Raw genomic sequence first — 60948 nt, forward strand, 5'->3', positions numbered from 1 at the left:
GTGTTAATAAGTTTGACGTGTCTGTCTGTCTGTCTGTGGCTCCGTAGCTCGCGAACGGATGAAGCGATTTCAATTTAGTTTTTTTTTTTTTTTTTATGAAAGGATGAGTTACGGGCGAGTGTTTTTAGATATGTTTGATTAAAATCGGTTGAGTCCTTTAAAAGTTGTGGGTCGGGAAATTGGGGAAGAATAACCGAATGTCTGCAAATATAATCTTGTGGGGTTTCAAATGAAAGCGCATCACGTGCACATTACAAAATAATGTGTTCAATGAAAATCGGTTGAGCCCTGAAAAATCTCTAGGGATAAAAGTGGGGAAATACCCAATATCTGCAAATATATGTGGAGGGGAGAAAATGAGGATGGAAATCCAAATGTCAGTAAATCTACCCAAGTACCAAATTAAATATCATCATATGCACTTTACAAAATTAATAACAAAAATAAATGAAAAATATTAAAAAAAAAATTGTCAAGTGAAAGTATCAATTACTACATCTCAGTCTTTGTAATTCTGCTAAAGATACAAAATCTACATTAGAATAAGTGTACCTATAAAAAGTATAAATAAAATTTAAATTAAAATTTAAAAAAAAAACCGACACAATAACCTGAGTTGCCTTCAGAAAATAAAAATAAGTAAGTATGATGTACGAGTATTAACAATTCTAAAAAAAGTACATCGGACCACTCCAAACCTAACAAGTCAGTGACAAATAGTTTAAACTAACCTAACTTAACTAAGCAACACAGATGAATTCATCAGAAAATCAGAAATCAATGACATTAAAGATAGTTACGTGACAAAGTCTGAGTTTGAAGAATTAAAATTACATAATGAACAACTGAAACTCCGTTAAAAATAAAATTAAGAACAGAAAACTTTTATAAAATTACGACAAATAATAAGGCTCGGGTAAAAGACTTAGGTAAGCAACTGAGGGTATTGTGTCGGTTTTGTTTTTTAATTTTTAATTTAATTTTTTAATGAGATAGAAGCCTCCCGGTCACCAACCCGCCTGCCTGCCCAGCGTGGTGGCTATGGGCAAAACACATGAGTTCACCTTATTTTTGGCGTAAACTTGTGGAGGCCTATGTCCAGCAGTGGACGGTATAGGCTGTAATGATGATGATGATGATGAATGATAAAAGCCTCCTTTATTGAATCAGATTAGCATTAACGAAAACTGTTACCAAAGTATTGTGTACACGACGCAAACTAAAAATATTTAAAAACATACACTGAAAATATAAAAACAGTAATTCAAAACGCGGCAGTTGCTAGTGATTACAGGCATTAGTAAAATAATTACTTAAATGTGGACGGGTATTTTGAAATTAAATGAGTCGTAAGAGTCGTACCTGTCCATGACTTCAGGTTTGTTCGATGAAAGCAGACTTCTCTGATAAATCTTCCCCTTCTACCTTCTATCATCTTCCCTAAAGAATACCTTTTTCGTGATTGTAAAAAGACGATTTTATAGAATAAAATTAAAATAATAAAACAGTGCGGAATATTTATTAACGCCAGTATTTATGTGCTAAATCCGTTATACTCAAACTGCGGCCCGCGGGCCGCATGCGGCCCGCCGGGCTCTTGTTGTTGGCCCACCTGAAGTTACCAATTTATTGTAAACCAATTTAAATTTTGTGTCCATTAGAAAACGGGCGTTCGGATCAAAAATTTGAGACGATACAAATTGTAATTACTCTGAGTTGTTCGATGAGTTCATTGATTTTAAAAACGACACTAATCTTGAAGTTTTGTTTAAAGAAAAAAAGGGAAAAATAAAGAATATGTAGAATTTTTGAGTACCAAAAGTATAAAAACGTCCAAAGATGTGCCCAAATCCTACTAACATTTTTTGGATCTACGTATGTGTGCGGATCGTCTTTTTCAAAAATGAAATACATAGGAGGACGTTTATAGAAACAAACTTACAGACTCTCGTCAAGAAGATGTAATAAGGATAGCATGTAGCGCTAAACCAGACCTTAAAAAAGTTTTAAAAAGTGTTCATAAATACAAAAATCGCATTAAAATACGTAAGAATCTATATATCTTTGTCAAAACTTATTTTTTCATTAATAAAGTAACTACATTATTAACTTGGAATTTCGTTTTAATTGAAACCTAAATAGTTTTTGCTTGCGGCCCACGATACCATGACTGAACCGTGTTTGTGGCCCCTATAAAAAAATGGCTGAGTACGGCTGTTCTAAATTAAATTATTATATATCACTTTTTTATGTATCTATAGATTTCAATATTTTAATTTTAATTAATGAAATGTGACAAACTTAAAATCTAGTATTGACTTTTACATTTTAATTCTTCTAATATTTTGCCTTCATTTCCTTTTTGAGCTGGGCCAGATGCACGAGACAAGCGTGTAGCCATAAGCGACGGTCGGGTAAACGCTCCAACGGCATCAACGCGTGCAATTGGTCGCTAATCTTTTGTACGTTCATTGATTGACTCATGCGCGGTGTTTCTCCAAGCATTTGGCAAATGCTGTATATATATAATCCGTATCTAAAAACAAGGTTTTCTCATTACACCTATTTTCATTTTTTTCTTTTTATTAATTTTACAACAAAGTCGTCTATTGTAACCCCAATTTTACATGTTTGTTTGGTTTTTTAAGCAAAAAAACCACTTAACATGTAATATGTATTATATATAATTATATATTATATATTTTATATATTTATAACAATAAAAAGCCATCGAGATCATTCTAGCAATTCTAGACAGTTTTAGAACTGCTGGTCTGAAGTAAAAGTCCGCTAGTACAAACGGTATGGACAACTAAGAGCTCGTAGATTTTGTGAAATAATTATAATTAAAAAAAAAGCAAAATTTTATGAAAAGTAACAAAATTTACATAGACAGTTCTTACTTGAATTTATCTATTATTTAGTTTCTGATCTTACTTCATTCTTACTACACTTTATGTTCACACACAAACACGCACACATCAGCCTATCGCAGTCCACTGCTGGACATAGACCTTCACAAGTTCGCGCTACAAATGGCGTGAACTCATGTGTTTTGCCCATAGTCACCACGCTTGGCAGGCGGGTTGGTGACCGCAGGGCTGGCTTTGTCACACTGAAGATGCTGCTACCCGTCTTCGGTCTGTGTATTTCAAAGTCAGTAGTTGGATGGTTATCCCGCTTTCGGTCGGCTTTTTAAGTTCCAAGATGATATTGAAACTATGTTATCCCTTAGTCGCTTCTAACGACAGCCACGGGAAGAGAGGGGGTGGCTATATTCGTTGCTGCCGTAACCACATAGCAGACTATATGTAACAAATGGCTAATTATGGGATTTTCTTGAATACCAAAATACCTCTAAATATATGTAACAAATGGCTAATTATGGGATTTTCTTGAATACCAAAATACCTCTAAATTAAATTATATAAAAATTATGCTGCAACTAAAATTATTCTAAAGTAATTTTAATACTGGACAGTACTTTTTCTTTAATTTTGATAAAATTTAGAATTACTTTTCAATGTAATTTTGTATTCCTTCGGCACTCAAATGCGCAGTTTCCAATGGTCCAAGAAAAGCATAGCGCATTCCCACTCCTTCCGATATAGCTTTATCGACATCCTCAACATCTACAACTTTTTCATCCACCAAACGCCAAATTTCTTTTAAAATCGCATATCTGGAAGATATATATGTTTCTAACCTTTATTACATTGATCGATCAACCAAAGCACAGGTGTCATTTAGGTAAGAAAAATGCATACATAAATTTAATTATTCATCTGAAAGTTAAGGATTCAAGCTAAATTTGCAGAACTGACTTATATATAATATACTAGCAGTTACCTGCAACATTGCTTGTGTAGAAATTTAATAATTAATAATTAAATTTAGAAAATTGGGGTAAAGTATTACCATTTTTTATATAATATTACAATAATTGAGTACCTCTTTATATATCACATTTATAATTCGACTTTCGAACGCTAAAACTACCAGACTGCTTGCAGATCTCGCTGTCGATTAAGCTCCATGGAACATTCTCGCGAAAAACAGTCTTACTTTAAGCCTAATTAATTTTAAAGCATTTCAATCCCTTAGTGGTATAATTGTCCAAAATCCATTCTGAACAGACGTCTACTAATAAAAAACTTATAGGATTTATAACACAAATAACACAAAAAGTGTTGTGAGAACCCTTAGACCTCCTCAATTCAGCCCTAGTGCTTAATTTGTTCTTATCGCTTCAGCTTGTACTATCCCAATACTGGGCATAGGCCTCTTTCCCCATGTACGGGAAGGATCAGAGCTTAATCCACCACGCTGCTCCCATATATTCCCTACTACGAGTGACCGACGGCTTAACGTGCTCTTCGAGGCACGGTGGGGAGACCCACAAGGACTGCATAAACACTCAGACCACCGTTTGTCATGTGCGGGGATCAAACCCGCAACCGCCAACGCAACAGGTATACAATTCATGGCTGTAACACCTGTAACCTGTTTACACTAGGTACTATGTAATGATACGTCTAGCGTATTTTGAGATTTCGTTATGAGTGAATGACCTAACGGTTTTATATATATATCAGCGGCAGTAGGTATTTATATTTTAGAATTTCTCCCGGAACATGCAGGCTTCATAAAGATTTTTTTCTTTATTGGCAAACAAAAATGTATCAGCGTTGGTCTAAATTTGTATCCGATACATACCTATCGTTTTGTTCAACATCTGTTGCCCAATTGACAACATTTTATGAAATAATTAATAAAATTTAGATATACGTTTCACATAAATGTAACTAATTAATCATTAAAATTGTAATTAAATCTCAACTTACTGAATTCGATTCATTGCAAAGCCCTCAACTTCCTTATATAGCAAAACTGGTACCTGTCCAACCTGTATCATTAATTCTCTGGTCTTCATAGACACACCTGGGTCTGTCCACGGTGCTGGTACTATTTCTACTAGCAGCACAAAGTAAGAAGGGTATAATGAATTGGTTACAACGAACTGAAAAAACATCAGTAAAATATAATTATAACAAATGAATTCCGCATAAATAAATGTCTACCCGATAAACTAAATATCAACTTGGTTTCAAAAAAAATATTACTTGTGATCTGTGTATTAATCCATTGGAAATTAGAGATGGCAGAATTGAACTCGATGCACTAGACAAAATAACGTTGTCATTCACATAGTAGTCTAAACTTTGGAATACTCTTCGCTTTAATGGTAGGATCTCTGGTGCGCATTCTTGTATAAATGTTGCATTTCTTACTGCTTTCATTAAATTATTAGTGCCTTGAAAATTACAAAATTTTAAACAGATTTATATCAAAATACCATGATTAACTTTATAAGATTATTGCTATCACTAAACAAAATTAAATAATCTTTTAGGTAATAAAGGTTATTTAATAAAGTATAAAATATGAATATTTATTTAACCTTTATTAAATTAATATATTAAATAACCGTAAACGATTTTTAAATTTAAATTATATTTCTACTGCGACTTTAGTCAAAAAGTTCAAAAACGTGTTACTACGTTTTATGAACTTATCTTATTAACATTATATACATATATCTTATTCAAATTTCAATTTTTTTTTTTATATTAAAATACATATTTACAATTCACAACTTAAGAACTCAATATTTACAGATAGGTTTGGTATAAATCATGTCCGCGTGGAATTGTACCAAGAATGCTGGCAGCATTTCCACGTTGAATCGCTATGCCGATTCTCTGTCTAAAAAATGCACCAGCCCTCTTGTCACCAGTGGAGGCAATAAGGCGAGGAGTTATCATATTTAAAAATTTTTTAGCACTGCTACTCCAAGGTGTTTCGACTGCAAACGGCACAAAGATGTAATTTGGAATTAGTGACGAATATTTGTGCCGTTTAGTCGTTTCAGCTTTTTCCGCTACGGCTCCCGCTTTTAGGGCTGTTTCCCTGACATGAGACGGAGCAAGTGTGTCAACGCAGGTTGCGTCCCACAACAGCGCCCGTCCCCTTTCCCAGGGAACCAACGTCAATCCATCAGGTCTATTGCCATCATTGCGACTAATTCCAGTAGGCTCGATAAGAGCAGGAACGTCGATGGTGGCAAGAGCTCTTTATAAGTCGAAAATAAATAAACCAGTCTCACACTCAATACTTTTACTATTATCATGACTACGACTGGCGACCTGTCAACGATAGTTACCTTTAATACACCTAAATTGTTCTTTAGCGTTGAGAGTACCACGAAGAATACCGAGTTCTTGAGATCTTTTTAAACGAAACTTTATCTCTTTGAGGGCATTGTAAACTTGTTCTTGAATAATATCAAAGAGTAACACTTGGTAACCGACTGAAGCGAAAATTAACGCCCAAGACATCGCGACCTCATCACTGCAAAAAATTTTGAAATTAATTTAATTCGCATTAACTTTCTACTCGTATTATTTAATATAACGATTGTAACTACCTATGTATATATCATCCCTCACGAACATGAAAGAGTAGAGCTAATGTTATAGAAAGAACAGTTTTAATGAGACTCTTAAACAAAAGAGAAACGAACTATATCTCGTAGCATGGTAAATAAAAAAAAATCCATTAACTTAATAAACGAGCACGAATGATAGAAGATCAATGAAATAAAATTATTAATTAATAATACCCACATTTTAAAAAAATACCACAAACCCTAAAAGTATAAAAATTGATTTTCAAATCTATTACTAACCTCTATCGATATTTAAAATTTAAACCACGAAATATAATTAAAACAACGTAACATAATATTGCCTCAAACGAATTTAAATTAAAAAATATCAATATGTAATATTACCTGCCAATAATTACAACTTTTTCCGTCTTAAACTTTGGGGCCATTTTGTCATTTGTTTTGCGAATCACTAAAAAATTTATCCTTCCTCGTAGATACCAGAAGATATGAAGATTTAAAGACCAATAATAGTACCATATACTAGTTTCATACGCAACATCAACTATCGGCATCAAGTTTAATAACTGCAGCACAATGATTTGCTAAAAATATGATTTGCGAATATTATTTTATCGTCACCTCTTTTAAGGCTAATATTGGAAACTTAGCAGAAAATTTACTTAAAATCTAGCGAATGTTAAATTGCTTCATTTATTATAAGGTACCACAAATAAAGTATTTTATTGACAGAAAACAAACATAAAATAAACAAAATAAGTAGGTATTACACGGCTAAAAATTACGGCAAATAATCGTCAATTTAAATTTCATGTTAGTTACTGTAAATTATTATTATTATTATTATACTTCTACATTAAAAATTATAACGTAATAGTTATACTTATTGTTATTGTAACTGGAAACCATTATTCAGATCAGTTCTACTACGTATTTACTTTATTTTCCTTGAGTAGATAGTAAGAACAACGAGGACACTGATTTATACTGTAAATTACACATTAAATCACAAAAAATTTAAAACAAAAATTATTAATATAACTACAATGACACTCTTAAATTGAATACCCAAATATTTTTCGTCTACCCTCGCATTGCAAGCAGAAATTGACCGGTAAAAAATTACCTTAGACATATTTACACTAATGCACCAAAAGATTAAAAAAATTGTCTTTATATACACACACGGTTGTCTGTTTCTAAGATAAGCAACTTAATGATTGTGTTATAGAAAACGGTCGGCTGATGTAGCTACATAATTATTTTTTCAATAAATATATGTAAACGATACTTATGTAAATAAATACATATATAAACCCAAAATTAGGCTGGAATCGAACCCACAACTTCCTGAGCAAGGTCACTACAAACTACGCCAACTGGTTAGCCTGTTTGTATGATAACGTGTTGTTATTTAATTTATATAAATACTAGCGACCCGCTTGGCTTCGCACGGGTACAAATATAATTATAGCCTATGTCATTCACAGAAAAAATGATTAAAATCGATCCAGTACTTTTGATTTATTCATTACTGCCCGTGGCCCGCACGCGTTAACTTTAGAGAAAAAGCCGGCCGGAACCGCCGCAAACGCTACGTCCCGCAATTTTTTAATCTGTAATATCTTCAAAAATATTTAATTAAATTATATGCTGTAAAGGGCCATATAGATCTATAATAAATCAACAATGTATTTAAGGTATTTAATTAGATAAGGATTAATTCTGTATTGGTTAAAATCGCTTTGAAAATTAGCCATTATTTGTCGTGAAAAGTAAATGACAAAAAAATATTATTGTGGGATATCCATAAGAGATAGACATAAACCATAGCGGAGTTTCCTGTAGACCTTTTCAATATGTACAATACTTAGTACATTATTTTGATAAATCTCGTAGGGTTCAGGCTGCGTTTGCAATGTAAGACATCACATTAGAAACCTCAAAAATAATAGTATTTATCTACTATATAATGGATGTTGTTATACATATAAACATTCCCCTTCGATCCCTCTATCTATTAAAAAAAAACGCATCAAAATCCATTGCGTAGTTTTAAAGATTTAAGCATACATATGGACATAGGGACATAGGGACAGAGAAAGCGACTTTGTTTTATACTATGTAGTGATTATTATTTCATATTTATAACTATTACTAGCTGTGCCCTTTACCAACGTTAATTTGAGGAAAAACGTATAAAGTAAAATATTAAGGTAAATGGACTATCCAACATAATTGAGTTTGCTGGCAAACAAAAAAAAACCGACTTCAATTACATCGACGAGTAATACAACGTAGATAGACGAAAAAATAGGCAAGTAACTACGCGTTAGCAAAGATTACTCAAAAAGTAGTTATCAGATCTCAATAAAATTTATATGTGACCACATGACAAACATCAGCTTTCGATTAAATAAAAAATTATCAAAATCGGTACACCCAGTAAAAATTTATTGCGAATTTTCAAGAGTTTCCCTCGATTTCTCTAGGATCCCATCATCAGATCCTGGTTTTCTTATCATGGTACTAAACTAGGGATATCTCCTTTCCAACAAAAAAAGAATTATCCAAATTGGTACATCCAGTAGAAAGTTATGCGGTATAATACAACGTAGGTCGACGAAAAAAGCATCAAGTAACAACGCATTATTAGATATAGCTCGCAAAGTAGTTGTTAGATCTCAAATAAATTTAAATGGGACCAACTGACACACACCACCTTTCGATTAAAAAAAATTGTCAAAATCGGTCTACATGGGCAAAAGTTCTGATGTAACATACATGAAAACCTCCTCCTTTTTTGGAAGTCGGTTAATAAATAGTAGTTTTCAAATCGAACCAGTACCTAGTTTACGAGATTATCGCGTTTAAATAAACAAAGAGCTTTTTAGCTTTATAATATTAGTATAGATTAGATTATATCTGTTGTTGATTTAATTTAATATAACTAGGTATATCTTTACAAAACAATAAGTTCGGTTTGGCTACTGAGATTCCCGCGGGAGGCTTCGCTTAGTGTCCTCTGAATAATTTATGTTGCTGCTTAAATTTTTTATGGTTTTTTTTCAGTTGCATTTATAATGTTGCCAATACTAACGTTTTCAAGTAACACCAAAAATGAAGGCGAAGGCCGGAAAAACTAGACACGAAGATTCTTTTAATGAAATCAAAAACTTACATGAACCCGACTAGAAAAAATGTCAGGCTCAACATACATACATTGGAAAAAATAAACGGAAATAAATAACATAATAATTATGTTAAGTAACATATTTATAATATCAATTTGTTTTTTTTTTTTATTTAACAATTTTTTCAAGAATATACATTCGTGTTTTTTAAAAGGACCGGACGGACCGGAACACGAAAAAATTTCTACTCGGGAATTTAGTTATTATTATCAGGATATATATTAATTCAAGCGACACCATTCAAAAATAAAACAGGATAATAATGTAATTCTGAATATTTATTGAAGCAAATATTTACATAGAGTATGTCGTTTATTTAATTTATTTTACATTCTGCAGATACATATCCTCTTATTTATATTTTAATTCGAACAGTTAAGTTAGTTCAACACCTAATTATTTAATATATTTAATAACAAAAAAAATATTTTTCAGTTTGTAGAGTTATAAAATAAATAAATTTCCAAAATAAAAGTAGTAAGTTATTTGTTATTACTTCAGCTATCTGCCGGTGAAAGTCTCGTCAAAATCGACCCAGCCGTTTCAGAGATTAGCCGGAACAAACAGACAGACAGACAAAAATTGTAAAAAAAAAATATATTTTGGTATATGGACCGTGTATACATTCTTATGCATTTAGTAAAAAGCAGTTATTTTAATATTACAAACAAACACTATAATTTTATTCATTTATAAATAATAGATTCATTTCGTTTCTTAGCTTCATCAGTCGCATAAAACAAGCGTCCCGCCACGCGCGCCGCTCTTGTAATTTCTCTAAAGGTACTACTGCATTCAGGTGTGCGCAAATGAATTCTGTACTATATGATGTGTTCATGCACGGCGGCGGCGTATCAGCAGTTATATTGCATACGTTAAATATAGTCTCTCCGTATCTTTAAAAAAATATATATATAATAAACATACAGGGACTTTTTTATTTGTTGCTTTTAAAGTTTAAAATAGTCATTCAGCTTAAAAAAAATATGGGTTATGATTTAGAATCGTTTGGCACAAATTTAAGGGACGAAAATGGCTGAGGAGGAGTGTCTTGGATGAGGAGTGGAGAAGGGTGAGTGGGCCTTTTGTTATTCGAAACAAAGTATCAGCATATAAAAAATTATTTACCTTTTGATATAATTTACTATTCCTTCACTGCTCAAATGTGCGATTTCAAAGGGGCCGAGAAAAGCATAGTACATTCCCAATCCTTCCGATATAAGTTTGTCGATGTCTTGAACGTGAACAATTCCTTGCTCAACCAAACGCCAAACTTCATTTAAAATTACGTATCTGGAAGATAATAACTGTACATTTTAAAGGCTTATTATTTAAATTTTTTTTTATACCACTAGGTCGACAAACAAGCGTACGGCTCACCTGATGGTAAGAGATTACCGTAGCTTATAGACGCCTGCAACACCAGAAGCATCGCAAGCGCGTTGCCGACCCAATCCCCCCAGGAGCTCTGGTCACCTTACTCACCAACAGGAACACAATACTGCTTGAAAACAGTATTATTTAGCTGTGATCTTCTGTAAGGTCGAGGTACTACCCCAGTCGGGCTGCTCCATATTTTGAGCAGGAAATTCCTGCTATGCCCTACCTCAGTTAAAATGCCCTACCTCAGTTTTATTAGAATATATACCTACATATTTCATTATGTTACTTTTTAATATAAGAAGTTCAATATTTATTTTACTAAACTGTGCCTTAAGGCTAGTTTACACTTTGATTAATGCGAGTGCAGGTGTTTAGTGCATGTGCTTAATATTTAGTACAAAACAGGTTTGGACTGCAACTGGTTAATATTGCGAGTTATTAGTATCAGCTTAGTCAAGTGAATAGAAACGTCTTTTATTTTTTCGAATAGCCCCGTCCCACGCGTCCATCCTTTCCTTTAACTCGCAGCTTGTCGAGCTAAACACATGTTTGGACATGCTTGTTTCGTGACTTGTTTATTAGCATTGTTGTAACATTATTTGAAATCAATACTATTTAGAAAGGAAAAATGTCGAAGTGGACCGAAGATACGACCGATTTTGTACAGGAGTATCTATAACCTGAATTTGTTTATAATTGTACCTAAAGACCCTAAACATAATCCAGTTCATACTTGCTGTTCGACGTCCAACAATTTAATTTTACTAAGCACAGGAGATAAACAGTATTGGGACCACTGGAATTAAGGACTCGCGCGCGCACTCGCAATTACTAAACGCCTGCACTCGCACTAATGAAAATGTAAACTACCCTTTAGCAGAAAAATGCTCTACAATATTTCAGGGACATCTAGTATTCCTAACAAAGTTTTTCACTAAACACGAAATAATATGAGCAAGTTCTCCAAACTTAATTCCAATGCATTCCAAAATTAACCAGTACCTACTATACTACAGACGAAATTAAATGGGACATCCTATTTATTTTTATTTATTTTTTATTCTTTATTGTATACCTATATATACATAGAGTAATCTATAATATAAAAATGAGTCGCTGAATGTGTTGCTAAGCGCAAAACTCGAGAACGGTTGGACCGATTTCGCTAATTCTTTTTTAAAATATTCCTTGAAGTACGAGGATGGTTCTTACGGAGAGAAAAATTTAAAAAAAATAATAATAAAATTAAAGAATCGACTGTTAGGCGATACGATGTTCGCCGGGTCAGCTAGTTTAATATAGAATTGCAAAGTAAAAATATAATGCACAATGAGGCGACCTTATCGCTCGGTAGCGATTTCTTCCAGGCAACTTTAGGGTTAGGATTAAGAGAAAGAAAAGAAATAAGTAGGTGGTGTATAATAAATATACATCAAACAGAATAAGGTACAAATAATACAAACAAATTATATACAATAAACTATTTAACATTATAAATGATAAAATTAAAATTAAAGAATTAGGATCCGTGATTTAACAAGATAGTAACTAATTGGCTTAAAACACAAGACTATGAAAATATTGAAAATCTATTTGTACCAATAAAATAATAGGTCAAACTTACTCCAAATCACAGCAAAACGCAGACACATATTTACACACTCATACGCACACACATACACATACACACACGCACATACACATACGCACACACATCCACAACCACCCACATACAATCACAAGTAAACACATGCCAATGAAAAAAAATTTTTTTTCCATACTTTAATAATTGTCAACCTTTTTTGTTTTCAAATTTTGTATTTACAATTTTTGTTTTATTATTGTGTTATTGTCATCTTTGTCTACAGTTTCACTTATGTTTTCGCTATCTGAACGCAAAGTCTGATTATGTAACAATAAACTAATTTTTGGGGAAGACACTGTGGCCTATAAACACAGCATTTTTTAAACTAGCACGGGTCGCAGGGCTTCTAGATAATGTGAACCACATAATTTGAGCAAAATAAAAACTATTTTATAATTATAATTATTATTATTATGTGACCGGATGCCACTCCACCGGCTCCATGTACAATAGATACACGTATTATAATAAATACTTATATATACAATATAATAGATCTACTTATACTTACATATAAAAAATAAAAGCGGGTGGAGGAATACGCCCCGGCAGGGAGATCAAACGGCCGGGGGTTAGGGCTGTAGGCTGAGAAACCGGCGGACAATTCTAGCCGAGTCAAGTAACACCGCCTTCTGCATCCTAGCTGCGAGCGAACCGTCCCGGATCCCCAGTTGCCTCAGATGGTGAGCGAGGCTAACCGGGATCAAACCGTTGGCAGATATTACAATAGGGATTATTTCAGCGGACCCCACACCCCACATGTCGACAATCTCGTGCGCCAGATCCAGATATTTACGTTTTTTCTCAGTCTCGGCTTTCACGAGGTTCTCGTCATGCAGGACGGTGATGTCCACTAAAAATACCCTCGACCGTGCCCTGTCCATCACCACGATATCAGGCTTGTTCGCCAGTATTGTCCTGTCTGTGGCGATAGGCAGGTCCCAGTAGAGCCGGACTCCGTCGCGTTCGAGTACTGGCACCGGTGAGTATTGGTAATACGGCATCCTCTGTTCCAGGAGACCGTACATAAGAGCAAGCTCTTGGTGGAGAATCTTGGTCACTTGGTTGTGTCTGTGCAAGTACTCAGTATTAGCAAGCGCGGAACAACCCGAAAGCACATGTCTGAGTGACTCACCGGGATGACGACAGGCTCGACAGAAGTCGGGAGTGCCATCCTTCAGGACGTTCTTTCGGTAGTTGTTCGTCTTGACCACCTGATCTTGTATTGCACAGACAAAACCTTCGGTTTCCCCAAAGAAGTCGCCGAATCGCAGCCACTGCACGGAGGCCTTACTGTCCATGTGTGGTGCGTGAAGCGCCTTGTAGAACCGTCCATGCAGTTCCTTCTCCATCCAAACGGTCTCCCGGTCAGAGGTGCTCAGTACGACCGGTTTCTGTGCCAGTTCTCTTTGGCCAAGGCTAGGGGGGTTAGTCCTTAATTAATTATAAATTATTATTATTATTATTTCACTGAATGTTACTCCGCCCGCCCAATACATAATAGATACATATATTATAATAACTACTTATATAGATAATATAGTAAATTTACTTATACTTACATATATAAATATAAGCGGGTGGAGGAATACGCATATATATATATATATATATATATATATTATTATTAAATATACCTATATCTATCTAATTATATATCCTATAAATATACACGTACATAACAGTAATATAAGTGCACGTTCAATAATACACACACATACACATACATATTTATCTAATATATAAAATTCTCGTGTCGCGGTGTTTGTAGTTAAACTCCTCCGAAACGGCTTGACCGATTTTCATGAAATTTTGTGTGCATATCGGGTAGGTCTGAGAATCGAACAACATTTATTTTTTATCCCCCTGAGTAATAAGGGGGGGGGGGATTAAGGGGATTAATAACATATATAGCAAAACAACGTTTGCGGGGTCAGCTAGTGTTACGTCCGACCTGGAGTATATTAAAAACGAGTGGAAGCGTGATCTCAGGTACGAACGGGACGAACTCTTGTCTGCAGTACGCAGAGCTAACACTTAATGTCTTAAATAAAAATCCTACCTTAGTTTCACTGAATACTGTTCGGTGAAGCCTCGCCAGGTATAACTTAATTAACATCAAACTATAATTGGCCAATCATTACGTCTAATGCTAATCAATTATACTTAACTGAAGTGGCGGGCTGAAGCAGGAACCAGCAATCAAAATGGCCGTTGTTCGGCGTAGTTCCCTCACGTTTTTCACAATAATTCAACAAGGAATACAAGGAATACACTTTGCTATTAACAATTAAATTACTTCAAACAACAAAGGATGGTTCGATCAACAAAAGGCGATAATTTTTCGCGAGAACGAACAAGTACAAACAAAAGCGTAACTTTTATACGGAGACCGGAAAAACGATGCAAATTTTTAAATTCAAAGGTGACGAATGACAGCTCATAGATAAAACCATTTCGTAAACTATACTAACTGTCATAGATAATATAATAGTTTAGTGTTGCTACATTTGGTTCATAACATCTACCCGCCTCGGCCAGGACTACCTGGCCGCTAATCAATTGGCAGTCGTGACAAGGCTGATACCGCTCTCTTCAGAACAGAACCGTCCACCCGAACCTCAGCAAAACGGGGCACTCCATCTGCTCCAAAGACGAGGTTAAGAATGCGCCCTCTGCGCCAACACAGTGGCGGTGAGTTAGCGTCCTTAACCAGAACGAGGTCACCAACATGCGGTGGATCAGTCTTGTCAGTCCACTTAACGCGCTGCTGGAGAATATGCAAATATTCCAAATTCCAACGTTTCCAAAAGCTCTGAGTGAGTTGTTGGATCAATTCAAACCGCGAGAGACGATTGAGTTTCACATCAACATAGGGGTATTCCGGCAGGGCGTTCAGCGGCCGTCCAATCAAAAAATGGCCCGGTGTGAGGGCTTCCAAATCGTTAGGGTCTGAAGAGATCGGGCACAACGGGCGTGAATTCAACATGGCTTCAATTTTGCAAAGCACAGTTGCGAGCTCCTCAAATGTTAATACGGACTCGCCAATTACTCGTCGCAAATGTGTTTTGGCAACCTTTACAACACTTTCAAAAATTCCTCCCCAGTGGGGGCATGACGCGGGACTGAACTTCCAAGTTATTCTGCGACTAGCTAGTCTAGACGCAATCTCAGTCTCATTAGACGCCAAAAATTCATATATCTCTTTTAAATAGTTATTTGTGCCTTTGAAGTTGGTGCCGCAATCCGACCGAATCAAGGACGGTAGTCCTCGTCGTGACACGAATCTATCTAACGTCGCAACAAAGGCCTCTGTCGAGAGGGCTGAGACTAGTTCTAAGTGTACCGCCTTGGTGGACAGGCAAACAAAGACGCACAGGTAGGACTTGACCGTTTTACTGTTCCTGAGGGTCGAGGTCTTAACCGAAAAGGGACCTGCAAAGTCCGTCCCAACTCCAGCAAAGGGCCTTGTCTCTGTGACCCGATCCGACGGCAGGTCACCCATGATAGGCTGCATGGTAGAGGCCTTGAGTCTATAACAAGACATGCAGCGAAAGACCACACTACGGATCGTCCTTCGGGCCGATAAAATCCAAAATTCTCGTTGTAAAATGGCCAATAAGGCATTACAGCCGGCGTGGGAGTTCTTGATGTGACGATCAGTCACCAACAAACTCACTAAGTGGCCACTTTTGGGCAACAGGAGGGGATGACGAGCTCCATACGGGAGGTTTGCGTTCCTTAGACGTCCTCCGACTCGCAAAAGACCCGCACTGTCCAAAAAGGGGTTCAGTTTGCAAATGGCTCCAGACAGCTTACATTTGCCTTTTCTCAAAATATCAATCTCATTTTCAAAGTTCTCTTCTTGCACAGAACGAACCCAATGAAGAAGAGCATCCTGGAGCTCTTGTGGCGATAAGAACGCCTCCAAGCATTTGTTCTGTGGGTGTCTACAATTTCTGGTGAAGCGCTTGATCCAAGCGGTGACCCCCAGTAATTTGTCTAATGAGCTGTAGCGATTCATTAGGAAATCTGGGTCGAACGGATGGTCCCGCCGTTCAATCGCAAGGGTTCGCAACCCAGGCAATGTGACAGTATCCAAGGCCGGTGTTCGCGGCCAATTAGATTCTGACCTGGTCAACCACTCAGGTCCCCACCACAGGGAGTGCTCAACCAAAAAGGGGGCCATACATCCCCGTGATGCGCAATCAGCAGGGTTGACTTCGCCAGGCACATGCCTCCAGATTAACGGGGTTTCCGATTTCTGGATCTGAGAGACCCGATTTGCAACAAACACCTCTAAGGTGTGGACTGACGTCTTCAGCCAACATAGGACAATTTGACTGTCAGTCCATGCATAGACTGTCTCAATGTTAACTGACGGGCACAAGGTGGACATGACGTGATTCAAGAGGCGAGCAAGAAGGGCCGCCCCTGACAACTCTAGCTTGGGAATTGTCAAGGTAGTTCGAAGAGGCGCGACCTTGCTCTTCGCCATGACCAATGACACCTTCACTTGACCATCCATGGTCACGGTGCGCAAATATACGGCTGCTGCGTACCCACGTTCCGAAGCGTCCGAAAACCCATGAAGGGACGCTGTATGCTTCCCTGGTGGAAGCATAGCACGGGGCAACGATATCATATTGATAGCAGGCAATGAGGAAGCAAACAGGAGCCAGTCCTTCAAAATAGCTTCGCGGAGTGGCTCGTCCCATCCAAGACCTGCAGTCCAAAGTCTCTGCAGGAAGCATTTGGCCCAGAATATGACTGGGCATATCCAACCATTGGGATCAAACGTTCTCGCGACAGTCGACAGAACCAGCCGTTTCGTCCAAGTGCGAGGCGAATCCAAATCGACGTTGAACGTGAAGATGTCCTGGACTGGTCTGTACTGTATTCCAAGGACTGTCATCATGGTAGGATTGTCACGGTTCTCAAATAGGTGAGGATCCTGCTGGTGGTCATCAGGTAGCCCATCCAAGAGCGCAGGTAGGTTGGAGATCCATTTACGCAATTCATATCCTGCGGAGGCTAGGATGCCAATCAATTCGTCACGCAAAAGGAGAGCCTCTCTCTCCGTGGACGCACCAGTGCATATGTCATCAACATATAGGTCCTCCTTCAAAATGGCGGCTGCGCGAGGAAACGACATACGCTCTCGATCTGCGAGCTCCCAAAGCGAACGTATGGCCAAAAAGGGGCTAGACCGCAGCCCGTATGTGTTCGTGTTGAGTTCGTAGACAAGTATGGGATCTTGCGGGTTTTCCCGCCACAATATCAGCTGGTATCGACGATCATCAGGGTGGATTACCGTTTGCCTGAACATCATCTTGATGTCAGCTACGAAAACGAATTGGTGACGCCGAAACCGCGTGATGACGTCACAAAGGTCCTTAAGCAATTTGGGACCAGAATGAAGACACTGGTTCAAGGACACTCCCGATGTGGTCTGCGCAGAACCATCAAATACTGTGCGCAGCTTGCCACTTGACGGCTTTATCACAGCATGATGCGGGAGGAAAAAATGCTCCGTCGAGCGCCAGTCAAGTTTTGACACAGACATGTGTCCCAAATTCTCATACTCCCGCATGAAGTCAATGTACTTCTGTTTAAGTAGCGGGTCCCTGCTCATGCGGCGCTCCATTGCCAATAAACGCTTCTCTGCAGTAGGCCGCGAGTCGCCAAGGGGCGGTCGTACGGCAAGAAATGGCAATCTTGTCATGATCCGGCCAGAACGAAGATAACTGGTGTTGCTCTTGTAGAACCGTTCACACTCCTCGTGTTCCGGATCAGAGCGGGGTGCTTGTGGTGGCTCTTCCACTTCCCAAAATCTCTGCACGGCGTCAGAGAGGGCGGAGCCCACCATCAAAGCCGTTCCAGGTTCAGCAGGAGGGGGAGCCCTCAATACAGGTCCCATCAATGCGAACCCAAATATGGTCCGGAGGGCTACTAAGCCACCTGGCTGCAAAACACGATCCTTACCGAGTAATATTTTGCCCAGTACATCGGCGCCAAGCAACAAATCGACCGTGCCAGGTAGGTCGAATTTAGGGTCAGCCAAGTCCAAATCGGCGGTTAATTTTAACGCATCCGCAGACAACCGAACTTGCGGGTGACTGCCCAAGATGTTCTCCATCACAATGGCCGACGATCTCAGCGTCGGGCGTGGACAATTTGAAGGCGAGAACTCAAACGAAACGTGGCCCTCAACCGTGGTTACAGGGGCGTTCCCGACACCTCTTATTACATCTGAATACTTTTTAATATTCAGGCCAGTCTGCCCCACCAACCAAGACGAGGCTATGCACCCTTGTGAGCCTGTGTCCAATATTGCTCGGACTACAACCGAGGCGCCCGTCCGTCCCCAGACCCGGACATAGGCCGTGGGCAAGAGGACGGTCTCAAAAGGGGGTGGTGCATAGCGGGGGCAGACGCCAACATCCTAATGTTGGCGTGGCGGCGATCTATCGCCGCTGTCCCGGGACGGCCCGTCAAAACGAGGGAGTGGTTTAAACTCGCCCTCCTCTCGATGGCGACTGCCACGAGCCATAGTCGGCGGTTCGTAGCGCCGGGAGCGTCCGTACTGAGGGTTGCGCGGCTCCAAACGGGGATGCTCCGCCAGAGGGGGGGACGGCAATCGTACCGGACGTGCGTCACGGTAATCGTGGTAAATGACTGGAGGTGACCGTGATTGGTCACGAGGGTGCGGTGAGGGCGAACGGGGCACAAAGGTGCGGGATTGAACCCGAGGCCCCCTTCCATACCCGCCCGTGGGGCTGCGCGCCGAATCATATCGGCGATCCACAGCAGCACAATCTGCGTGGCGGGGGGGAGGTGAGCCGGACTCCAAATTGCGGGACTGAGCCCGGTGTCCGCTCTCATACCCGCCCGAAGGCGACCCCGGGTGGTCGCGGCGGCCATTTGCGTTGGCGCACAGCACCTTTAAATGTTGCCCTCCACAAACAGGACACGGGTGCATGTCGGGGCAAGCGCGCTGAAAGTGGTCCCCCAGGCAGGAGAAACACCAGCCTCGGGCCTTAGCAATCCGCCTACGAGAGGCCACATGCAACGCTACAAAGTCCGGGCACTGCATCGTTCGGTGCCCCCGGGACTTACAGAACCGGCAGACCGGTCGCGCAGCCTGCGCGACTGCAAAGCGGGGGGACGCCCTTCCCTTTGGCGCCATTTGAGCAGTGCGCCGTTTGTTGGTGGGTCCGGAGCTTGATAGTCCCACCGGCGCATCCATAACGTCGCCCATGCGACACTCATTCTCCAGGAACGCCAACAATTGCTCATAACTAGGGAGAGGAGATGCCTCATCCCTAGTGTGCGCCTGTTCAAAACGTGCTCTCAGGGACACCGGCAACCGCTTGAGCATAATACGCACCAACCAGTATGACGACTGGTCAACCGGCAGGCCCAAGCGGCTAAGAGCATTGGTAGCTGCAACGAGGGGGTTAAGCATCTTGGTCCTCAACTGGGCGGTATTACTCACGACAGGAATGTCCATTATCTGGTCGATATGAGCATCGGCCAGACAGCGCTGGTTTTGGTAGCGCTTGGTGAGTAATGACCGCGCGACCGCATAGCTCCCTTCACAAATCGGGAGGTGCTGCACCAATTCTCTTGCCTCTCCATCCAGCACTGAGAGCAGGTAGGCCAGCTTTTGGGACAGGCTCAAATCCTCCCTAGAGTCCACAAGGCTTTCGAACAGGCCGATGAAACCCATCCACGCGTCGAGTCGACCATCGAAATGGGGGAGATCCAGGTTAGGCAGTCGGGTCAAAAGGCCCACGGGAGTCTTCAAAGAGGCCCTAGTAGGCGGTACTCCAGCGCGCGAGGCTAAGATCTCCCGGGCGCGTTGGGAGATTTCATCGGCGAGGCCCAAAATTTGGACGTAGTCCTCGTGGACTTGCTCCCGTCGCTCCTTCGGAAGCGACTCCATTGGCACATCGTCAAGGTGCAGAAGGAGGCGCTGGTACAGAGTCTCGACCTGTTCAAGTCGAGCCGGGCATTTCTCGTACCTGTCTATTAAGGCCTCCGTGCGGTCTTCCCTATTCACCAAGGCGACCGCTGAACTGAACCATCTCAGTTGAGCTGTGATTCCTGAACAAGATTCACGGACCATGGTGACCGCGGTCGAAGTCATCTTCAAAGGCACAGATATAACAACAGTAACAACAAACAATAATCAAATTAATTCCAATGAAACAACTGCTATCACTGAATTGAAATCAAGTATCAAATCTTAAATAACTTCAGTAACAATACAAGAAAAAATTAAAACTAAGTTTTTTAATCTAATATTTCAACAAACTAGATTCAAAGCAATAACACAATTTACTCAACAAATTAATGAATTTACTGATAAATACCCATTTAAACAGCTATTTCTAATCTTATACTAACAAACAAGAGTATTTATAAGAAATTAACCTTCAATAAAGCATAAGACAACAGCTGTTATTAACTCAAATCCAAATATTAGACCTTAAGTATCTAAATATAATATTTTAATAAAGAAAGAATTAAACAAATTGTGACCTAACTTATTCATACAATATAATAAACTGAGCAACAATAAGTTAACCACGCTCTGCTACCAAAACTTGTTACGTCCGACCTGGAGTATATTAAAAACGAGTGGAAGCGTGATCTCAGGTACGAACGGGACGAACACTTGTCTGCAGTACGCAGAGCTAACACTTAATGTCTTAAATAAAAATCCTACCTTAGTTTCACTGAATACTGTTCGGTGAAGCCTCGCCAGGTATAACTTAATTAACATCAAACTATAATTGGCCAATCATTACGTCTAATGCTAATCAATTATACTTAACTGAAGTGGCGGGCTGAAGCAGGAACCAGCAATCAAAATGGCCGTTGTTCGGCGTAGTTCCCTCACGTTTTTCACAATAATTCAACAAGGAATACAAGGAATACACTTTGCTATTAACAATTAAATTACTTCAAACAACAAAGGATGGTTCGATCAACAAAAGGCGATAATTTTTCGCGAGAACGAACAAGTACAAACAAAAGCGTAACTTTTATACGGAGACCGGAAAAACGATGCAAATTTTTAAATTCAAAGGTGACGAATGACAGCTCATAGATAAAACCATTTCGTAAACTATACTAACTGTCATAGATAATATAATAGTTTAGTGTTGCTACATTTGGTTCATAACAGCTAGTTTATATATAAAATTATGTCATATTAAGAGACATATTATGGTCTTTTACGAGTTTCCGAATGTGTAGGGGTAAAGTATTCCACAAAATAATATCCTGAACAGCAAATGAACGTCGGTAATATTTGTATTTGTTGGTACAGGCATTCTAAGCGTGAGATTTCCAGACGAACGAAGTTCCTTACTGTGATCTCTAACGAATTCCAATTTGTTCTTCAATTATAAGGGACTATTTGGTTTATTTCATTTCCACTCCGCTATTTTGGTTCCAGTAACCAGTCTTATTACAACTGTTTTTAAATGTATTTGACTACTTACTGAATTCGATTCACTATATAGCCACTAATCTCCTTTGTGAGTGAAACTGGCTGCTGTCCAATCTCCTTCATTATTTCTTTGGTCCCCGCAACAATCCAGGGGTAAGTCCATATAGTTGGCACTATTTCAACTAATGATCCGTAGTAAAAAGGTTCCACAAGATGAGACACTATGACCTGATCAAATTATAATGGAAATACACCATAAATTAATTATTTCCACATTGTTTGGAAGAAATTACTATTTTTATTGATGGCCATAGGGTATTTTATTAACTATACTAATATTGAGTTTTATGTAAAAAATCAATGTGTTGAGTTTTAAACACTGAAAAAACACAATTAGAATGAGGTTTTTCAGTAATTTTGATATCGTGTTACTATTAATTATCTATCCATTAATGATCACAATCTTCCCATGAAAAGCGATTTTCATTTTTAACGAAATTTTACCCGCAACTGCCTACGCATGGAATTTGTAATTATGTTATATATGTTTTTTTAAAGAAGAAAAAGTATTATTTTTATTTTATATCAGATACAATTCATCCGAGGGAGATAATACGAAACTAGTCGCACACGTCGTAATACACTTTTTATCAATTACAGATTTTTGATGCTTCAACATGAATCGCTTAATCCTAAGATATATAAGAATCTTAAGATATAAAATGTTATCGATGTTGACGGTACATCAAAACACATTATTTTACTTGGATTACCAGGGTCATAACAACACAAAACCGTATTCAACTTCTTACAGCGGGTTGAAGTGATGTTGGAATAAAGATAAAGACAGATCCAAAATACACCCAATTCAATATACCTAAGAAACTCGTATCATATTGAAGAAAACTATGACTAACTTAGGATTTCCTGATATATGTAGTAATTTCATAAAAGAGCTTACGTGCGATTTGTGTTTAATTTTGTCAGAGAATAGCGTAAGCGGAGTCATGCTCGTAGAGGTTGACAAAATAACATTGTCATCCACAAGTGCGTCTAAAATTTGGAATATTATGATCTTAAAAGCGTAGTGCTCTTTTTTACATTCTTGTATAAAAACTGCATCTTTAACTGCTTTTGCTAAATTAGAAGATCCTGAAAAATTATACAAAATATGAATATCACTATGACGATAGGTCATAACAACTAGCTGTTGGGCTGGCTGTGGGTCAAGCTTCACTTATGATAATTGTTTGTGTTTTTCATGTTCTGGACTTATTTGTAGAGTACGAAATTACATATAAACTATTTAGCTTTCTAGCATCTAGCCTTCTTTCTAATCTCTAATTGACAGACTTCTGCGTAAATATTCAACCTCTATTACGGCTGTTGCACCTTGGTGAGGGAAGAATTTCTAAAAATCCCAGTTCAGTGGATATCTACTCAACACCCAAAATAATCACCCTACTAGGCAAACTTCATCACTCATCTATTCAATTAACTTCGTTATTTTACGTTTGGCGCTGATGAATCAGTCTGTCAGTGACTTAGCACATATTAAATTATTAGTATATTTCGTGTCAACTATAATCACCTTCAATACATTTAATTTGGTCGTCTGCGTTGAGGTGACCACGAAGCAGACCGCTACTTTCCAATGTCTTTAATTGAACTCTTATACTGTTTAGGGCATCAGAAACGTTTTTGTGAAATACATCAAATATTGTCACTTGGTAACCGACTGAAGCAAAAAGCATCGCCCAAGACATTGCAGTCACACCACTGTAAAGACAAATTTAAAATTATTATTCATTTGTATGCTGTGTGGTTACGGCATCAAAGAACCCCCTTTCTTCCCGTGGGTGTCGTAAGAGGCGACTAAGGGATAACACAGTTCCACTACCACCTTGGAACTTAAAAAACCGACCGATGGCGGGATAACCATCAAACTGCTGGCTTTGAAATTCACAAGTCGAAGATGGGCAGCAGCGTCTTCGGTGCGACAAAGCCAGCCCTGCGGTCACAAACCCGCCTGTCCAGCGTGGCGACTATGAGCAAATCACACGAGTTCACGCCATTTTTGGCGTGAACTTGTGGAGGCCATGTCCAGTAGTGGACTGCGAAAGGCTGCTGTGATGATGATGATGATTCATCTGTATAAATAAAAATGAAACGTTAATTATGTTGGAAAGCGCTAAACTCGAAAACGACCAAATTGGTCAACTTTTTTAAGTGAATAATACTTTGAAAAGAAAGGAAAATTAAAAAATATAGAAAAGATAAGGATTATGTCAACTGGACGCGTTTTACACTTCCAAAGCAGGAAAATAATGTAAGTACCGTGAAATTACAAGTTAAAAAAATTATTAGTTGTCTGTATTACCTACTATAAAACTTGCATTATCTAAAAAGGATAGTCTTTAGATTAAGAGCCGGCGAATTAATTTTTTAACGAAATTATGCCGATAAACGGTCAAATTTTGAAGTTAAATAGATTAGATTAAATTTTTTTTTATTCGACGGGTCTTAATCTAAAGGCTTACCAAAAAAAATCTAAAGCAAATACCTACGTAGTAATTTCTTGTTTAACCATAAAATAATTACAAGCTTATTATATGTGGGTTAATTTGATTTTTATGATAATTGAATAAAATTATAGGTAAAGAATATTAAATATATTCATTTAATAAGCTTACTGAATATTACAAAAAAAAATGGTATAGTGTTTATTTCTTTATTTATTGGAATCACAACTTACAACAATCATTACAGGTACTACCCAATTCGATTCGACAGTGAATAACATATAATTTAACTTATATAACAAATAACATATTAAAATATTCTTAATTTTTTTTCTGACGGCTGAGGAGAAAATATACTTTTTTACCTGCCAACAATCGCCACTTTTTCAGTTCTAAACTTTGACACATTTTTAGTGGTTTTGAGGGTTTCGTTACAAATAGGTTTCTCGGGGGCATTCTCGCTGCCAAAAATTGGTTTTTTGAATCCTAGTCGAGATGCAATTGAGGTAATTATATTGCGCATACAAAACGCCGGCATTTCATCACATCGGCAGGACTCCGGTTACTTATGAAATATTTTGTTTATCTAAAAAAATAGGTAACGTGTATAAATTAAATAAATATCGCGAAATACGTTGACAAGAGCAAAAATCGAGAACGGCTATGCCAAATCTGGCCGAAATTAAAAAAAAAATCTTTGCGCAAAATTTTCATGGAATACAAAATTAAGAAAAAAAAAATTAAAAAAACATTTGAACATTTCCAAAAAAGTAACATAAATATTTCAACTTAACACCTTTGACACTTCGCAGGACAGGACAAAGTGTGTTAGGTCAGCTAGTACATACTGATGTAATTTAATGACTGTTTAAAAAATAATTAACCAGTACAAAGTTTCATCTGATTTTCATTTTATCGAAAGCTAGATTTTAATACCAAAAACATTTAAATAATTGTTATTAACATAAGTCAACAATAAGGTTTCACCCAGAAACAAGTTCAAACAACATCACAAAAACATTATCATTCACATTAAAAGTGTGAGTTTTCTATAAATCAACGAATTACATTATAAATACGATACATTACTGTTTAAAAAGACTTACAAAGTTGTAATCGGGCTGCTCCAAGGCTTAGATGTTTCTGCCTTCCGATCAACTGACCAAACAATCCGTCTTTCAATTACGTTGGATTTCTTAAATATAAGAAGTCAAATAAGAACAAAAATAATACACTGCTTAATAAATTTCGCTTTAAACCACTGCAATGAACACAATAAACCACACATCGACATTAATTAATTAAATAGCTAAATATTTATCACCTACCCCCTTTTCAAACGGACACCAACTACTCTCTTTATTAGAATACACTATATCCCTATACTACATTACTAATATTGTAGTTACGTATTATATTACACGTTTAATTACTTTAACCATTAGTTACCAGTTTTCTTACTATTGTTGTTTTTTTTTATTATTAATTTAGTATATTTTAACATTAAATGAATGTTGTAATATTTATATTCATATTACTGTTGCATTGATGGCGGATTTTAAAAATTCATGAGCATAGACGCAACCTTAAACACACAGTTGATTAAGGGAAGTTATTAACCTTCTCTCTAAATAAATAAATAATAAAGAGAACAATATTGTGGACAAAAATAAAATAATCTGTACATTACTCATAGTGAGAGCCGCGGTATTTAGAAGTCTTGTTGCTGGGCCATAGCATATAAATAAATATCTTTAACATACACATACAATCGTCAGTTCCTACAATAAACAACTTAATACTTGTGTTATAGGAAAGCCGACTTATATCGTTACATTTTTTTTCCAATAAACATACATATAAGTAATGCATGTATAAATAAATATATGTAATAATTACAGCCAGACTCGCGGCAGGAATCGAACCCAAAACCCTTAGAGTGAAAAGTATGGTCACAAAATGCGTCAACGGGTTAGTTGTATTATATTGTACTAGCTTCTGCCCGCGACTTGGAAGACGTGGAAGAGTAAATTTGAATTAGCTGGAATGTTCTCAAAAGGAAAAAACCCGATTTTGAAACATTCTTCATTATTTCTCCGCTCCTGTTGGTCTTAGCGTGATGATATATAGCCTTCGTCGATAAATAGGCAAAGACGTCGATAAAACACTAAAAGAATTTTTAAAATTAGTACTTTTTAAAAGTAGCTCCTGAGATTAGCGCATTCAAACAAACAAACAAACTCTTTAGCTTTATAATATTAGTATCATTTCAGCTTATCACAGTCCACTGCTGGACATAGGCCTCCATAAGTTCACGCCAAAAATGGTGTGAACACGTATGTTGCCCATAGTGACCACGCTGGGCAGGCGGGTTGGTGACCACAGGGCTGGCTTTGTCGCACCGAAGACGCTGCTGCCCGTCTTCGGCCTGTGTATTTCAAAGCCAGCACTTGCATGGTTATCCCGCCATCGGTCGGCTTTTTAAGTTCCAGGGTGGTTCCAAGTTATAATATTAGTAAGATGTTGTTAATAATTTATGCATTTTTTTCTTGTTTATTTATTTGCCTTATAAAGAAATTATATAGTTATAAGGTAATAGATATAATTATGTAATTACGAAGAAGTTATATAAAATATAGGCTTACAAGCGGTTACATTTTTCAAGTTAAGAGATGATAAAATAAAACAATTGATAATGCTATAAATATTTACTAACACAACTACTTATTTACATAATTGAGTTGCTTATACATATTTAAAAATATTCATACAAATTAATCATTGAAAACAGCATAGGTAAATATTTTAATATATTTTTTTTTAATTTAAGCTCGGTTGTTTCTAAAAATTTTAATTTTTCTTATATACGGTATTCATTTCCTTCTTGAGGAGCGCCAGTCGCGTGAGACAGGCGTCCCGCCACGCGCGACGTTCTTGCAATCGATCTAAAGGCACCATCGCGTTCAGTTGCTCGCAAATCGTTTCTGCGCTCTTTGAAGTGGTCATACGGGGTATTTCACCGAAAGTGTTGCTTACTTTGTATATAGTTTCTCCGTATCTAAAAAATATACTTATATGTAACTTTTTTTTTTTATTTATTTACATACCTACGTAACATATTAAAGTCGTCAATTTTAAATCGATTTCATTTCATCTTTAATTATAATAACAAAACTAATGTATTATATAAAAGACACAAAATCAATTTTATACAAAATGTTACCTGAAGTTATGATGTTATTTAAAATAATTGAGTCGAATTAATTATTTACCTTTCAATGTAACTTTTCATTCCTTCAGCGTTCAAATGCGCAGTTTCCAAAGAGCCCAGGAAAGCATAACGCATTCCAAGTCCTTCTGATATAACTTTATCGATATCTTGAACGTCTACAACTTTGTCGTCAACTAAGCGCCAAACTTCGTTAAGAATCGCATATCTGAAAGAAAGTATATTTGTAACAAATGACTTACTACTTTACTTTTGATTATAATCAACATTTAGATATTTAAGTAAAAAAAAAATTAATTATTTTGATTTCAACAAATACAAATTGTAATGTACTAAATTGTATCAGCCTCTAAAGCACCCATTACTTTGATGAAAATATGTTTTTCTATTAAGAAGAATTTATGTATACGATTCGTATTTAGACTTCGTAAATATGATCATATCTCTGAATTCCGTAAAAAACTGAAGTGGCTCCCAATTCGCTTTCGCAGAAATACGCATATTCTTAACTTACTTTACTCTATTCTATTTAACCCTGTTGTACCTGCTTATCTAAAGCAACGATTTAAATTTCTTAGTGATATACATGAACGCAGTCTTCGTTCTGAGAATACCTTACTTCTTGAAATTCCCCCTCACTCCTCTTCCTTTTGTACTAAATCTTTCACTGTACAAGCTTCTCGACTTTGGAATTCTTTACCCTTGCATATTAGACGTGTACAAGCGCTTTCTATTTTTAAAAAGGCTGTCAGGAAGCATTTTCTTGATATTCAACGTGAATAAAATTATATATATGTATGTTTGTATGTATGTGTTTGTGTATGTGTATATTTATGTATATTTGTATTTATGTATATATGTATGTACGTATGTATGTATTTATGTATGTGTTTATGTGTGTATGTATGTATGTAAATAAGTAAATATATTCAAACGTTTATGTCTCAATTTGTACACCTACACTGACACAATACCATCTCCTCTGCCCTAACGTTGCCTGGAAGAGATCGCTTTTTAGCGATAACGCCGCCCTTTGTGCCTGATGATACTCTGTTTAAGTCCATAATACATATTATTTTTGTTTTGGTGTACAATAAAGTGTATTGTTATGTTATGTTAAGAAAAATAATAGCTAAATCCGCAATACAATGGATTAGTGGAAATTTATTACCTATATGGTTGAAAATTTCTTCAGAAACCCATGGCTGCTTACGTTGTTAGATGCAAAACAAAATTCTATGAAACTAACGCGATTGAAAACAATACTCGCTATTTAAGCCCAAAAGCTTAGTAGAGTTTTTTTTTAAATTAATAAATAAATATCTTATAACATACACACATGGTCGTCTGCTCCTATGGTAACCAACTTAATGCTCGTGTTACAGGTAACATCCGACTGTCAGAACTATTTTTTTAATATACGTACAAATAATACATATATAAATATATAAATACAAATATTGCACCCAGACTTAGGCGGGAATCGAACCCACAACCCGCGGAACAGAAAGCAGGGCCACTACAAAGTGAGCCAACGGGCTTAGGCGGGCAAGTTTAATTGAGTGAACTTAAATGAGTGAGCTTAAACAGGGTCTTTTTAAATCATAAAATAAGTATATGTAAGAAATTGCAACTTACTGAATTCGATTCAGTACAAATCCATCAATTTCTCTTGAGAGTGAAACTGGTTCTTGTTGAATCTCTATCATTATTTCTCTGGTCTTCTTAGCTACTTCTGGCTTCGTCCACGGTGCTGGTACTATTTCAACTAAAGGCACGTAGTATGGAGGGTTTACTGGATGCGATACAATGACCTGATAAAATTAAAAGTCAAATTCACATACCTATAGGTACCAACGTATTATATTAATGTATTAATACGTAACTTTGGAAGAAATTATTAATGTAAACAAAAGTAATTAAGTTTTTAGGCTGGGATTGTTATTTATTATTTTAATTGTAGATATAGCCTAAGATTCCTCTGCGAAATCATTACGCTTATCACGTAGAGGTAAACAGACAATCAGTAAGTAGTTGCGGCTAAGTGGGCATAAGCACCCATGGCTTTTCAAATTTTCTACATGCGTTGCTGTGATGTGAATATTATTTCATTTTACCTAGAAGTTAATAAAATTATTTAAAATATTTTAATTAAAAGGATTTTGTGGGCCCTTTTTAACACCACCCATCCCTGTTATATGTATTTGCCTATTCATAAAGGTTTGTAGAAATTAGAAATTGATTATCTACGTGATGAACGTAATGATTTTGCAGCGCGATTTTAAGCTGATATATAATAAACTATACCTAAGTATGGAAAATTATACATAAGAAAAGGTACTTTTTGCATAATAATTTATTTGCAAAGTAAGAAACAACCTCAAATGTAAAAAACTTCTGTCAAATTATATATAATATATAAAATAAGAATACATAATAATTATTACAACCTAAGGAATCACACCTTACATTACCTGCATTAAATAAGAAGAAAAAAAAATCAATTTTTGATCATAGATATCATCACAGTTACAAAAAACTTACTTGTGACTTGTGTTTTAATCCGTCTGAGAATAGAGATGGCAGTGTTGTACTCGTTGAGCTAGACAAAATAGTTTCATCATTCACAACTTTGTCTAAATCTTGAAATACCTTTTTCTTTAATTCAAGACTCTCTGGTACGCATTCTTGCACAAAAATTGCATCTTTTACTGCTGTTGCTAGATCAGTAGATCCTTAAAAATACCCAAAACAAGTCTGAGATTAATAAGAAATATGGTATTCATTTTCAAATTGATTACATTATTATAAATATAGGTTGGGTTGTAGTAGAAAAAATATCTTCCTCTTAATATGTACTTATATGAGTTAATAATCAAACCTCAAAGGTTACGACAGCGATTTTTTTTTCTTTTTACTTTGTCATAATTCTATTCTATCTTTATATTATATACAACTAGGTCACATCACTAAAACTGAGCAGACACATCTTAATTCGTTCCGTTAATATTTAAAATTTACTTGTATGTAACACAATTTCTTTATAAAATAAATTCATTATACACCTTTAGCCCTTTTTAAACTTTTAATTTTAACAAGCAAAGTTTGTATACACAGTGCCAAGTGATATATTCTTATATAGATATATATTCTAATAGAGATTATAGATATTGATCCAGTCACATTTTGTATATGTAACTTGATAAACCTCCCCATGGTCGGCCCATACAGTCTTTCTGCAAATAACTTCAGGATACCGTTGGTGCTTACCCTTACCCTTTGTATTATTGACGCCATCTTTTTGCACATTATCGTGAAATAATCGTCAGTATAAGCTTCTGCAGACATACCTGACGCACTACAATAATATAGGAGCCTCAACAGCGCCCTGAAGGCATATTGTATTGAACTCGCAGGATGTGTGCCGCTTAATACATAACATAAATAAAAATAGTAAAATACGTTTCGAGGCTTATTAAATCTAAATGAATTATAGTTTAAAAAAACTAAAAAACCGCGCTTTTATAGCTAATCGAACTAAAAAGTAGAAAATAATTTTTAATTACAAAAAGTTTATATTACAGTAGCAGAAGATCGACCAGTCAATCATAATTAATTACTTCAAAATAAAATTATAATAAAATATAAGTTATTAAGAGAAAGATTCAATTCAGAGTAAAAAATGTGGGGTGCATTTTACTTTATTTCCATAACTTTTTACTATGTTTTTATAATTCTCCGCACATATTAGATGGTTGCTAGTAGAATAATTGTTACATTTAATATATCAAGCACGGTACATGTACGGTATGTTATTTTCTAATAGAAATTAATAAAACACAATAGATACCACAAATGTTGTCATGACTGACATTGCTATCTAATCATTTTTTAATATCATATCAAAAATCGACCGTTCCATCGGGGATCGAACCTGCATCTCCGACTGACCGTGTCGGTGCTCTAGCCAATTAAGCTATGGAACGATGTACCCGCTAGATCGAAATTCCTATCTAGTTAGCGATAATTACCTTTAATGCAACTAAATTGTTCGTCTGCGTTGAGAACACCACGGAGTAGACCATCTTTTTCCAATGTTTTCAGCTGAAGTTTAATGTCTTCAAGCGCATCGGAAACTTGTTTGGGAATAATATCGTATACTGTCACTTGGTAACCAACTGATGCGAAGAGCATTGCCCAAGATCTTCCAATCAGACCACTGTGAAAATATGAGTAAAATTACTTGCAATAGACATTTAATTAACAGAAAAAAACCCTCTCTTCTCGTGGGTGTCGTAAGAGGCGACTAAGAGATAACAAGGTTCTCCTACCACCGTGGAATTTAAGAAGCCGACCGATGGCGGGATAACCATCTAACTGTTGGCTTTGAAACACACAGGCCGAAGACGGGCAACAGCGTCTTAGGTGCGACAAAGCCAGCCCTGCGGTCACCAACCCGCCTGCCCAGCTTGGTGAATATGGGCAACACACATGAGTTCACGCATTTTTGGCGCGGACTTGTGGAGGCCTATGTCCAGCAGAGGACTGCAAAAGGCTGGAATGATGGAATGATAACAGAAAAATGTAGGAACAAGAATTTTATAATTTAGGTATAGGTATAAAGAAATGTTGTTGCTAAAAAAATACATATTTGGTCAAGGACATTAAAAATATAAAAAATATTGTAACTGTTTAAGTTAATGAAATATTTCAAAAACTATACAATCGTTTATAATTTACGTATTCTCGTATTCATTGGTCTTAAAACAGATGTTATTATTGTAAACGCAATAAAATTAAATTTAATTCTTAGATATTGTAAGCTACATGTAATAGACATTAACAATTGTACCTTTGTTCTACAAGATTTTAGGATTAACTTAATACAATTTTATTACTCGGTTAATTAAAAGTTACAATGTTAGTAACCAACAATGCGCTTATCAGACATTGGCAAAAAGCATATATATACCTATATTATTATGCTGGTGTTATCTGAAACTGTTTACAAACATGATAAGTCCGGTCATAGTAATACGTACACATACATACATACGTATGTAAACATAAAAAATACTTGAAATGATTAACAATCACTTTGAATGTATATTCTATCTTTGTGACATTGTGACTATTGCCTAAGGGGCCTGTTTCGCTAATTGTGCCTACATTTAGGGCCTACGTATAAAGTTTGTCATTTAAAATACAACAAATTGGGCTTTATATCTAAAACTCTAAAATAAAAAATTCAAATTAAACAGTTACAAAAGAATTTCAATTTAGAAAGTCTACCTAAATCATCTAAAAGATCATTTTATTATTTTAGTTACCAATAATATTTATCAACTAACTAAATATTTAATTACAATATCTGGTATCTATTAATTCTATCGTAAGTTTCTAGTTACAATAATTTCAATCAAATTTAGAGTAATAACAACGTTTTTAATTTTACTTTTATTAAACCTTTTATAAATTTAAAATCTTTACGGTGCGTTATAGCATTTTTACGGGCTAGGCTTTAGATTAGGAACCGCATTTTGAAGTTAGATAGGTTAGGGTTGCTTTTTTTTGTAACTAAATTATGTCGATAAACAGACAAGAAATCAAAAAAAAAAAAGAAATTATTAGAAATAGAGAATATAAATTGAATTTTTTTTTTTTTTATTTATTTAAAAGGAACACCAAATATGTCAATGCCAGGTAAACCTTTTGTAATCCTGTTATAATTTAAACACAGTTTAGCTACGAGCGCTTGATCTCCCATATGATGAGTTCTTGATTATGAAATATGAAAGATGTTATGAATTTTATTTTTGGGTACCTACATGAGACTAAAAAAGATACGCTCGAGCAAGTTGCTACAACGTACATCATGATGATACAGAATTTTATGTAAAAGCACATCTCTAGAAGTGTACACCTATCCGAATTCAAATTTAAATATTCTGTCTTGTCTTTTATAATGAGTACAGTGATACAAGTGATCAATTGATCAATACTGGCAATCCAATATCCAATAAAATTGCAGTATTGGTGTATGAATATAATTGAGAATCTGCTTCGAACAAAAAATGGCTTCAACGCATCTTCAGAGAGGAGTAAAGTAGGTGAAGGTCACACTTATCGACTGTAGCTCTATACAGGTATATCAGTTATAGAAACATAGCAAACCACACAAAATTTTGATATCTGACCGTAATAAGTAATTAATTATAAAGTATTTTCCTCTTTTACACACACACATACACATATACACACACACATCAGCCTGCAGTCCATTGCTGGACATCCTGTTTTACAATTTAATAAAACACATTAATTTATTCATAAATAATATTTTGAATATATTTTTGTTTTGAAACGAATAAGAAACATTTGGTCCGACTACATACATAAAACTAGTTTTGATTTTAATAAAAAACATTTTTGATAACAAAGATTCATATAAGTTTGTATTATTTAAATCTTTTTCCTCAATAAACGTTTACTTACCTGCCAACGATCCCCACTTTTTCAGTCTTAAATATTGGCGCCATTTTATTAAGAACTCTGTGAATTGTGACACAATATGCTTCGCTCGCGTCAGACACTGGAATGGTGAATGGAGGATTAACTTTAATGAAGCAAGTAGGTACGATACGTCTACGCTTACAACATCTCCGCATCACGTTTTACATCGGCAAGCGTTCAGTTTGCTGATCAAAGACATGCATTTGACTGCATAAAAGTATCAAATAAAATAGACACTAAGTATTTTTCATTAAGATCAGAGTAATAATTATATCAAGCATAGAGAATAGAATATGTAGGTATACAATGGTTTAGCCTCAATGTAAAAAAATTATGCGAAGTATTGGTAAAAGTTAATATAGAAGAGGGTATTTTACCGGTTGCTGATAAATTATATTTTAGTGCTTAAGGCTTTAACCGTAGAAGATAAATAGACCTCTGGGCTTGTTTCTCCTCATATAATAACCTACAGCTTTTGATTGCACATATTATGATTACATCTATCTGAAAAATTACGTGGAGATTGTTGGTGAAAACAAATATGTATTGTACAAACATTTTTTATCTGTTTTAATGGTATCCCATTACACCATGTCAGATGGCTTTATTAGCAACGAGTGAAACAGGTCCTAGATTAAAATAATTTTGTTAATTAATTACTTTTCTGTTCAATTATTTACTAATATAATCACTTGAATTCTCTGATAGTATAAATATTTCGTATAAAAATACGAACTTCAGACATATTTTATCTTAATATCAACTTCCAATTCTGGCGAAAATTGTATTTTATCATTTATTGTGAGGTCAAGCAAACAGGTCTAAGTCTATATACTTGTATACTTACTTAATATTATGTACGACGTGTGTGATAGTTTTTTTTATTACTACTAGAAATTTTCATTACATTACCATTAATTTTAAATAAATAGATTCTTATTATAAAAACTATATTACAAAGTTTTAATTCGACATATATAACCATATTACCATGGCAAACTCTTAAACAAAAACCTGTGCTTAGAATACATAGGCGGTCTTGTTAACTACACTTGAAACAAGAAGAAAAATTCAATATTGCACAAATTAAACAATTAACATCAGATACTAAAATACTTTTAACCTACCCACTTTACGAGCCCAGCACTTGTCAAGAAATTAATTTTTTTTTTTAATAATACCTATTTCGATCACATACAAAATTGTGTGGAAATCATGGGATAAAATGTATATATTGTCATGTAACATCCTTCATCTTATTTTAGGATATTGTTTTTCCTATTATTTCATTTCTATCTGGGCTATAGATAGATTTCCCGAAAATTCCAGGATAAAAGTAGAATATATGTTGCTCCACTACCTCTTTTATCTTCTAGTGAAACTCCCATAAAAATCAGTTCAACTGTTTTGAAAATTATCCAGGACAAATGAAAGACAGACAGGTAAACATTTTAAAATCGTTTAGTTTATGCACTTGAAAAAACACTCAGACAGACACTTCAGACAAATTAATTGTCTATCAGGATATGTCTTACTTCTTTACAACCCATGCTCATTTACAAAGCTTAAACTGGATCATAATTATTTTCCTTAAATAAGCAAATAATTACACTTCTGTGGTTTCTTTTCTCTTCTTATCCAGGTTTATTTTAAATTAAAATAAGAATGACAATTTTAGATCTTCTTTTTCATGCTTTTTTAATTTTTTAACCGACTTCAAAAAAGGAGGAGGTTACTCAATTCGACCGTATATACATATATATTGTTTTTTATGTATGTGCGGGAATAACTTCGTCGTTTATGAACCGATTTTGATAATTCTTTTCTTGTTGGAAAGAAGATATGCCAAGGGTGGTACCATGATAAGGAAACCAGGATCTGATGATGGGATCCCAGAGAAATCGAAGGGAACCTTCGAAAATCGTAGTGACGACAAGTGCGTTTGTTAATTTTTTTCGTCTGCTTAAGTTGAATTACTTGTCGATGTAATTGAAACCAATTTTTTTTTGTTTGCTAGCAAATACAATTATTTATTTAGTTTAATGTTAAATAAAGCGTATTATTAACTATATGTGAAAAAGAAGCCACCCCTAAAAATGTAAATATACTTATTATTATAATTGTTTGATAGGTTAGTAGTTAGGACTTAGCAGTAGTTAAGTGATTCAGTGGTACAATGTTAATGTTTCTATGTCTCAGTTTATACTGATTGCTTATGGTATTTACTGCGCCTCAATTTTTGTTTTGTATCGTATTGTGATACATTTATGTATGTAATTTACATATAAGTAAAGAAAGTAAGTAAGGCTCCGTTTTGCGGTTGCTGATGATCTTTTGTTGCCCGTTACTTATTAATAGACTTTATCAAAAGCAGATATAAAAAGCGGCCCATACTGTTTCGCTATAATTTCGGATTTCATGGCTTATGAATTCAAATATCTGACAGGAAATAGGAAACAAGTGGATACCGTAACCTATGGACACCTGAAACATCAGGCGCATTGTAAGCGTACGCTACCCTCTATATCGTTATAGGTGTATCAGAGTAATAACGCTAGTTATACACACTGTAAAAGGTTTAAACCTTACCTAAACCTAAGTTAAATTTAGACCTATACAATTTTGTGTTTCAGATTTTCTTTCTGACTATTTTTTCTTTCTGGTGTCTGTCGGCAGCTTTATTTTTTATACCTGAATTAATTACTCACTTATTATTTACTATAAAATGCAGCGTAACAATAACAGTTGAGATTTGAAACAAACAAGAAAACATTAGATGGTATTTGAAAATAATATAAAAATACGTATTATAGTCAGTATCTGTAAATATTTAGTCTTAAGTCGTGAATTGTAAATATGTGGATATAATACTGTAAAATTTAGAAATACATGAGAAATACAACTGTTTTTTAACCGACTTCCAAAAAAGGAGGAGGTTCTCAATTCGACTGTATTTTTTTTTTTTTTTTTATGTATGTTACATCAGAACTTTTGACCGGGTAGACCGATTTCGACAAATTTTGTTTTAATCGAAAGGTGGTGTGTGCCAATTGGTCCCATTTAAATTTATTTGAGATCTAACAACTACTTTTCGAGTTATATCTAATAATGCGTTTTACTTGACGCTTTTTTCGTCGACCTACGTTGTATTATACCGCATAACTTTCTACTGGATGTACCGATTTTGATAATGCTTTTTTTGTTGGAAAGGGAATATCCTTAGTTTGGTACCGTGATAAGGAAACCAGGATCTGATGATGGGATCCCAGAGAAATCAAGGGAAACTCTCGAAAATCCGTAATAACTTTTTACTGGGTGTACCGATTTTGATAATTTTTAATTTAATCGAAAGCTGATGTTTATCATGTGGTCACATATAAATTTTATCGAGATCTGATAACTACTTTTTGAGTAATCTTTGATAACGCGTAGTTGCTTAACTATTTTTTCGTCGATCTACGTTGTATTATTACTTGTCGATGTAATTGAAGTCGGTTGTTTTTTTCGTTTGCGAGCAAACACAATTATGTAATATTATAGTTAATGTTTAAAAATTGACAACAGTGATAACCTCTGACTTGACTCTTCATGTACATACATCGTTAAATGTATATTTTTCTTTCATAACAAGTAAATAAATTTGTTGATGCCATTTTAATAATATTAATTGCTGATGGTATTATAAATATTACTTACATAATAATAATATTGATTGATTGATTCAGCCAGTAACTTCTCACAGCGTTCGCATAGAGTTCTTTCTCCATGTAGGTGAAGTAACATTTCCCACTTAGAGTAACGATCGGTAACATTGTCTGTAATACTTACTAACTGGCATCGAGAGCTTAACATGCCATGCCTCATGGCACGAACAACACTTATACGACACGGACTTAAATGTCCTTAAACGCCTTACGTGGTAAGAATGCAAACTAAATAAAGCAACAAATTCATAAATACAAATAAAAGTTTGATGCATCTTTATTTTTTTAACATAATAAAATACAGGCAGACATTAAATGGCATTGTTATTAAAAGTTGTCTCTTTTGCTTTCTAGGAGAAGAGAAAGCTTAATTTACCACGATGCATTATTTTTTGGTTTTTCTTAATAAAAAAAGGTGGTATACAAGCGTACGGGCAACATGATGGTAAGTGGTGACCGCACCCTAGACACCTGCAACACTAGGAGCATCGCAATAATTACTAAAGTTTGAAAATTAGTCTCGAACTGCGTCATAAAGGAAAATAGTGATTAGAAAAAACTCCATGTCATGGGAGAAGTTATGAGATAAGTACATCTGTAAATAAGAGAAGCACCGTGATTTTTCTTTGTTACCCTACATATAAAATTCTCGTGCCGCAATGTTAATTAACATACTCCTCCGAAACGGTTGGACCGATTTTTATGGAATTTTGTGTACACATCGGGTAGGTCTGAGAATCGGCCTACATCTATTTTTCATACCCCTAAATTATAAGGGGATTAAGGGGGTTAATAACATGTATGGCAAACAACGTTTGCGGAGTCAGCTAGTACATATATAAAGAAATATTTATCTTATATCGTTTCCTGTTTCCTAAAGTTTTAAAAGTAAGTTTGACGTTATATAGGTAAAAAATGATTTATTCAATAATCTGTTTTAGCTTTCCTTAACAAAAAAAAAAAAAAAAAAAAACAGGAAAAATAGATACAGTCTAAAAATAATTTATTACGATTGTAATAGTTTACTTAAAGTAGACAGTGAAAACAATTTAGATAATACTAAATGATAAAATACACTTCAATACATTACTCTAGAGAGCACAACAAGAGGTACTTATACCTATATATATTTGTAGTTTTGTACATATAGATTTATTAAAAATTAATTTGTTTATGCACAAGCGCTTCCCGCGATCGCATCGGTAGTCTTAATGCTAAATATTCTAAAGTTGATGTCATTTGGATCTAAGGACTTGTAAAGGAAGCGAGGTAGTTTGTCACTTAAAAACCATAGGGTGCCTTCATCGTCCACCTGAAATAAACAAAAATGTAAATACAGATAATTTTTGACTTATAATGATACTTAAAAACTATATAGGTATGTTTTAAGTAACTCATTTTCTATTTATCTAAAATATAATACAGTATTTGAAAATATCACATTTATCATCTATAATTTAATACGCGAAGTAAAAACCTTGTACCCCTTTTTACGAAAACTGTTCGTGCGAAGAATATGAAATTTCGCACAATTATCCTACTAATATTATAAATGTGAATGTAAGTTTGTTTGTTATGCTTTCACGCGAAAACTACTTAACCAATCATCCTTAAACTTTGTACACATATTCTTGAAGGTATCAGAAGTAACTTTTTATTAAAAAAAAAATCAAAGCGACCAAAGCCGCGGGCAAAAGCTAGTAGTTTATATAGAGAAGGAGTACAGAATGCTAATATATATTTTAAATTATGTATAAAAAATACATTAAGTCAATAAAAAACATACTACTACACTACCAAGTATTTGACACACACATACTCTTTTGTTTATTATTAAAGTCTGTGGTTAAATTATGGTCAAATTTCGACCACTTGGCGACCGCTAGTATGCGTAACAGAAATGAAAGAATAATTTTGCACGTAGTTATATTAGGCCTATAATTTTCAATCATAATCATTGTGTTTACTCGCAAACGAAGAAAAACCGACTTCAATTACATCAACAAGTAATACAACGTAGGTAGACAAAGCAATAGTCAAGTAAATACGCATTATTAAAGATTACTCCAAAAGGTGTAATCAGATCTCGATAAAATTTAAATGTCACCTCACGATAAACATCGGCTTCGGGCATCGGCAAAAAAACCAACTTCAATTACATCGACGAGTAATACAGCGTAGATCGACGAAAAAATAGTCAAGTAACTACGCGTTATCAAAGATTACTCAAAAAGTATCTCGATAATAGTGTACCTATTTTGATGATTTTTAATTTAATCGAAAGCCGATGTTTATCATGTGGTCATATTTAAATTTCATCGAGATTTGATTACAACTTTTGGAGTAATCTTTGATAATGCGTATTTACTTGTTTTTTTTTTGTCTACCTACGTTGTATTACTTGTCGATATAATTGAAGTCGGTTTTTGACGGTTTGTCGGGTTTTTTGTCGGCTTGACAACAGACGTTCGTGTATTCCTTTATGTACTATAACTTCACATATACATTAACTAGTGAGGTACAGTAGTACATTCCTTTCTTTTTCAAACTCTGGAGCAGCCCGACTAAGAAAGCACCTCGATAATACAGATTGTTATAGACAAGCAATATTGCTATCAAGAAGTGTTATGTCCCTGTTGTAAGTAAGGTAACCAGAGCTCCTGGGGATACACTTTTGATAGTGTGGGTAAAGCTCGTAACTTCGTAAGCAGGTAGGTCTCGTAAAGCTGCGCTTGCGATGCTAGGTGCTGCTGGCGTCCATAGGTTATGGTTACATCTTACCATCAAGCGGACCGTACTCCGTATGCTACCTTAGTGCTATAAAAAGATACGCAAATTAAAAAATAAAAATTCAAAGATTACCTTTAAGTCGTTGAGAAACTCGAAAAGTGTTGAGTTACTAAATAGTAGAGGATTGTTTTCGGGCGTGTATGGTTTGTTCGAATTCCAGCAGCCGACGCCGTCGCGATTAATCTTAAACAAAATAATGATTAAGATATACGATACCACTAGATAGGAGAAAAGTTGTTTTATTTTCCTAAATTACTAGATGTGCGCGATGTGCGCCTAATGTGCGCAACTTTAAGTATCGACTACAGCTACTAAAGGACAAATAGCCTGTTTTGTAAAACATTATATATTAAGATTCTCAGATATTTTTTTTTTCACATAAACATTACATACATTACATATATTTCACATTTTTTTTGTCACATATTTATTGAACATTTTCACATTAGAGGACACTAAATAAAATCAATTAAGTACGCCTATTATTTGACCCAATATTTACAAAACATTATTTTATTATATTTTCTTTTTGTTTACTCAGAAGCTGAACTAAACTAAACTGACACAGGCTATAAATTTTATTCAACTAAAACTAAAAGCTAGAATTTATAAGGGAAAACGTGGTCTAATGGCCTATTTTCTATCCAGTTCCAGATAACCTATTGAAAACATTTTTTTATATTTAGTTTATTGGGAGTCTTATTTATGAAATCTAGAAAATAGTTATCCACAAAAACGGATTTGTGATTATTTGCGAGATAAACATTATCTCATTTTTTGTGCATATCATTACATCGTCATAGTATATAAAACAAAGTCTCTTCCCGCTGTCTGTATGCTTGATAAAACTACGCAACAGTTTTTGATTCGGTTTTCTTTAGTAAATAGAGTGATTCCAGTGAAAGGTTTATATGTATAATACATACATAATATAGTAGAGGAACACTGATAGTTTTTGCAACCGTGCGTAGCCGGGGCGGGTCGCTAGTTAGTAATAAAATTAAAATTCAGTGAAATCTTAGTACAGGAGGGTCCGAATATATTGTTGCTACTTTTAATATATGCACATAATTTACGATACGATTTGTTTACGTGTCAATTTGTGTAATATTAGGTATATAAAAGAATGATTGCGAAATGTGTTGCTAAGCGGAAAACTCGAGAACGGCTAAACCGACTCAACCAATTTTTTTCTGAGTTTTCTTATAAATTGTATATGGTTCTTCGGGAATAAAAATTATTTCTTCTCTTCTTATTTCTAAGTAACAGAAAATTAGAAAATTTCAGAAAACGCAATGATTATTTTAACTTCCTGTTTTTGATTGCTCGCAACATGACGTTTGTAGCGTCAGTTAGTATTATAATTATAAAAGTCGTAAATCGTCCTCGTCGTATGCGATCAACCTAAAAACAAGAATCCGGTATCGACAGGAATACCTTGTAATACTTACTAAAATTTATAGATATGATGAAAATTTTTACTAATTTTAATAATATCTGCATAATATATATTTAGAATTATGATATATTAACCTGTAACGAATATTAATTAATGTATAATTTCGTTTTGCTTTACGTTGTTTTACTAAACTTTATCTGATTTTGTCCCAAGTTGTAATAAAAAAGAAACACTTCGTTGTAACTTAACATATTATGTACGAATGCATACTATTTATGATTAATATTACTCGTAGGAAGCTTAAAAAGTATAAATACAATCTTTAATTATTACTATTATTACTATTGCATAAATCAGCTGTTACCTAAAACTTAAGCATTTAGTTTCCTACCTTAGGGACAGACAACCATATACATACATTTGTTAAGCCTGACCTGACTTTAAAGTCAACTTTCTTCTATATCTCCATTAAAAACTAAATTTAAAAAAATACTTTATTATACTTTTCTTATTGCGTGCACAACTTCGAATGAGATACTCAATATTCAATAATTGAGTTATTATAACAGTACATTCATAAACGTAAAAAGTTTTATTTATAAAATATTTACAACTGACTGCAGCGATGTTTTGAAACAACTTTCTTAAGGGGTTTTAGGGGGGGGGTTTCACGGCTTCAAAAAAATCGTTTTTTTTTTTTTATTATCTTAGTAAATTTTATAACATCTCTAGAATAATATCTTTAAGTTTCAAGTCAACCCGAGTTATAGTTTTGGAGATCCAGCCTTAAGTAGTTGCGTGCTCAATGGTAAAAAACTGACAAAATCTGCGCCGCCGCCGAACAAATAATCTGCAAGCAACGCTCGTGAAACTAGGATTCATCATAGACAAGAACAAAAGGATGTCCTGGACATTATAGCTTCGGCAGATTCTTTACTTGATGGCCTGATTCGTAGATTTAAAGTAAGTTACAAAAAAATCCCTGTTTTATTGTCACTCAATACTTTAAACGCGTCTTTCTCAAAACTGTGTTTTCAAAAACGGTTGTCAAGATCGAGAACTATTCAACCGACCGTAATGAAATTTTACACAGATCTCCGGAAACAATTTATTTGGACGAAGGATTTTTTTCAATTACAATTATTTTAAAGAAATGCCGCGAAATTTTGGCCAAATGTTTCGTTTTTTCGTTTAAACCTCTGCCAAAAATCTAATTGTAATTTTGTTTCTTTTTTCCTTCATTCAAGTTCTGGTTTGAAGTCATAACGAAAAGGCGTATTTTTTTTCACTTCACATGATCCTGTTTGGAGTTCTGCTGTGAATGCGGACGCACCTTTTTCCGAGGCCTTGCCGAAAATGACGTCACAATGACATAGTTTATAATATATATATTTTTTAAAGCTCAGTAATCCTTTATTAAATGTGTATCTTTACGACGGTAAAAAGTTAAATATTTTATTTTTAATATATACTTTTTATACTAAAAATTGGCCGTTTTTTTCCGGATGAAACCCATATAATCTTTCAAATTAATTTAGTTAAAAGCTTACACATTATATTATGGCAAGTATTAAATTATTGTTATATTTTGTAAATAATATACATATCTATGGTGTATATTTTTATGTCCGAGGTTTATGAATTTGTACTATACCTGCGTGTAGAATAGCACGCTCGTTTTCGGGTCATAGTAGCTGGCAGAAGATTGGGTACGTTCACCTCTGTCGCCTAATAGCTGTAAAAATATTGACACAAAAAATTACAAGATATGTTTTTAAAATCACCTTATATGAGGAAAACTTCACTTTAATTTATTTACTTCATGTTTTGACTACATTTCATCTACTCGTTCATATTGGCGGTGTTCGATCTGTGTAAATTATATTTACTTGTGACATTTACTGAGAACGGTACATAGCTTAGTATTCAAACCTTGAAGTCGTGGAATGCCTCGTTCTTGTCGATGTGTGTGTAGTTTCTGAGGAGCTCCGTTGATACGCAGAACTCCTTAGTACTTGAGAATGCGTGGAAAAACATTGTACGATACCTAAAATATATCGAAAGATTAATTATTTAATACCAAAGTTGTAAAACTATTCTTAAAATGAATAAAATAATCTTTATAAATAATCACTTATTGCTTTTATGAATTTAATCCATTACGCCTTACGAAGACAATCAAATTAGACACATAATAAATAAAGTATAATTTAAAATAAAGAAAAACCTTCATATGTTAAAATTAATGCAATTGTAATATTTAAATTAAAATTAATTTTAAAAATAAATAAATCTATAATTGTATTATTTTAGCGATAAATTATTTTAATATCTAACTGCTTATCGATCCTTTCATTCTTTGAATATCTCATTGTAAGCTTTCGGTGCTTTGTGTACAATTTGTAGAGCGTAACGAATGCAAACACATGGTCAATTCGATATGCACAAAACGAGCCGATCAAGGTCTATAGAGGTACGTGAGCCACTCACCCATTCTCTCTGGGCTCGGAAAGCGCTAAAGCAAACACTCCATCGGTCCAATGAAACTCGATGCCACCGACTTTGTAAGATCCAGCCAGAGGTTCGAAATGGAAGTAATGGTGGGAGATACGCCAAGAGTCATCTTGTTTCAAACTGTATACGACGACGCCATATGCTCCTAAGTCTGGTATGTAGGCGAAAGCGTTCTCGCACGTATTTTTATCTACGTCAACCACCTATAACGATAAATTCAAAGTTGTTAAAACACACCACACTGTCAACTATGGGGTAAAGAATATATTTCCACTCGTAAATTGATATAAACATATATTTAGTGAATGATATGGAATGAAAAGTTGCAAGGTGTGTGATTTTATGTGGTTTCTGAAACTATTAATGAAAAGTATCTAGCACCTGTTACGGTAAAGTTGTATCATATTATTGTATACCTAATTATATAGTCATGTTCAATTACTTACTGGACGGAAAATTAGAAGGAAACTTGAATATGCCTCTATAAATCATTCACAAATCATAAAATAATTTCATATACAAAGTATAATTATTTTTTGTTCAACGACGTAGAAAATAAATTATGTTTTGCTTTACAATTACTACAACTGTTAATTTATACGTTATTTATTATTCGATTCAACATAATTCTTTATATATATGTAATAGATATAGTTTAACATTGTTATATAAAAAATAAGGATAATTCCATTATATGCAACAATTATCTACTTAGTAAATGTATCTTTTCGGGAATTATTATGTTATTATGTAATTTTTTTTTCTATATTTTCTTTACATAAATGCAATCATGCGCTATTATTATAAGTAACAATACTTACAATGTTAGCGAAGAATGAATCTTCTTTCATATCGGAAACTTTGAAGTAGTAACGATGAAGGAGCTCATCTGTATTTAAGTCGAAAATAACCACAGACGGTCCGACAATTTGGTTTGGTGATCCTTAAAAAAATAATCGAAAATTTTAAGAAATAAACTACATTTTCAAAGAGTATGTTACGCAAGGTTTGTGAATATCATGAGATGAAATACATTCATTGTAACATTACTTTCTCCAAGAGACAAAATTTATCTTTCATCTTTTTTAATACTTAAGTATAGTGGTTTTGACTACACGATTCGTTGATATGTACGTGCATAAAAAGATAAGCAAATTAAGTTATGAACTTACCTACAATATCTGCCAACCCGGAATCCATCACCCAAAGCCGGTCACAAGGATCAACGTACACTCTAAAAACAGATACAATGGAACTGTTTGATGGTAAACTTTCATCGGTATCAGCGACGAGGTTGTCTTTTAAAGATGGATAGGCCTTTAGAGGTTGATCTTTAGCTCCGTCTATATCAACATAATTTAACGAAGAAACGACACCATTTTTCCATCTTGGTACTGTTACAAATACTTTGTTTTTCCATCTAGCTAAACCCAAAGGAAGATTGTTGGCTTGAACAAAAAGTCCTTTCTGAATTGCTGTTTCACGTTGAGCAGATGAGTCCCAAACATAGTCTACTAATTTCCAGGCAAAGCGAAGATCGGGTTGAACTGCCTTACAACTTATTACCGCAGTAAGTGCAACAATTAAACTAATTGCCCTCATTTTGAGCCTGTAACAATGATGAGTAAATATGACAATAAGAACATAATAAAAAAAAATGTCAAGGAAATTTGTTTCACAAGTACCTGCTAACAATAGAAATTCAAATATCTAATTATAGAATTACATATACCTAATTATAAAATTCATATGAATTTTGGGACAATTTAAAGATATTACAAAGTTTTTACGTCAATTTTGTTCAATCAATCTAGAGATTTTAGAACTTATGTCAAAGATATTACAGCACAATACGCGACCACCGTGCAAATGTCTTAGAATAGACTCATTCTTCCACAACTCGGCAATGTTGTAACTTGGTAATGAGACAATTGAAAGATGAAGAGCTCTGTACTCCATAATAATGTCTGCTAACGTTTTTACGGGTGGTCTTATTATTGAGAAACGCTTGGTGCATCGAGAAACCTTCCTTATCTCGGCAAATCTGCCTCGTTATGCGCTTATATCATGAGAACGGCGGCAGTGGATGTTGCACAACTTAGTATTGAAAGACAAAGGCTGCATAATATACATTGATTCAATTAATAATACTGGCTGGCAATGATACAGTATCATATTATAAGTTATATTAATTACGCAATGCGATTTGTAGCTAGATAATGTCATATTATTATTAGAAATTACTGTTTTATAATAATATGGTGATATACATATTAAATAAATAAATAAATATCTTATAACATACACAACCGGTCGACTGTTTCTATGGTATGCAACTTATTAATGCTTGTGTTTAGGTAACAGCCGACTGCTATAGCTATTTTTATTTGATAAATATACTTTTAAATAATACTTATATAAATACAAATATTACACTCAGACTTAGGTGGGAATCGAACCCGCAATCCGCGGAGTAGAAAGCAGGTCCACTACAAACTGCGCCAACGGGCTAGGCTACATTAAAACTAGCGATCTCTGTCTGTCCATATTTTTTTACACGAAAAGTAATCACCAACATATCATATACCTTTTCCGAAACACGTTGCATCTTATGGTATAAGTATTATCCCGATCGGCTCAGTAGGTTTCGTAGTATAACCGAACAAATTAACCGCTCTCCGTTTATTAGTATTGATAGATATGTCATAATGCGGATTACCGATATAATAGCGTTCTTTACTTCTATTTTTTTAGTAATTAGAGTTATAGGATATAAGCAATATATCACGACTTATATATTTATTTATTTAGATACAACCGCCAACCCGCAGTTTGGTAGCGTGGTGGATTAATACCCAGCAGTGGGATGTTACAGGCTGAATCGTATTTATGCTAAATATGTGAAACAACCTTAAAACTACTTTAACTAAAAACGGGACAAACCGTGCGGTATGCGTAGTTCTGCAATGAATTTAGAAATGTTTCGTAATTTCCACAAAGGCTGGACGTAGAGATTTGCAACTAGTTATTGTGCTGACATTTGGGATTCGCTATAGCTTGTAATTTTTTGCGTTTATACACTAATCCTCTAAAGTATTCTAGAGTAGACTATACTTGTTAATTCTTGGTGCGTGTATTAGTTTAGTCAATGTAGAATTTTATAACTACGATACAACAATATTTTAGGGCTCCAGCGTGGCGAATTTTGACTGAGGAAAAGATTAGAGAATTTTGTAAAGTCATGACTTTTTTACTTGGCCTTTCAAGGTCTACGGTAGCTTTGTATGTATCTTATTAAATAAGGACAAGTCATGTCCAAGATCGTGTCTATGAAAATCCTTTTATAGACAGTTACATTTAATTACAGCCTTTAGTATGAACTCCGTGACATTGCTAAAAATAATTATTTCTTTATTATTTTCCGGTACTTTTAGTTCCTACTTTACAATGCGGTTTTATTTAATCGACAATTTCATTACATACAATAGTTACACATTTTGTGTATATATTATCAACTTCGACATAAATTAACTGTTTTTTTTTTTTGTTGAAAAATGGATTCGAAACATTTTGAAAATATTAAGCTCCTATCTTCATTTAATCGCATCGAAACACCCAGTAATAGACACAAATTATTTAATTTTCCCTTGATGATACGGCATTGTAAAAGGTTCAATGAGGAAATGTGAATTCCTAGAATTCCTTCAAGACGTGACTAACATACTCGTATTATACATTTTAGAAGCTATAAATGTGCGTTCACTGTAAATAAATTGAGTTTTGAATTTATAATTTTTTAAATTAATACTATGTGAAAGAAAGACATACATTTTATAATAATTCATTAAAATTAGGTTTTTTCTTAGCAAATAATTACCTAAAATAACAATAAATCATAAAATTTAAAAAAATCTAATTTCTTAGTAAATCATTTTTGGTTTACAGACTTTTTGTATAACGCGCGCTTCTGTATTGAAAATTACATTTTAAGAATACTTTTAAAATATAATATTTACACTTTTTCTATTATTTACATTACACGTTAACGACGAAAATGTGTAATTTTTTAATTTCTACTATTAGTTCACTTTCTCCCTTTTTATATTTATATATCTTATTAAATTGTTTAATAATTAATAAAATAATTTTAAATAATTATTTACTCAAGTTCAAATACCTACATTCTTTTTTCCAGTTGTAGTAACTTGTAATATATAATTAGTAACTTTAGTTTTCTTTATTTATATACTGAGAAGAAATTGATTGTAATAAGAATTGATTTTAAGTTACATATTAGTCTTATTACTTGAACTAACTTTAGAGTGGTAAAATTGGGGCTGCAAGAATAATGTAATTATTGTATTTTATCAAACTAAGTTATTTTATAATTGGATTTTTTTGCCTCCACTATACTTTCAATTAAAAAAAAAAAAGACTAAATAGGCTCTGAATAATTTTTTTAAATAAATTTCTGAACACCTTTGTTTACATTTTTATAAAAATAAATAAAACACTATTTAAAAAAAAAACTCACGTGAATAATGGGGTTTACCGCGTGAGGTCAATCCGCGACCGGTTCACTGAGGCCGCGATTACAGACTAAACAGACCTCGATCCCAACAGCCTTTTTATTCCGTAATCACTATTTAAAAAAAAGAACTGTATATTTAGAACTAAAATTTTTGGATACCATTCAATAACAAATTATATGTAAGCCGCTTAATACTGCAAAATTATAAATGGATCTACGTGGGGGCATTGGCTGAAACGAATAATAATTACTTAAAGGAATTTACATCAATTACCTGTGAAATTATATCGCCTGTCTGTCTACACGTAAATTATTTATACTTTTTCTTTTTTTTATTTGTGTAATAATATATACCTCATTCAAACTCACTACATTATAACTTTGATTCTATATTTTCTAGAAAGCTCTTGATAACTTAATAACAACTCATAATTTACAAAAATGAATTTTTATTAGGTACAATATGCATTCGTTATCGAGACAGAAATTGAAGCAGACAATAATTGTCCATTTAATAATTGTACTTATATTTACTATAAAGTATATATTTATTTAATTATAAATCAATCAATGTTTTCGTCTCGAGAAAGTTAGATACCACAAAAGTCTTTACCAATATTATAAATAATATAAACATTTTTATAAGAATATAAATTACTACATAGTACATTATGTACCTATGTAACTTTAAACAACTTTTAAATATAAACAAAAACTCTATATACTTTGAAATTGATATAGATAATGCTTTTCTCAATTTAAAAGAGGTACTAAAATGTTTGCTTATTAAAGTTAAGCACAGGAGAATAGGAAATCAATGTGCTTTATTATAATAATACTACATTGCTATATCTATTCAAACGATCTTCATCATACATATACAAATGCGAATGAAAAAAATATTTTATTAATAGATTTGTCTGTTGCTTATTGAAGATACAAAGTGATAGAGATAGTACAGAACGTTAGTGTGTCAAGTTTAACACTGATTGCGCTGACTCTGTTGTAAATTCGATTCAGGTAATTCAAGGTTCATCCTCGTGATCTATACACCCACCGGCACTAATTCGATAAAGCTGCTGGCGTTAAATAATATGTGTTAGTAAACAATGAATAGAGCAAAATAGTAGAGCATTAGTAAAAAAATTATAATAGATTTTTGATGAAACGGTAATAGGTTAAAGCAGTCATTACTATATTGAAAAATTCACTATCTAAAATTAATCCTACCATAAGATGAAAATATCTCCTTATTTATTATATCATCTATATCTATTCTTCCATATAAAACAATAATGTATTGCTAAATGTGTTGCTAAGCGAAAAAATCGAGAACGGTTGGACCAATGCTGCTAATTTTTAAGATATTATATTTTTATTAATTTTGTATCGTTTTCTTATCTTTTATAGGATATTCTTATGCAATGAGAAATAGAGAAAATTGCATGAAAAATTGTAAAATTTTCGTAAACGTAAATACTTTTTAAACTTTATTTGAACGGACGTCGGGTCAGCCAGTTTATTAACAAAAATTGCCACAACGATTTAAGATCATAAATATTTATCGTAATATTTATTTGAACAACGTTTTTCCGTTGAATTTGACTCTAAGATAAATGAATAGTAGTATTTTTAACCGACTTCCAAAAAAGGAGGAGGTTCTCAACGCAACTGTATTTTTTTTTATGTATGTGACTTCAGAACTTTTTACTGGGTGGACCGATTTCGACAATTTTTTTTTAATTCAAAGGTGGTGTGTGTCATTTGGTCCCATTTAAATTTATTTGAGATCTAACAACTACTTTTCGAGTTATATCTAATAATGCGTTTTTACTTGACCCTTTTTTTGTCAACCTACGTTGTATTATACCACATAACTTTTTACTGGATGTACCGATTTAATAATTCTTTTTTTTTTTTTGGAAAGGAGATATCCCTAATTTCGTACCATGAAACCAGGATTTGACGATGTGATCCCAGAGAAATCGAGTGAAACTCTCGAAAATCCGCATAACTTTTTACTGGGTACCGATTTTGATAATTTTTGGTTGAGTGTGTTCACCTGTTGGTGAGTAAGGTGACCAGAGCTCCTGGGGGGGATTGAAATTGAGTTGGCAACGCGCTTTCGATGCTTCTGGTATTGTAGGCGTCTATAAGCTACGGTAATCTCTTACCATCAGCCGTACGCTTGTTTGCCGACCTAGTGATAGAAAAAAAAAATAATTTAATCGAAAGCTGATGTTTATCATGTGGCCATTTAAATTTTATCGAGATTTGATATCTACTTTTTGAGTAATCTTTGATAACGCGTACTTACTTGACTATTTTTTCGTCGATCTACGTTTTATTACTTGTCGATGTAATTGAAGTCGGTTTTTTTTTTCGTTTACGATCAAATACAATTATGTAATAATTTATTGCACTGTTTTAGTAATGACTGTGATATTCCATAATTTAACTCTAAATGCAAAAAAAAACTTTATTATTTGTATATATATATTTGTACAAAGGCACTACTTACGTTTCTTTTCCCAGTATGACATGGTTTTACTTTGTGATGTTAATGCTAAATAATTAATCTAACTCGTTCACTTTTGTTCACAGTAAAATTATAACAATTTGATGTCTGACTAGTACTTTTAGCTTTTGAAACTAAAAAAATATATAGTAAATATATAGTAAAAGAAAGAGAATACAACGAAAATGAAAGGAAAATAAATTACGGGCGATTTGAGGTCGGGAAGTAGGGGAGGGGGTTTAAGGGTAAAAAACGGTTTATCTCGATTTCCGACTAAACTACAAATCTATCTATGGAAAAAAAATTAATTCCAAAGTTGTAGGTACTAAGAAGATCTACAACTTTTGTATTTACACTTTCTTCACATAACCTCAAAATCCAAGTGAAAAATTCAACCAAGTTTTTGGTTTTTAATTTTTATCTTTTACAAGAAAATTTTTTTTTACGAAATTTGGTGAAAACTTACCAAACAAGTGAACGGCTCATCTGATGGTAAGCTATTACCGTAGCGTATAGAAAAGACGCCTGCAACACCAGAAGCATAGCAAGCGCGTTGCAGACTTTACCCCCAATTCCCCCCGTAAGCTCTAGTCAGCTTACTCACCACAACAATACAACATTGCTTGAAAGCAGCATTATTTCGCTGTGATCTTCTGTAAGTTTGTGGTACCATAATCGGGCAGTTCCAGATTTTGAACAGGATATTTCCTGCTGTGACCTACCTCAGTTAAACTTAGACGGGACTTTTACTGACGGGTAGCTGATCATAAATTAATACGAACGCAGGTTCCCAAATTTTGTTGTATTTTTATGGCAAGTTTTCGAATATAAATAATAAAAATAAAAAAAATCATATTAATCGAGTTACTACTTTTGGGATCCAGTTGCTCTTTTTGGGTTGGGGAAAACCTATAAGCTAATAACTGGAAAATTTATCTCCAATTATATAGTGGATGTTTACTAAAATTTATATTTAAAACAGTATGGGTTTTTGAGAAGTTTCGTCGGAAATTCCTTGTGTTAAAGCCATAAGACAAATAAAAACATGGACAAAAAAAAGATTAACGACATAGCCACTCGCTTACTAAGCGGTTATTACTAGCCGATGACGATGCCGATTCATCGGTATAATTTTCTGGATTACTGGCAAAGGCAGTGTCTATAATAAATTTAAAGGAGCAATCAACAAAATTTATAATATAAAGTATAAAGATACTCAAAAATTGTTCAAAGTGGAATAAACGGTAAATTTTACCCAACGACAGTAAGCGATGACCTTCAACAGTAAATGACGTAACAGCGGTAAGAAATGTAAAAAATAATTTTTTTTATTATAATGTTTCTTAGATGTGTATATTTCTTGCACAACCTTGTTCGTAGGGAAAGGCATCCCATCCTAAAAACGGTCACAAAATTACAAAGAACTCGTGACAAACAACCGCTAGCCCTGACCTGAGGACTAATTAATATTATTAAAATATTATTTTTTCATTTTCATTTCCCTACCGCAAGCATTACTCTTAGCAAAATAGATCAAATGCAGATAAATAAGAATTCTATTCTATTGCTCCAGGCGTAACAAACAAAATAACGATCTATTAGTTATGAATATATTTCGTAATATAGGTACATATAAACCATTATTGTATTTTTACGCGTTAATTATTTTTCAACTAAACATATTGATATACTTCACTTTCATTTCATTTTTATTTTCGGAGGAATAACCTAGTATTATATGTCTCTATTACATAAGTATTTGATATTTAAAGAAAAATGGACAATTAATTTTGTTTATTTATTTATATCCAACAAAGGTAATTAAAAACAGTTTTAAGCATCATAATATATTTTCTTCTACTTCAATATTGATATATTTATAACACAATGAGAATTAACACGGAATGAGACTTGTTTAGCAGAGCGTTAGGAAAAGTGCGCATCCAAGCGCGACCGTGCGTTGATCTCATGCGTGCGCTCTGACAATAAGGATTTCTACGTTTTATCGGATTTACGATAATATTTACGATAACTTTAATGTTTAATGAGGGATTCTTTGTTATTTATTATTCTGAGTTAGATACGTTAATCTTATCTAATTGTTCTCAATATTGTAATATTTTTTGTTAAATATTAAAACAATTTTAATATTAACAATATTTATTTATGTACAATACAACAATAACAAAGGTATTTGCTTAACAATTAAAAGGTATTTTCAATAATGTTTTAGTAATTAATACATACATATAAATAAAAGTAAAGCTAAGAAGAAATTGTAATTTTAAGGACCACACAGTTAAATACAATAAAATTTTGGCACATTACCTTCCTGAAAACAACATGGCATGGAAAATTCTAGACACGCGTATAAATAAATAATCTTGTTATCTATATCTACATTACTGAGAAAATGCATGTTTTAATCATTATGTATATCTAATATTATAAACTACTTAACATTAAATAAATAATGTTACGAACAGATCTAGAATTGCTAAGTTCCGTGCAATTGATAAAATCGACCAGCTAGTAAAATTTCTCAAACCCATTATTTTTGCTTTTACACGTCATTATATTCAATCTCACATAAAACAATTTATTTAATTACTCATGCTATTTATATTAAATGCAATAAAAAGTTTTTTTATTGAAGAGGTTAGCTAAAAACCATTATATTAAATATTTTATACCTAGCAGTCAGTACGGAACACTAATATTAAACTGATATAAAGTCTTATACCGGTTTTTTCGTTTATTTACATTTACCAGTTCTTTTACAGTAGTTTTCAAATTCACTATCACTGTCGTATTCATCGAAATCGTCCCGGTAACGTTGTGGAGCTCGAGTTTCTGAGGAGTAAGGTCTTCTCGGTCTTTGGTTGTGATGCTGTAAAGGTGGTCTTCTGTTTGGCACGCGTTTCCTGTTACGATCTTGGTAAGTCATACGGGATGGTCTCTTGGAGGGAACGCGTGGGCGGCTACGAGTACTGTAAAAAATAAATTAGGTATTTCAAATAAAATTTAATAAGTTACTTCACTTTAGCTTAGTCATATATTTATACATTATTAAGTGTACTTTTATGATATTTTATTTTCGTAATCTAGAATTGTTTAAGATTTTACAAAATTTTAATTAAAATTTAAGATTTAATAAAAATAATATTAAAATTTAAGTAAATCCCACTTTCTAGACAGGTGGAAAAATCTTTATTAGATAAAAATTTCAATTAATTTAGCAAATAATAATAATAATAAACGTTTATTTCAGACATGTACATCCATAGTGTATTAGTGTGTATAACCCGGAGATAAACGTTTGTGGCGAGGTGTTATTTATTATGGCGCTGCCATGACGGAAAAAAAGTATTAATTTTTTACACAGATTACCTTATGCATAACATCAAAATCATTATAATCCGAGCGAAAATTTCTCCGGTAGAAGGCCAAATATGAATTTTAACTCATAATAGCTGTCAGATACCAGGTACCAGCAAAAAGGGTACAAGTACCTATTAAATTTCGTCATTTTATATAGCATAATTTTGTGATATATTGTCCGGGGTTTCGAATCAAATACTATTTTAGTAATTTCCAGCGTATCCCAAGGTTCTATACTCGATCCACTTTTTTGTACCCTTTATCAATGACATAGAAAAATGCTTTTTCTTTTGTAATTACTCTCATTACGCAGATGATTTAAAAATTTACAACACTATCACCGATTACTTTGATCACTTAAGATTCCAAAATGATTTGGATCGATTTACTGAATATTGTAATACAAACCAATTACAGACAGATACATTCAAAAAGAAAAGGATCATAAGTATAATAAGGATCACAATTTCTCGTACAGTTTGGGATGTCCCCTTGGAAAATATGAACTGCATTAAAAACTTAGGTATACTACTCAATTCACAGTTGCATTTGGGTGGACATATAAAGAGTATTATTAACAAAGCATTTAAAATGTTTGGTTTTGTAGTCGTGCTAATAAATATTTTAAATCTTCTAAAACATTTTTAATCTTATAATAATCTCTTATAAGAAGCCAGGTGGAATACTTAGTATCAATTTGGAATCCAATAAACTTACAAAAAGTATATGTATTAGAAAAGGCTGAGAAAAAATGTGTACTCATGGTCATTTAAAATTTTGCATCACAAAAATAATAATTAACGCCCACCGAATTGGTCACGGATCGGCTAGTTATAAATAATTAGGTGGATGTTGGTCTCACAATAAAAAATTTGTTTAGTGATTTCTAAATTAAAATATATTGTAAACTGTCTTTTTTTTAATTAAGTGAAAAAAAATTTGTAACGTTTTGACACTGTACTGTAGTGAGGTGTTTATCAATTTTATTTTGTAAGTCTATTATGCTGCAAAATATCATATTGTCGGATGTTAAAGCGCTCTAAAAGTAAACTCTTTATGTTGTACTTACTTTTTTTGACGTTTGTAAGTAGGCCTTTTAGAGTCGGGGCGAGGAATATACTCGTCTTCGTCTGATTCCAAATCATTGTCATCATGAGGTTTCGTGTGATGAAACACTGGCCTTATTTGTGGAATATGCACAGGATATGGTTTCTTTACTGGCACTTGTACCTGTATAGTAGTAAAGTAATTGCTTTCAATCATTTCAAAACAAACTTCGTATATAATGTTATTTTTCTCCTCTTACTTAAGTCCTAATAAATAATGTTTCCATCAATAAATCAACTTTCTCAGGATCTTTTTCAAGCTGGCTAAATCATAAATAAAACTGACTAAGTATTTGAATTATTTAAAAATTGTCAGTGAAATCAAAATTTGTCTTTACCAGGCACCTCCATAGGATTATGCAATATCAATCACTTTTGCATTTTCTCCTTAGCCCAATATAACTTAATGCTTCAAATTAATGGAATAAGTGACAAAAGCTATTGGATGTATGCATCAATAACACATGATTAAACATGTTTAAAATTCTAAGCCAAACATTACCATCATGTGAGGTTGTTTAAAATTTTAATCCTTAAAAATGATATTTAATCGTTCCTCACAAATCATCGACTGCTTCTAGAATTCATAATACCAAAAATACAAAAGATATAATATTATACACAATAAGCAAATGCAGATGTAGGTAATATAATTGTAACTACATAATCGTGCTCACAATATTTACTGTTTCAGTGCTCGTGTTTGTGATATTGTGTAACATATTATTTACATAAACTGTGTCTTCACATCAGATATATACTTATCATTACACTAATAAAATAGGTATTATACTTATCAAAGTAGTAAGATCTTATGAAATACATAAGAAACTCTGCACCCCGACAGACGTTGATGGAAACTAATGTTTAATCCAAACCTTCAAAAATTTTGCTAAAATCGGTCTAGCGTTGGAGGAAAAATTCAGTAGTATATACAAGATGAACTTTAATTATTTTTTAAATGAATTAAAAATACACAACTGAACACACCTGTTTTTCAACAGGCACAGGCACAGGCTTCTCTATAGGATAAGGAACTTTTTTGAAGACCGGATACGGTACTGGCTTCTCGATTGGCACGGTTATCTCCCGGACAACCGGCACGGCGATCGGTTTCGGTATCGGAACTTTTACAGGATACGGCTGCGGCACCGGAACGATTACTGGACGCGGAACTTCTATCTGTAAGTCGATTACGAAAGAGAAGTAAAGTGCGATAGAACCAAAACCAATATCATGTGCCAAATGTACGTGCATACATAGATAGTGAAAGTTCTTAAAAGTATTTTCATGCAATATGTATATCGTGCTCCTACATGACATGATTTTTATAATTCTACTTATTCATTCAAGTCTAATACATGAGAAAGTCAATAAAAATGACCACGCCTAGTGTCAACAGTCTTAACTATTTGATGATGGGCTCCCAGAGAAATCGAGGGAAACCCTCGAAAATCCGCATAACTTTTTACTGGGTGTACCGATTTTAATGATTTTTTAATTTAATCGAAAGCCGATGTTTATGATGTAGTTACATTTAAATTTCATCGAGATCTGATTACAACTTTTGGAGTAATTTTTGATAATGCGTATTTACTTGACTATTTTTTCGTCTACCTACGTTATATTACTTGTCGATATAATTGAAGTCGGTTTTTCTTCGTTTTCCTGCAAACACAATTATTATTAAGATATTCATGTTTCTAAAGGGAGATTGTAGGTATTTTATAACAAAATTATGTTAGTAGTAGGTACTTAACTATAAACACGAATGAAACCGCGCATGACATAATTATAATAAATAATAACCATTATTCCAATATTAAAAGTGATTAGTCTTGTACAAGATAGGGCAGTACCGCATTGTCCGTCTTTCTCTTCGTCAACATACATATTTATGATTTTAATTTTCTCGCAAATTAACGCGCGCGTAATTAATTATAAAACTATACTATAATATACATATACAATATATATATATACTTTTAATTATAAAATAAATTTAATATAATCCTTAGAATACTATAGAACTTGTTATAAATAGATGTTTCTATTTACAGAAATAAAGATATCTGATCAAAAGTGGATCGTGGTTTTAAATTTCAAGTTTTCACCTACAAAACGTGTAATCACATAGTCGATTCATCTTACTGACTACGAGCGAAGAAAATAGTGCGCGACGCGAGAAGTCTGCTTACACGATCCGCATTCCATCAGGTGTTTTTTATTGATTAATTACATAAATGACTCTCAAACAATTGAAGGATTCCAAGCCAGTGCACACATTCAATCTTTTATTTCAGTAAACAGTTTACCAGTTACTTACCGGGTAAGGTTTAGGAAGAGGTACGTGGATTGGCTTTGTTTCCGATGCATAGGTTTCAAATTCTCGATTAGAGTCTCTGTACCTTGATTTTAAGTAATTTTGACGCCATTTTTGTACTAATTTCTTGTAATCCACTTCTTCGGCAAAATCATTATAGCTTGGCTTGTATGTCGGTATGTATGAGGGGTGTGATGTATCGTGATTTCTTAATCCCAATAAATCTTCTTCTGACTTAAATCGTGTATTAAAATCTTCTTTTGTCCAATCATATTGTTCTTTATCCTCATTAAATTTATGAGGTTTGTATGTATTTGAAAGCGAAAAATCGCTAAACTTGTTATCAAAGAACTTTCCATATTTTAAATTCTGATATCTTTTTGGAATATGTATTATCTCATCACTAATTTCATCCTTGTAAAAAGGTTTTTTAAAGTGATTTTTGGATGAAGAATACTCAGTTGTCTTAAATATGTTTCCCCAAAGAGATGTAGTAGAAGGTGTAGTCGAATATAAATTTTTAAAAGAATTTAAATATTCTTCAGGAAGTTTATGTTTTTCATTAAAGCTATTGGAAATTATGCTATGACTTTCAGTATCAAAAGGAGACTTTGTGTCTTGTATGTGTTTTAGTCCTGAAAATTCTTTTTCGGGGAACTGATAATCCACGAAATCTAAATTACTACTGGCTGGAGAAATTTCATCAATACTGCTGTTGAACGGTCTTTTTGGCGCATCTGTATCAAATCTAAAACTTGTACTGCTATAATTTGTTGAGTAATTGTAACCTTTGTTTGGGTTCTTTGATTTTTTAGGATCGTTGTTGTTGTTATTTTGGATCCATATTGTATTTTTTATTTTATCTGTATATTTATTTCTGTTATTTTTAAAATTAATTTTTATATCAGACTCATCTTCTTTAATAAAGGCTTCCTTTTCCTTATCTTTTTCATCTTTTACTTTTTCATCGTTAAAATTAAATTTATTTCTATAAAGTTGCTCATCTTTAAAGTCATAGCTTTTATAAGGATTTACATTTGTATTGATTGGATTACTATACAAATCGGAATTAAAAGGTTTCTGATTACTTTCTTGGAAATTAACATCAACGCTGGAAGGATAATAATTTTTAACACTAGTAAAATCTAAAATTTTAGGAAATTTCAATGATGATGATTGTGATGTTGGCGACGATATCATTAAGTATTTGTTACTGTCAAAGGAAGGAGATAAAGATGCCACGTTAGGATAATTATTATTGTGATTTTTTAAATCGTTATTCATAGCCCCAGCCATACTTTCAAATACATTGTATTCTGTATGATTAAAATTATCAAAGTTCTTAATTTTACCTTTCGAAGATATCTTCGCTCCGTAAATAGGAGCATTATTGCTGTCAACATTTATATATAAATCGTTTGCTTCTTTGTCCTTGTTTTTATTATTATTGTCACCGTTATTAAAAGATGTAAAAACGTTCTGTGAATTTGGCTGATATAATTGACCATTTGTTTGGTATCCATCACTACTAATGCTAAAAGATCCTATGTCCGGTTGTGGATCGTAGTAGCTACCCAATCCTGTAGAATCTAAGGCCGAAGGAAATGCCGGAGCATACAATCGCGTCGAAGACTCCTGTTTACTACTTGTGAGGTAATTAGCGTAGTCAGGGGAACTCGGGACAAAACCATTGTAAGATCCAACATCATTAAAACCGAACGTAGAGTATGTTAGTACATTCGGTTGCGGGGTTGATTCTGCGGCTTCAATCTGGATGCGTTTTTTCTTAGATCTTTTTCCACTTGCGCTTTGAAGTATAAAGAATGTTACAAGCGCAACCCAAATTAACTTGATATACATATCGATCACTAGAACCGTAAACGCGCAATTACCATTGTCCGAAGGCGTGGACAGTAGTGGGTGTCCGAGTAGCGACTGAACCGCTAGACCGCTGAGCAGTCTCGATCCGCGCCCGGGGTGTAGAACTAACGTGACTCTCCGGTCGTCCTACGAAAACGAAAGCGTTTACGCTTAGTGAACCCGACAAATTTTTCCCGATCATTATCATTGTTTGCTAATAACATTGAATAAATTTCAATAATTCATGAAATTATTATGTGTCATTAATTTTTCGTGTCTTCCTACTCAATGTTGCACAAACAAATGCGATATTATAATTTACATTGCTGCCAGAGCTATAATTGTTCCTTATACAGTATTTGTTTATTCATATCGTGAACTATTTATAATAAGTACAATTACCT

General features: G+C 34.0%; 5 protein-coding genes across 5 annotated transcripts; all 5 read right to left on the reverse strand.

The window, feature by feature from the left end:
* Window positions 1–1500: 1500 nt before the first annotated feature.
* On the reverse strand, window positions 1501–7524 carry LOC123654606 (lambda-crystallin homolog). The gene is made up of 7 exons (XM_045590501.1): window positions 7353–7524; window positions 6854–7053; window positions 6224–6411; window positions 5124–5314; window positions 4845–5020; window positions 3518–3682; window positions 1501–2536 (listed from the first exon to the last, which is right to left on the reverse strand). The coding sequence occupies exons 2-7, from the start codon at window positions 7021–7023 to the stop codon at window positions 2338–2340; spliced, it is 1089 nt and encodes a 362-aa protein (XP_045446457.1). The 5' UTR covers window positions 7024–7053; window positions 7353–7524; the 3' UTR covers window positions 1501–2337.
* A 2821-nt stretch (window positions 7525–10345) lies between these two features.
* Window positions 10346–25487, reverse strand: LOC123654539 (lambda-crystallin homolog). Its single transcript, XM_045590437.1, has 6 exons — window positions 25042–25487; window positions 23746–23933; window positions 23116–23306; window positions 22207–22382; window positions 10792–10956; window positions 10346–10559 (listed from the first exon to the last, which is right to left on the reverse strand). Exons 1-6 carry the CDS (start codon window positions 25212–25214, stop codon window positions 10346–10348), a joined length of 1107 nt encoding a protein of 368 aa, XP_045446393.1. The 5' UTR covers window positions 25215–25487.
* Window positions 25488–27450: 1963 nt separating this feature from the next.
* LOC123654607 (lambda-crystallin homolog) lies at window positions 27451–32118 on the reverse strand. The gene is made up of 5 exons (XM_045590502.1): window positions 31937–32118; window positions 30450–30640; window positions 29544–29719; window positions 27949–28113; window positions 27451–27734 (listed from the first exon to the last, which is right to left on the reverse strand). Exons 1-5 carry the CDS (start codon window positions 32097–32099, stop codon window positions 27527–27529), a joined length of 903 nt encoding a protein of 300 aa, XP_045446458.1. The 5' UTR covers window positions 32100–32118; the 3' UTR covers window positions 27451–27526.
* A 6990-nt stretch (window positions 32119–39108) lies between these two features.
* LOC123654286 (L-dopachrome tautomerase yellow-f-like) lies at window positions 39109–49429 on the reverse strand. The gene is made up of 8 exons (XM_045590197.1): window positions 49360–49429; window positions 45998–46434; window positions 45647–45768; window positions 44802–45028; window positions 44244–44358; window positions 43966–44046; window positions 40985–41095; window positions 39109–39434 (listed from the first exon to the last, which is right to left on the reverse strand). The coding sequence occupies exons 2-8, from the start codon at window positions 46425–46427 to the stop codon at window positions 39294–39296; spliced, it is 1227 nt and encodes a 408-aa protein (XP_045446153.1). The 5' UTR covers window positions 46428–46434; window positions 49360–49429; the 3' UTR covers window positions 39109–39293.
* A 4587-nt stretch (window positions 49430–54016) lies between these two features.
* Window positions 54017–60727, reverse strand: LOC123654540 (uncharacterized protein DDB_G0292186-like). The gene is made up of 5 exons (XM_045590438.1): window positions 59549–60727; window positions 58688–59506; window positions 57352–57543; window positions 56325–56485; window positions 54017–54864 (listed from the first exon to the last, which is right to left on the reverse strand). Exons 1-5 carry the CDS (start codon window positions 60542–60544, stop codon window positions 54630–54632), a joined length of 2403 nt encoding a protein of 800 aa, XP_045446394.1. The 5' UTR covers window positions 60545–60727; the 3' UTR covers window positions 54017–54629.
* Between the last annotated feature and the right edge of the window lie 221 nt (window positions 60728–60948).

Source organism: Melitaea cinxia, chromosome 6, assembly GCF_905220565.1.
Source record: "Melitaea cinxia chromosome 6, ilMelCinx1.1, whole genome shotgun sequence".
Lineage (NCBI taxonomy): Eukaryota > Metazoa > Arthropoda > Insecta > Lepidoptera > Nymphalidae > Melitaea > Melitaea cinxia.

Bases quoted from the DNA above. Each gene is read 5' to 3' on its own strand.
- LOC123654606 (XM_045590501.1), bottom strand. From the start codon at position 7,023: ATGCCGATAGTTGATGTTGCGTATGAAACTAGTATATGGTACTATTAT. The intron at 5,021-5,123 runs GTAATATTTTTT...ATGTTTTTTCAG, and splicing joins GATTAATACACAGATCACAA to TTCGTTGTAACCAATTCATT. The intron at 2,537-3,517 runs GTAATTCTAAAT...CCTTGTTTTTAG, and splicing joins ATACAAAATTACATTGAAAA to ATACGGATTATATATATACA.
- LOC123654539 (XM_045590437.1), bottom strand. From the start codon at position 25,214: ATGCCGGCGTTTTGTATGCGCAATATAATTACCTCAATTGCATCTCGA. The intron at 10,957-22,206 runs GTAAGTAGTCAA...ATTATCTTCCAG, and splicing joins TATATAGTGAATCGAATTCA to ATACGTAATTTTAAATGAAG. The intron at 10,560-10,791 runs GTAAATAATTTT...ATTTTTTTAAAG, and splicing joins ATAGTAAATTATATCAAAAG to ATACGGAGAGACTATATTTA.
- LOC123654607 (XM_045590502.1), bottom strand. From the start codon at position 32,099: ATGCTCTTCGCATCAGTTGGTTACCAAGTGACAGTATACGATATTATT. The intron at 30,641-31,936 runs GTAATTATCGCT...GGTATTTTTAAG, and splicing joins ACAATTTAGTTGCATTAAAG to GATCTACTGATCTAGCAACA. The intron at 28,114-29,543 runs GTAAGTTGCAAT...ACTTTCTTTCAG, and splicing joins TTTGTACTGAATCGAATTCA to ATATGCGATTCTTAACGAAG.
- LOC123654286 (XM_045590197.1), bottom strand. From the start codon at position 46,427: ATGAGGGCAATTAGTTTAATTGTTGCACTTACTGCGGTAATAAGTTGT. The intron at 45,769-45,997 runs GTAAGTTCATAA...TATTTTTTTAAG, and splicing joins CGGGTTGGCAGATATTGTAG to GATCACCAAACCAAATTGTC. The intron at 39,435-40,984 runs GTAATCTTTGAA...TGTTTATTTCAG, and splicing joins AGTTTCTCAACGACTTAAAG to GTGGACGATGAAGGCACCCT.
- LOC123654540 (XM_045590438.1), bottom strand. From the start codon at position 60,544: ATGTATATCAAGTTAATTTGGGTTGCGCTTGTAACATTCTTTATACTT. The intron at 59,507-59,548 runs GATAAAATAAAA...AATAACAACAAC, and splicing joins ATAACAGAAATAAATATACA to AACGATCCTAAAAAATCAAA. The intron at 57,544-58,687 runs GTAAGTAACTGG...ATCGACTTACAG, and splicing joins CTCTTCCTAAACCTTACCCG to ATAGAAGTTCCGCGTCCAGT.